This window comes from Solanum dulcamara, chromosome 6 (assembly GCF_947179165.1).
Source record: "Solanum dulcamara chromosome 6, daSolDulc1.2, whole genome shotgun sequence".
Taxonomy (NCBI): domain Eukaryota; kingdom Viridiplantae; phylum Streptophyta; class Magnoliopsida; order Solanales; family Solanaceae; genus Solanum; species Solanum dulcamara.
In genome coordinates this window covers 59,468,935-59,541,023 of record NC_077242.1, presented here as the reverse complement: position 1 = coordinate 59,541,023, position 72,089 = coordinate 59,468,935, and the positions used below count along the sequence as shown (strand labels likewise).

At 36.9% G+C, this 72,089-nt stretch overlaps 1 protein-coding gene across 4 annotated transcripts; it reads left to right on the top strand.

The window, feature by feature from the left end:
• The first annotated feature begins 31,897 nt into the window (after window positions 1–31,897).
• On the top strand, window positions 31,898–60,056 carry LOC129891204 (1-phosphatidylinositol-3-phosphate 5-kinase FAB1B). Of its 4 annotated transcripts, XM_055966485.1 has the most exons (13): window positions 31,898–32,065; window positions 32,595–32,769; window positions 32,859–33,281; window positions 42,610–43,344; window positions 43,879–44,032; window positions 46,809–47,153; window positions 47,666–48,520; window positions 48,608–48,939; window positions 55,045–55,168; window positions 55,254–55,412; window positions 56,543–58,045; window positions 58,604–58,870; window positions 59,292–60,056. In XM_055966485.1, the coding sequence occupies exons 2-13, from the start codon at window positions 32,762–32,764 to the stop codon at window positions 59,604–59,606; spliced, it is 5,220 nt and encodes a 1,739-aa protein (XP_055822460.1). In that variant the 5' UTR covers window positions 31,898–32,065; window positions 32,595–32,761; the 3' UTR covers window positions 59,607–60,056. The 4 variants fall into 4 exon arrangements, with proteins under 4 accessions (XP_055822460.1, XP_055822456.1, XP_055822459.1 ...); XM_055966481.1 differs by having other exon boundaries at window positions 32,595–33,281; XM_055966484.1 differs by having other exon boundaries at window positions 31,898–32,084; window positions 32,598–33,281.
• The last annotated feature ends 12,033 nt before the right edge of the window (window positions 60,057–72,089 follow it).

Sequence of the window (72,089 nt, the reverse complement as noted above, 5' to 3'; positions counted from 1 at the left end):
CGGATCAAGCAATGCATAAACATCAAAGTTAAAGACCCACAACATATACGTAACAACATCGGGAGTTTCATCCACATCTTGCGTAGCATGAAGAGCATATAATCAGTTATTGTTTTGACTACTTTTTGGTTGAGATTGGGCACCGTGTTCCACTTGCCCTCCAAGGTAAACTTTTCCTTGAGAACGACCTTCTCTACCTTTGTTGGAAACATTAGGCATTCGGATTGCTTGTGACCCATCTTGCCACATCCATATAAAGTACCCGTCTCCATCAAACATCTTCCTCAATGAATTTTCCCACACTTAGCACACTTAGGAAATGTAGCACTACTAGCATTCACACCTCCACCTTGAACCTTAGGGTATGATGCCCTATCCTTATCAAACTTCTTTCCCAAACCTTGGCCTTAGGATCTTTGATGTTGTTGAGAGCGTCCAATACCACCACCAGTCCTAGAATATGAGAAACCACCTTCATACCTAGACCTCTTGGATTTTTTCATCCTTATATCCTTGAGTATTTTTCCTTCAATTTGTTTGGAAAATGTCATTAGCCGAGATATGTCCATTTCCTTAATAAGCATAGCAATTCGACATTCCTTTTCAACTAAGTCGGACACCCCCGATATGAATTGGCTCATTAGGGCACGTGGTTCGGCAACTAATGAAGGAGCACACTTAGATAGCTTGGTGAACTTGAGGGAATAATACCTTATTACCATGTTACCTTGTTTGAGGTTTATGAACTCCACCACCTTCACCTCCCTTAGCTTGAGAGAAAATAAATGATTAAGAAAACAAAGCTTGAAGGCTTCCCAACCAATAAGACCTTTATCAACTCTCTTGGAATTCCATTGAGTATACCAAACTTGAGCAATACCTTTGAGTTGGTAGGCTACCAACTCCATTTTTTCTTCCGAAGTCACCCCATAATATCCACCACCTTATACACCTCAGCAATGAACTCTTGGGGATCCTTATAAACTTTCGAACCATGGAATTCGGAAGGGTTCATTCTTGCAAAATCTTGCATACTAGAATCTAGAGTGGGAATATTAAGAGGAGAAACAACTCCTTGGTTGGCCATAAATTGGGCTAGCATCATAATAGTGGTCCAACATTCCGTATTAGTCACTTCGTTGGGAAAAGGACCATTTGCTTGAGGAATCGGAGGAACTTGGTCTCCATTAGCATTGATACCTCTTTGCATAGGTATTCTTCTTGAAGGCATTTTTTGAAAACCACAAAGAATAATCGTTAGGGAGAGAAAGTCTTAAAGTACACTCTATAGCATGACATAGATCATGAAAGAGTGAAGATTTTCTAGAAATGCCTTATAGCCTCTTGTTCATAGATGTTGAACACTTCACATCCATGAATAAGACTCTACTTGATGAGGCATGTTGGACTTTTAGGACACTCTTAAATCTTGTGCTCTGAAACCAAATTTATCACGATCTGGAAGGGATCCAACCAAGCCTGTTAACGTATCTTAAGAATACATAAGGTATAATTAAAGCGAAAGCAATCATATAAATATCTCAAGAGCATGAATTATAAGAGTATATAATTCGATGACATAGACTCTACATAGTGTGTGTGTCCAACAATGCCTCTTATAGTCAATATGGGCAGGGCTAAGACATGTCCCAAGTTGACCATCAAATCAATATAACAAAAGTCTTTCAAAAAAGTAAGCTCATAAACTCGCCCTATAATTGATGAGAACTCATCGATCTTCGTAGTACAAGAACTCAACTAGCCACATGGAGAATGAATGTGATCTTCGACCCCTATATTTTGATATAATGTAGGCAATAAAGTATGTGTTAATACATTTGAATATGCTAAGTATGTGGGCTTGCTATGCAATATAAAACATGAGATGCAATGATCATTAACATACATGCTAGATGAGATGATAAGTAAATTCATGGAAAGAACATAGTTAATCAAAGCATTTGAAAGACAATTTTGAGATCATAAGGAGTACATAAAGAGAATATACATATGTGGAATATAACTATAACCGATAATAAGACCATATGAGCTATATTATGGAATCTCGATGTCTCCTCATATAATGAAAGAAAGGGAATCTACTTGCCAAGGTAGACTATACCCCACTAGGCGGGTCATGAACATATGCTATATGTGGATCCACTAGTTAGGCTATAAAGGAAAATCCTACGGTGGCACGTAGTTATGAGACTAGAGACTTTATATAAGGGCCCCGTAGGTCATCCCCACTACAGCCTCGTTCGGTGCTAAGTCAAATCCCATAGAATATATAACATAGTAATCATAGTTAACATATATTCATAAGCTTTCTCATAGGTTTCAAAACTCATAGAGTAGCTCATTGTCCTGTCATAATTGCAATGTAAGTAAAATCCTTTCAACATCATAAATTATACTTGCATGATACATAGCGTTAGATTCCTAGGTCACCAATTAAGGATCCTAAGTCACATTTTTCATAATTTGCATGAAATTCATATCTTGATCATAATTGAAATCAGTAATCATAGATTATACTTGTATTTAGGGTAGAAAGTTGAATACATAAACAATTTGCTTGGAAACTATGAAATTGGATTGAAAACATACATCATCATACTACTTATATAAACCCATACATATTCATGAAAATAATATCAATTAGATGTGTAATTTAATCAAAAATCATATAATTTATCATGAATAAGAAAATCCAATGTATACTCATTGAAATTTGAGCTTTTTGAATTGGAGATCAAATGTTTTATTTCTAAAAGAACCTTGGGACTCCATGGGTGAAAGGGCCCATGGATGATTCCTTCATCCCTTGGTGAATTTGACTATGGAATTGAAAGATTTATACTTGATCTTAAAGAAACCCTAACCAAAACCTTGATGAAGAAGAAGATCTTTTGAAGGAACCTTAAGAGAGAAGACTTGTGAGTGTTTGGGAGTTAATGAGAGAATGAAGGGTTTTAGGAGTGTTTAGGATAGTTAATAATAGGAATCCAGTCCTAAAAACATCAAATACATTAATGATGTGTAGGGAAAAGACCAAACTATCCCTTATTTAAATCTGGCCAGACAACCCTACAAATCCACCTTACAAGTCGTACAAAGTTTGATGAGTTGCAGAAATGATTCGTCCTACAAGGCATGAAAAACTTTGAGGTTATGATCCTCGAAGTTTCCCTATGATTTACCTTTATGAGTCATAAACTCTTCTATGACTTGTCCTGTTGAGTAGTAGAAAAAGTCTTGAGACTGATCATGTGCAGGAACTCATACATTGCAACGATGACTCATTTCTACAAGTCGTTATAGTTCCTATGAGTCATCATCTGACTCATTAAACCTCTTCCTACCTTATCCAAATTCCTATCTCATACACTGCCCCTATGACTCATTTCTACGAGTTATAGAAACCTCTACGAGTCGTACAACTTGAGGCAGAAAATATTTTCTTTAGATTCTTCTTTCATTTTGACTTTTCAACTTCTAGGGTCTTACACCAATTGGTTGGTTTGAAGTTGATGAACATATGTTGACAGGGCCATACTTGGTCCATCAAGATATGTAGAAGGTCAATATCATCAAGAGAGGTTGAAAACTATGGAAACTCGTCAATAGTCTTACACTGATGTTTGGAGAAGAGACTTAGAGTTTGAAGTGAATGATTGGGTACACTTAAAAAGTTTCACCCATGAAGGGAGTTATGAGATTTGGCAAGAAAGGGAAACTTAGTCCTCTTTACATTGGTCCTTACCAAATTATTAAGAGAGTGTGTAATGTGGCTTATAAATTAGAGCTACTGTCAAAGTTAGTAGCCATTCATCCAGTGTTCCACATTTCTATTCTTAAGAAGTATTTGGGAGATCCTTCACTCATTGTTCCTACAAGAAATATTGGTGTGAAAGATAGCTTATCTTATGTGGAGATTTAGGTTCAAATTCTTGATTGGCAAGTTCACAAATTGAGGACCAAAGAGGTTGCTTCGGTCAATGTTTTGTGTACAAATCAATTTGTTGAAGAGGCTATATCGGAAGTCGAAAAGGATTTTAAATTGAAATACCCGCATCTATTCGTTCCTACTAATGATAATGTTGAAGGTACTATTTCTTTCCATAGTTCAGACTTAGTTCCTTTTCATTTATATGAGTATTTCAATTCTTGCATTGCATTTGTACCTTGAGTAAATTCTTAGCTTGGTCATCATTCAGGGATGAATAATCCCAAGGGGGGATATTGTAACACCTCGAACTATTCTAACTTAGATCTATCCCTATGAGCCATGAGAAAGTGAGGAAAGTTAACTATCCAGTAGGCTACGAGTGGCACCTATGAACCTTAAAAGGATATACGAACTGTAGATGGGAATCGTAGGATCCCCCAGGACTTAGTAAAATTTTCAATTGTTGATACCCTCCCTACAAATGCATTCTATGTCCCATAGAAGTTTCTACGGACCATAGGAAGCTGAGGTCCCAATGTCCAGTCTTGAATCCATTTCGTAAGCCCTCTTCCACGACCCATCAAAGGGTCCATGATCCGTAGGAGGGACTCATAGACCCAATGTCATATTCCAATAGCTACTAGAATATGCACCAAGATTCCACGAGTCGGGTTTACAACCCAAAGAAGGTTCTATAGACCCAACCCTTGAGAACCTTCAATAATCTTCCACGAGCTAGTCCTATGACTCGTCAAAGGATCTATGACCCATAGAAAGGATCTTTAGACGCAATAAGAAGAATTCCAGTACGTATAATTTTTGGACACCAGTTTCCACGAGGGGTCATCTACAACAAACGTGTAAACGCATAAATTAGAAAGGAAGTTTTTATAGAGTTTAACTCTTTCACACGAATTCAGAATATGAAGAAGTGAAATAATTCATATTCTTCTATAGCCTCCTAATTATTAGTGCGGTGAACGACATACCCATAAGCAAGACTCTACTAGATACGGCTTCATAGACACTATAGGACTATTAAACTCCCTAATCTGATACCAAGATTTTCATGCCCCGATATAGTACCCTAGGCATTGCCGGTACTCAGAGACCATTGTTGGACCCAAGCAAACCACCTAGTTTGATCACTAATTCAATCACATCAGCAGAAGATTTAAAATACTCAAGGAGATATTCAAGTGAGCCATCAAAATAGTACTCAATGAAATAATAGTTTAAATGAGAAAATCGCACAGTCAATTAAAACTTATTAGCAGTATTTTCTCAAAAATAGACTCAAATGAGACATCCTCCAAACTATGCAATCTAATTCTATGAAGCCTCTATAATATGTGAAGAAGGTGCCGAGACAAGCCCACGACTACCTTAAAAAAAACTACTCATCAGTAATAATAGAAATAAATGCAATTCTTCTGAAAGAAAGAAGGTCTCACAATTATCAAGAAGGAAAATATCTTCAACAAAGCACTTGTTGATGATCTCGAGCACCTGTATCTTCATCATGAAATGATAAAGGCCAAATGATATCAGTACATGGAATGTACGAGTTTGTAAAATAGCTGAAGAAAACACAATTCAAAAACTCGACATCAAGTAACTCAACTTAAGGGACTCAACTCAAAGGTAACTCAAATCAACTCATAATAATATGCAAGTTTATAGAAAATAATCGTTTGAAAGCAGACTTAATGATATACAACACAACCAAATCAAATCATTCATTTTAGGAAGTTTCTGTAACCGACAAACATCACTTATGAGCTAGTGATGATACAACGCTTTGCATTGCCATTGCTGTAGCGGTCAAATAACTTGCCAAGGTAAGGGATGATAAACCTCAATGGATCCAAAATCAATCAAAGTCCATCGTTTTGGCACTTGAGAGGCATGACCTCTATCCTATGCTAGCTAAGTAGTTTATGGGGTTTGAGTTGCTATTTACTCTTACACAAATTGATGGTTAATACTACTTCCAAAAGACTCACTATGCTCATATACTTAATCAACTCATTATAATAAAATCAACTCATTTATTCTCATTGGACTCTTATCAATCTCAACTCATCTCAGTCATCAAACTCTTATGTGTAAAACATGTATTCAACTCATTCATAACTCCTCTAGACTCTATCTCAAATCAATCATGTAACTCAATGCTCAACTCATTTAGACTCAAGTCATGCTCTTTCAAACCTTAATAAAATATGCATAGACTCAGTTTAAAAGTCATAATTCATTAAATGCATGAAAATCATTCTCCTCATCTCAAAGTAAATGCATATAATGTAACAATCATCAACTTAGGTGGGGTTCATGGCAAGAAATCATGAACAATAATTAAGAACTCAAATCATAAGAATGAACATAATGTATTCATACATATATATATATATATATATATATATATATATATATATATATATATATATATATATATATATATATATATATATATATAGCTCAATAAGGAATTTCATAAATAATTCAAGAACTCAGTCAAATGGGATTAGAATTCAAACTCAATCTCAATATCAATTCTGACAAAAGAGATATTTAGGGAATGTGGACAAACTCAACCTAGCGTTGTGATTAGCCTTATATACATAGAAATTGAAGGGACAATCAAAACTCGAAGGAATGGATAAAAGACATTGAATCCTTGCTTTCTTTTTTTTCTCCAATTGCTACTCTTGAGAAAATAAAAGTGTGAATGAGAGGAAAACCCTATTGGGTAAGTTAAGGGACTAATTTTGGGTCCCTAAATGTACAGGTTTCAATTCTGAAAAGTGGGAAAAGATCGAAATGCCCTTTATTAAAGTTTGAGTCAGGTACCTTCACGTACGGCCACCATGGTCTGTGAAGCTCACCACAATCCATGATGAATGAATGTGGTCCTGGAATTGAACTCATGTTGGGGAGGTCGGCTTCACGGAGACCAACACATTCCGTGGTGGTCACTATGGACCGTAAAAGCCCTCGTGAAGTTGACCTATCTTAAGGCTTTGAGGTTTGGGCTTCACAGACCCATTCATGGTCCGTGAAGACCACTACGGTCATGAACTTCACCCGTGGTCGCCTCCACACTTAGGAGTTTTGGGGGTCAACCACACAGAAGGGACTATGGTCTGTGGTGGTCACCATGAGCTATGGTCCCCTTTGTGGACTTTCCCCCTAACTTCTGTCCCTTGTATGGGACCTCTCCATGGACTGTGAAGCGTAAAAGAGGTCATGGTTCGTCTTGTGTTCCTTGCCTGTTGAGATTTTTAGATCATTTTAGAGTTAGTTTCGACTAGGGACCTCAGGGGTATTACAATATCTCCCCCCTTGGGATCATTCATCCTCGAATGATAGTCAAGCTAGGGACTCACTCAAGGTATGAATGCAAATCAAGAAATCAGGTACTCAAACAATCAAACAATTATTACTTAGACTCAAGAATACACATCACATACTCAAACTCAAAATGAACTTCAACTCAAAGACAGGAAACAAAAACCTTACCATCAATGTCATCATTAGAAGGCACGAATAGATGAGGGTATTTAGCCTTCACATCCTCTTTGGCTTCCCATGTAGCTTCCTCAATAACTTGGTTTCACCATAGAACTTTGACTAAAGTGATCTCTTTGGTTCTCAACTTGTAAACTTGACAATCAAGAATCTGAACTGGAACCTCCTCATAAGTCAAACTCTCTTTCACCCCAATGCTATTAGTAGGCACAATGAGTGAAGGATCTCCCAAGCAATTCTTAAGCATATAGATATGGAACACTGGATGGACAACATCTAATTCTGGCGGTAGCTCCGACTCATAGGCTACATTACCCATTCTCTTCACAATCTGATAAGGACCAATGTAATGCAGACTCAACTTCTCTTGCCTACTAAACCTCATAATTCCCTTAATGGGTGAAACTTTTAAATATACCCAATTATTCACCACAAACTCCACGTCCCTTCTCCTAACATTCGTGTAAGACTTCTGTCATTTTTGAGTAGTCTTCAACCTTTGTTAAATTATCTTGACCTTCTCTATATATTGATGCACTAGGTCTAGCCCAATCAACTCGTCTTTACCCACTTCAAACCAACCGATCGGCTATCTACATCTCCTCCCATAAAGACCCTCATATGGAGCCATATAGATACTCAAATAAAAGTTGTTATTATAAGAAAAATCAATGAGAGGCAAATGGTCATTCTAACTTCCTTTAAAATCAATGACACATGCGTTCAACATATCCTTAAGGGTATGAAATGTGCGCACTGCCTGACCATCTATCTACGGATGGAAAGCGGTGATAAGATTCACCTTTGAGTCCAAACTTTTCAAGAATGAATTCTAAAACTGTACAATGAATTGGGAACCTTTATCTGAGATAATGGAAAAGGAAACTTCGTGCAATCTGACTAGATCTCAAATATACAACCTTGCATAGTCTATGTTGAGTTTGTATCTTAACGGGCAAGAAGTGGGCTAATTTGTTTATCCTATCCATAATCACCCAAATTGAATCATGCTGCCTGCAATATTGTGGTAAACGTGTGATGGAGTCCATGTTGATCATCTCCCACTTTTATTCTAGAATCTCAATGTTCTGAACCACACCACAAGGTCTTCGATGCTCAACCTTGACTTGTGGGCAATTTAGGCACTTAGACACAAACTCTGTTATCTCTCTTTCCATTCTACTCCACCAATACACTTCCCTTAAGTCATGAGACATCTTTGTAGAACCTAGATATATAGAATACCTAGAGCTATGGACCTTTGACATGATCCTCTCTCGAATACCATCAACATTGGGAACACACATTCTGTCTTAATATCTCAGCACTCCATTTCCCCCTTTGGGGAAAGCTATAAGCTTCTTCTTATGAACATAATCTTTTAATTGGAGTAGGATGGGATCTTAGTCTTGTTTTTCCTTCACCTCAGCAACAAGAGATGATTCGGCCCCATTCTGAACAATAACTCTACCCTCACTAGAGTCAATAAGCTGGACTCCCAAACATGCAAGTCTATGCACCTCTTTATACAACTCCCTTTTTTCCTTCCTCTACATGGGTTGTACTTCCCATAGATAACCTACAAAGAACATCAACAACCACATTAGCTTTACCTGGGTAGTATAAAATACTCATGTCATAATATTTGAGCAGCTCAAGCTATCTCCTCTACCTCAGGTTCAAATCTTTCTAGCTAAACACATACAAAAAGCTCTTATGATTAGTAAACACATCAACATGCATGCCATAGATATGGTGACGCCAAATCTTGAGAGAAAATACTATGGCTGCCAACTCAAAGTTGTGAGTCGGGTAGTTTCACTTAAGAATCGTAAGCTATCTAGAAGCATATACAATAACCTTACCCTTATACATCAATACATAACATAATCCAACTCTAGACACATCATAATAGATAACAAACCCATCTGTTCCTTTGAGTAGGGATAAAACTAGAGCAGTAGTCAACCTCATTTTCAACTCTTGAAAACTCTTTTCATAGGCGTCCGACCATTGGAACTTAGCCTTTTTTTGCGTCATCTTAGTTAATGGATATGATATAGATAAAAACTCCCTAACAAACTTTTGTTAGTAGCTGGCCAAACCCAAGAAACTCCTGATGTCAGTCGGAGATGTGTGCCTTGGCCAGTTCTTTGCTGCCTCAATCTTTTGCGTATCAACTCGAATACCACCTCATAAATAATATGGCCTAAGAATGCCATAGATGTAAGCTAGAACACACACTTGGAAGACTTAGCATAACTCTTTTTCCTTGAGGGTCTGAAGGACAACCCTTAGATGATTGGCATGCTCCTCCTCACTTTGGCAGTAGATCAACATGTCATCGATAAACACAATCACAAATATGTCTAAATATTATTTGAACACTTGATTCATCAAGTCCATAAATACTGCGGGAGCATAAGTCAAACTAAAGAACATAACAAGAAACTCGAAGTGACCATACCAAGTTCTGAAGGCTGTCTTCGGGATGTCACATTCTCGTACATTCAACTGAAGATAGCCTAATTTGAGGTCTATCTTGGAGAAATAAGTGGCACCCTAAAGCTGGTCATACATATCATATATCCTAGGTAGATAGTACTTATTCTTAATGGTAACTTTATTTAATTGACAAAAGTCAATACACATTCAGAGGAAACCATTTTTCTTTCACACAAATAGGACAGGAGTGCCCCAAGGAGAGACACTTGGCCTAATGAATCCCTTATCTAAGAGATCTTTCAACTTCTCTTTCAATTCTTTCAACTCAATGAGAGCCATTCTATATAGCAGAATAGAGATAGGATGCATATCAAGAAGAACATCAATCCCAAAGTCGATCTCCCTATCAAGAGGGACTCTAGGCAAATTATCAGGGAAGATCACAAGAAACTCATTAAATACAGGAACTGATTCAAGGGATGGAGCCTCTGCACTATTATCTCTAACTCGAACTATGTGGAAGATACAACCCTTGGACCTGATGAACATACACCATAAGCTTGGAAATATCTATGTTAGAAATCAATATAGAGGCCTTACACTCTTTCTTCGCATGATTGCCCAGACTAGAGACATATTTCTTTATCTTTAATCTCCTATCTAGGATCATCTCTGGAGCATATCTGGATAGCTGGAAGAATTTAATACTAAACTCCTTCATTGTCATGCCCTCTTGCTTCAGGTTCACAAAATCTTCAATGTTGGCTTCCCTTAATTCTCTTGGAAAGAAATCCCTCAAACTTGTCCCAATAAGTAGGCTTAGCATCCTCATATTACCCTTAAACTTCCTCCAACTAATTGTACCAAACATTTGCCATATCCTTGAGATGATAAGAAACTAACTCAACTCCCTTAACTTTAGTAGCATGCATCACTTTTATAATTTTCCACATCTCATCGATGAAGTTTTGGGGGTCCTCCTCAACGTTTGAACCCATAAAGAATGGTGGGTTCATCCTCAATAAATCTCAGATCCTCACACAAGCTGACGGCTCCTGGAAGCTAGAGCTGGGAGCTAGTGAACTCTAGTTACCATTCCGAGCTACTACCAACTGAGTGATCATAGTAATTGCTCCTTCGAACTCTGCCTCTAAATTAAGAATCGACTGAGTAGAAGACACTTGGGGTTCCTTCATAGAGCGTTCAGGTAGGCCCTAAGACTTAACCCCAAATGGTGGGGTCATCTCAAACTATAGAACCTCAGTGTTGACAACGTTCCTCTGATTGGTGGTACATTTAGGAGGCATTTTTTGCAAATGCGTAAATGCATGAATTAGGAAGGAATTTTTTATAAAGTTAAACTCTTTTGCATGAACTCAGAATATGAAGAAGTAAAACAATTCCTAATCTCCTATAGCCTCCTGACTATAAGTGCGGTGCACGACACATACATAATTAAGACTGTACTAGATACAGTTTTATAGACACCCTAGGATTCTTGAACTTTATGCTATGATAATAAGTTTGTATGCCCTAAAAGGGTACCCTAGGCGTGGCCAAAACTCGAAGACTATTATTGGCCCCAAGGGAGCCACCTAGTTCGAATACTCATTCAATCACACCAGTAAAAGACTTAAAATATTCAAGGAGACACTCAAGTGGGCCATTGAAACAATACTCAATGAAAGAATAGTTTAAATGAGAAAATCTCACAGTCAATTCAAACTCATAAGTAATAGTTTTCTCAAAAAACAAACTCAGATGAGACATCAAATCTAATCTATACAATCTAAGTATATGAAGCCTCTATAACCTATCAAAAAGGTGTCGAGATAAGCCCATGGCTACCGCAAAAGAAACTACTCATAAGTAATAATTGAAATAAATGTGATTCCTCTGGAAGAAAGGAGGTCTCACCATTATCAAGAAGGAAAAGATCTTCAACGAAACACCTGTTGATGATCTTGAGCACCTATATCTCTATTATGAAATGATGCAGGCCAAATAACGTCAGTACACAAAATGTACGAGTATGTAAAATAGTTAAAGGAAACATAATTCAACAACTCGACATCAAATAACCAACTCAAATGACTTAACTCAAAATAATATAGAATTTTATAGTAAACAATGCTTTGGAAGTAGACTCAATGATATGCAAGTCAACCAAATAAAACTATTCAATTTTAGAGAGTTTCTCTAACCGACAACTATTACTTCTAATGTATTGATGATACAATGCTTTGTACTGATATTGCTACACCGTCCAATACCTTGCCAGGGTAAGGGACAATCAACCTCAATTGATCCATAATCTATCAAAGTCCATTATTTTGGGACTTGAGAGGCATGACCTCTACCCTATGCTGGCTACATAGTTTATGGAGTTCGAGATGTTATTTACTCTTAACCAAATTGGTGCTCAATACTACTCTCAAAAGACTCAATATGCTTATATACTCAATTAACTCATTAAAATCAAATAAAACCATTTACTCTCATTGGACTCTTATCAATCTCAGCTCATCTCAATCATCAAACTCTTATGTATAAAACATGCATTAGACGCATTCATAACTCCTCAAGACTCTATCTCAAATCAATAATGTTACTCAAAGCTCAACTCATTTAGACTCAATGGTCATGCTTTTTCAAACCTTAATTAAATATGCATGGACTCAGTTTAAAAGCCATAATTCATTAAATATATAAAAATCATTCTCCTCATCTCAAAATAAATGCATATAATGCAACAATCATCAACTTGGGTGGGGTTCATGGAAGAAAATCATGAACAGTCAATTAAGAACTCAAGTCACAAGAATTCAATATGATGCATTCATATATATAAAGAACTTAATAAGGAATTTCATAAATAATTCAAGAACTTAATCAAACGGGATCAGAATTCAAACTCAATCTCAATTCTGACGAAAGAAATATGTAGGGCACGTGGACAAACTCAGTCCAACGTTGTGATTAGTCTTACATACCTAGAAATTAAAGGGACAATCAAAACTCAAAGGAATGACTTGAAGACCTGGAACCCTAGCTTTCTTTATTTTGTCCAATCATTCCTCTCAATAAAATACAAGTGTAAATGAGAGGAAAACCCTATTGGGTAAGTTCAGGGACTATATTTGGGTCTTTAAACATGCAGGGTTCAGTTGGGAAAAAATGAAAAAATTCCAATATGCCCTTCATTAAATTCTGACTCGGAAACCTTCATGGACTGCCACCACGGTTCGTGAAGCTCACCATGGTCCATGATGAGTGACTATGGTCTTGGAATTAAATTCATTTTGGGGGGGTCGGCTTTACAGAGACCACCATGGTCTGTAGTGGTTACTACGAGTCGTAAAAGCCCTCGTGAAGTTGACCTTTCTCAAGGCTATGAGGGTTGGGCATCACAGACCCATTCACGGTTTGTGAAGACCACTACGGGTCATGAACTTCACCCGTGGTCTCCTCCAGACTTAGGAGTTTTGGGGTTCAGCTACATAGAAGAGACTATGGTCCGGGGTGCTCACCACGATCCGTAGTCCCCATCATGGACTTTTCCCCTAACTCCCATCCCTTGCGCGAGACCTTTCCATGCACCGTGAAGTGCAAATTGGGCCATGGTTTGTCTTATGGTCCTTGCCTGGTGAGAATTTCAGATAGTTTTAGAGTTAGTTTAGGCAAGGGAGTTCAGGGATGTTACACATATGGATCCTAATTGAGTATTTATATTGCTTATTATTATGCATTATTTTGAGTTAAAGAATGATATGTTTCATTTCATAATTGAGAAATCCCACAAGTAGGGTCTGGGGAGGGTAGGATGTACGCAGACCTTACCACTACCTCATGGAGATAGATAGGCTATTTCTGAAAGACACTAGACTCAAAAGTCATAGTCCCAAGTAAAAGAGAAAAAAAATATATATATAGCATAATGGCACAATAAAATGAAAAATAATGCAAATTTTATAGGACAAGAACAATTACAAGAACAATAATAATAGCAAATAATGTGATAGAAAAGATATAGACAAGGCATGTAGTTTATTTCAATTTTCAGAGCATATGTTTTTAAATAACCTTTATCTGTTTAGAGTATTCGAGACTTATTTTGATAAGTATTAATTTATTCTTTTGCATGCCCATCTGAGTTAGATTTTGTTGTGAGTTAAGCCTTCCGCTGAGTAGTTAGCCAAGCAAAGGGTTCACTTGTGAACCAGAAATAATTTCTGAGTATCAGTCATGTTTAGAGTGTAGACTCGGGAAGTGACAGTATTGAATTACATAAGTGACATTCTATTTTGATAACCACTGGCGGAGGCAAGATTTTCATTATGAGGTGTTAAAATATAAAGTAATAAGCACATCAAAAATTAATAAAATAAATTTTACTAATGAAAGCCGAACATAATTACATTATCACAATCATACTCGACACAGTTTTTCACCTCTTGAAATATTTTTACAATAGTATTAATAGAGATATTAACAAATATACCTTTTTCTACATAAGACACCAAAAAATCGCTCAAACGTTCATCATTCATCCTATTCTGCAAGTCAATCTTAATAAATTTTATTGCTGAAAAAAATCTTTCAACAGATACAGTGGCAATCGATATAAGCAAAATAAATTTAACTAAGCGAAATATAAGAGGAAAGTTTAAGTACTACTTTGTCTCAACTAGTTTTCTTGAGAGACTACAATGTTCATTTATATTCAAGAACCTTTCATCAATATCAAAGACATTAATAATGTGAGTGGAAATTGATTCTCATGAGCATCCACGCTAAATGCATTAAATCATCAGGATATAATTTAAGCATTCTCATTATTTTTTTATGTTAAAACTAGAAGATGAGTCAATAGGATTTTAAAAAGTTAACTCCATAAAGAAAAGTAGTAGTCATCTCATTAAAACAATCATTGAGTTTTTGAAGTTGTTAATTAATAATCTTACAAAATACTTCAACACGATAATGTTATACGATCATATAATCAACATGTATACGTCATGATCTTTCAGATTTAACATATGGCATATCAAAATTAGATAGTAAAATGTTATACTTGACAAAATGTGGATACCTTATCAAAAAAATTCATTCCATCCATCACCCCTTAATAGTTGCAATCATCTTTTTGTTACTTCAACTAGTATCATAACATTTGTAATATCATATTTTTTCTTCAGTACAAATTTATTAAGCTCATTTGTGGTTTCTAAAATATCTCTCATCAAATGCAACATAAAAACAATTTTAAATATTTGACAAGTTTTGAGATATCATGTTGCCTTGTCTCGTTTGTCTATAAATGCATTAATAAGAGTGCATCAGAACATCAACAATAGAGCTAAACATAAAAATAGAATTACGTAAAAAAGTATAGTGAGATCTCCAATAAATATCATCAGTCTCACAATCTTGACCAGTTGTGAGTGACACTCACACTAAATCTACAATGGGAGAAATAGTTTCTAACCCAACCTAATCCATCAAACTATTTATAAAAGATAGTTATTATCGAAAAATACTAAAAAAACTGATAAAATATATAATGGACCAAGTTCTAATAAACTCGGTCAATTAGCAAAAACAATATGCAAAAATTAACTCTTAGAATCTGAAAGTCATAGTACCAAAACTTTAAATAGTCAAGAATAGGGATACAAACCCAAAAACTAAAAATCATAAATGAATAGTCTAAAGTGTTTGTGTTTGAAAAGATGGATAAATAAATAGAGAAAAACCCATGGTATCCCAAAAGAGTGGCTCACCCTTGGATTCGAATGGTCACACGTCTCTCAACTGAGGTCTCATATTAGCCACCTGAACAAGCTATGTACTCAAAAAGAAAATAGCAAGTGAGAAATTAGTACACAAGTACAGTGTATTGTAGGATCACACTGTCAGTTCCAAAGTATGAATGCAAACAAACAACTACAACATTGTAAACACGCCAACACATAAACCAACAACAACAATATAATACAAATTCTCAATCAAAATATCTTGAATCAACCAATGCATTAAATATCCCACATGATCACAAAATGCACATACCCGATCCTCTCATAAAACCCAAATATAAACAGTTAATATACCATTGTGGTACCTGATATAACAATTAGTGAATCATACCAGACATAGTATTCGAGCCAATCGTAAGTATCTTGTACTGGTGTGGTACCCAAAACAACCAATAATCAAAAACAACATGCACAATCACAATCACAATAAACAATAACACTTGAAACCACAAATAAAGTAAATAGTTTCATTGCATGAGATTATCAACATGATGTCATTTCATATTTATCCCTTATGTTTTCCCAACATGCATTGCATAAGTAATAATATAAAGTACTAGACATAAATACATACATAAGTTGGAAAACACACAACCATTACCTACCTCGAATCAAGCCTTAAAAATTCTAAAGAAATTGAGTTTTCCCCTTTTGAAGTGTCTTGACTTGTTGTTGGTCTAAAACAATAACAAAATACAAGAAATCAATGGCAACGGCCTAATTAAACTCGATTTATACTCAAATATTTACCACAGACCAAAATCATGATCATTATACCCAAATCAGGGCTTTTTCCACTATTAAATTAAGTCAAAATCCTCCCCCAAGAGTGATATTCTAAATTCTAATGCTTAAGAATCAATTTACAGATTAGGGAGTAATGAACTTACCTTTACCAAATAATTTGGTGGAAAAATAGAAAGGAAACTTCCCTAAAACACCCATCTCAATTCCAAAAACAAAGTAGTAGAAAATAAGATGTTTTTGGTACTTTTCTACACAAAACCCGACTTATCCCACTATAGCGATCCTACCCCACTATAGAGGTGCTACGATAGCGGTCTAACTTGCTATAGCACCTAAATACCCCCACATAGAAAATTGTCCTTCAATAGAGGATGACGTCCGCTATAGTGGCTTTCAAAGGATCAGAGACTTGTAAACCTCCCCAAACGCTCCTACTTTGCAACATGCCTTCAATACTTGATCTTCCAAACTAATCCTTTCACACCAAGTACAATTCCATGAGTTTTACTCACCCAAATTTGATTCTGGAAGGCCCTATGGACTCCTTAATGTCTTGCCTACTAGAAAATCTAATCCAAGATTAAACATTATCCCTAATTCTTTCCTGAGTTGCCCTAGACCTCTCCTTGTTCAGATTTTGTTAGAGACTGCCTAGCCTAGAATTTTAAAGTCACTATCCAAAAAGTTTTATGATCAAAATGGGTTGTTTCAATATATATACTATTTTACCCATCACTCTTCCTGAATGATCAAATAAGAATAAGTAGGCTAAGTTAGAAAGAGTGTAGTACTTGAATACTCAAACAAGTAAGGCTACTTGTTTCGCATATCCTTTTTCCAAGCAGCCTCCTCAATCAAATGGTGCTTTCACTAAAATTTTATCGATTTGATCTCTTTTGTTCTCAACTGTTAGACATTCTGATTAAGAAATGCAATTGGTTCCTCTTCGTACTGAAGATACTTATCTAATACTATTGAGTCCTACTTGATGATATAATCTCCATCCTCATAGTACTTCTTTAGCATAGACACAAGTAAAACTGGATGAACTCCAGACAAGTTATTTGGAAGTGCTAATCTATAAGCCACTGGCCCTACACTGTCAAGAATCTTAAATGGACCAATGTAACGAGGGCTAATCTTACCCATTTTACTAAATATAATGACTCCTTTCATAGGTGAAACATTTAGCAACAATTGTTCACCAACATGAAGTGTCATATCCCTTACCTTACAACCTGCATACTCTTTCTGTCTACTCTATGCTGCCAAAAACTTAGCTTGGATGTTCCTTATCTTCTCCTGAGCTTCCCTCACTAGATCGACACCCAAAGATTTCATCTCCCATTCCATAAAGGGCCTGAAATGGTATTATATCAATGCTGGAGTGGTAAATATTATTGTATGAGAACTCACATAAGGGTAAGAACTGATCCTAATGGACCCCAAAAGTTAATCACACACACTCTTATCATTTCTTTTAGTACCTAAATCGTCTTCTCTAACTGATCATCTGTTTGTGGATGATTTTTTTTTCTGAAAGTGAGTTGAGTAACCAACGTCTCACGCAACTTATCCCAAAACTTAGAAGTAAACTAAGTGCCACGGTCTAAAATTGTAGAAATGGGCACCCCATCCAGGCTTACTATCTCCTTGACATAAATCTTAGCCAATTGTTGAGAGTTATAATCCACTCCAACTGGGATGATGTGGGCTGATTTAGTCAACCTCTCTATAGTGACCCAAACTGAGTCATGCTTCCTCAAGGTCTTAGGAAGTCCCACTACAAAATTCATGACTATCATTTCCAACTTTCACTCAGGATTAGGCATTCTTTAGAGTAAAACTACAAGTCTTTGATGCTCATAGTCCACCTGCTGACAATATTGGCATTTGGATACATACTTAGTAATGTCTTTCTTCATTTTGGTCCACCAATATAGCCACTTAAAATCCCAATACATCTTGTCCACACCCGGGTTGAATCGAATACCCTAAATCAAAACTCTGTCAACACACTCTTGATCAAATCATCAATCTGAAGGACAAAAATCCTTCCTTTAAAACTGAGCCAAGAGTGGTATCTTGAGTTTCTCCATACACCACCTTATTTCTGATCTTATTCAAGTCCTTATCCTTAAACTACTTAACCTTGATTTCCTCTATAAATATGGGCTTAACTTTAATATTGGCTAATACTCCACCCCCTCTCAGAGATGCCCAATTGCATGAACTTAGATTCTACATCCTGAAACTCTCTAACTAAGGGTCGCTTGGACACCCCTAAGCAAGCCAAATTGCCCATGATCATTGTCTTCTGGCACAATATGTCGGCCATCACATTGGCCTTACCCGAGTGGTACTAAATGGTGATATTATAATTATTGAGGAACTACATCCATCTCTTTTGCCTCAAATTTAAATCTTTCTGAGTGAACACGCATTGTAGACTGTGATTATCTATGAACACCTCACACTTGACACCGTAAAGATATTGTCGCCAAATCTTAAAAGTAAATACTATCGCTGCCAACTCCAAATCATACATCAGGTAGTTTCTTTCATGAACTTTCAACTACCTTGAAGCATAGGCTACAAAATTCATGTCCCGTATCAACATAACACCCAAGCCCAAATGTGAAGTATCAAGATAAATATTAAAGTCCTTACCTTCCACCAAAAATGTCAGGATATGTGTTGTAGTCAGAGGAGTCTTGAACTTTAAAAGATCTCTTCACACTTGTCAGACCACTCAAAGGGTACCCTTTTTTAGGTTAATCTTATCTGATGCCCACCAATAGAAATAGAGTTTTCCATAAACTTGCAGTAGTAGCTAGAAGTCCCATAAAACTCCTAACCTCCATCACTGAACTAGGCCATACGCAATTCTTGACTGCCTCAATCCTTTAGAGATCTGCGATCACCCTTTCTTTCAAACCACATGCCCTAAGAAGGTAATCAAAGACAGACATAATTCACACTTGAAAAGTTTTGTGGACAACTTTTGTTTTCCCAGGATACCCAGAACAATAGGAAGGTGGTTGTATGCTCCTCCTTTCTCTTGGAATAGATCAGGCTATCATCTATAAACACAATTATGAAAGAAACTAAGAACGATTTTAACACCACATTCATCAATCTCATAAAAGTGGATAGTGCATTGGTCAACCTAAATGATATGACTAGGAATTCATAGTGTCCATATCGAGTCCTAAAGGTCATTTTAGGTATGTCTTCGGGCCTAATCTCTGCAACTAGTCAAACAGATCATCTATACGTGGTAAGGGATAATTATTTTGGATGGTGTCCATATTTAACTGCTAGTAATCTATGCACATTCTCATGCTACCTTCCTTTTTCTTTATAATTAACACTAGATCACCACAAGAAGAAAATTAGGATGAATGAATCCCTTGTCAAGAAGTTCCTGAAGCTGAGATTTGAGTTCTATCAACTTTGATGATCCATGCAATAGGGAGGAATAGAAATTGGGTGAGTGTCCAGCTCCAAATCAATACAAAAATCTATATCCCTATCCATAGGCATGCCTAGAAAACCTATAGGAAATACCTCCTAAAATTTCAAAAAACAAGAATAGACTTATTAGAAGGGGATTATGCACTAACATCCTGAAGATGAGTCAAATAGGCCAAACAACCCTGCCCCAACAAGCTTGCTAGCTCGAAGGAAGGATATGAACTTTACTGGGTTGGGTTTGTACATACTTCTCACTCTAATATTTCCATACCCGGGATCTTTAGAGTCATAGTCTTAGCATTACAATTAAGTAAAACATAATAAGGGGACACCTAAGTCATACCCAAGATCACATTAAAATTAAGCATGTAAAAAATAACCAAGTCTGGCAAACCCACAAACAAAATAGAGCAAGTACAGTATACATTGGTAACGACTACAAACTCTCCAATCGGGGTAGACACATGGATAAGAGCATCAAGAATATCACACATCATGTCAAGATTCAAAGCAAACTTAACATATATATAGGAATATGTAAAATCCAGATCAAAAAACACGGTAACTATCCAGTCACATACAAGAATAGTACATGTTATTAGTGCGTCTGATGCCTAAACCTCTAGTCTACCCAGAAAAGCATAACACTGAGCTCTATAATCAGTACGGGCAACCTCTCTACCTGGTGCTGCTCCTCTCTCTACATTACTATTTCCTCAGCCTCCACAACCTCCTTGATTACCTCCGTACCCATCTTATAGATGTGATCTTGAATTATTACCTCCGCTTGGTGAGACTACTGCTCTAGTCTGCTATTGAACCTATCCTACTATTTGTCTATGAGGGCATTCCCTCTTGAATTTCCCTTCTTACCATAATTAAAGCAACCACAGTTAAGTTGGCTGATGCATAAGAAACCCCTTGTCTATCCTAAGTTAGAGACTATTGTGGGACCCCTGAATAACAACCTGTAGAAGTAGGCATAGATATCTGAATCAGACGGGCCGAATACGCATGCTGACCAGATTTGAAGCCCACATTCTTGGGCTTCTTAGCCAAAGCCTTGGCCTGCCAACTTGTTGAACTCCCTCCACTTTCTTCACAAAGTCAGTCACTTTATTAAAGCTTTTACAATTAATGGTCATATGCATAGACAATACTTATGATTCAAACCTCAAACCTTTGACAAATAAGCGAATCCTCTCTTTCTCAGGGTTCACAAGCTTCGTAACATAACAAGGCAAGGTATGGAACATAGTCTCATAATTAGCTATAATCATGTTACCCTTCTCGAGAGCCATAAACTCATCTTTTTTTCAGTCTCTCAAAGTACGAGACACATAATTTTCCAAGAACAAAGCATCTAACTGAGTCCAAGTTAGCGAAGGCAAGATTGATGATCGACACTCCACAAAATCTCTCCATCACTGCATCGCTTCATCCTGAAGTTGGAAAGTCATGAACTCAACCCTATGTGGTTTCACAATGCCTAGCTTATGTAGCCTCTCACAATAGTCTAATATGAAATAGAAGGCATCCTCACTCTCAGAACTAGGGGAAAATGGAGTCTTCAACTTTAAGAACTTGGTCAGCATCTCATGCTCCATTCCAGTTAACATAAGGCCTAGTAGTGGATGAAAGAATGCATCATTACCCAATACTTCATCAACCTTAGGGACCATAGTAGCAACAAGACGGGTAACTGGAGCCTACGTAGACTGCATAGTGGGAGTGGCTCCAATACCTACCAACCCACTCGAAAAATCTAACACTTGCTGAACCACTCCCCCGTCTATAGAGGGAAGACCTATAACTCCAGCCTGTGTTCTCACCTCTGGTTTCACATCCTCCTTTATCTCAATCTCAACCTCTTTCTCTACATGATCCTAAGTGGGGGAGGGGTAGCTTGCCTTTGTGCATTCTCTACCTAAGCTCTACCCCTAGTGGATGTTGCTCTCCCTCTGCCCCTTCCCTACCTCTACCACATCCCCATATTGCTGACTTTGTTGCTGGATATGCCACTAGAGCTACTGTCTTAACACTATTTTTCCTATATGTGGATAGAAGAGTGAAAATGGTTAGATACCAATTGGAATCATGTTATAGCATGAAGGAAGAAAGAAGAGAGAATTTCCTAAAGTCTTGTAGCCTCTTGAAGAAAAGTACAAATGTCGCGATACCATTTTGAAAGACTCTACTAAACTCATTTTGGTACGATGATATCAATGAACCTGGGATCTAAAATAAATTTTGTCATAATCTTGACCCAACGTGAGTGACACCACACTAACCCTATGGTGGAAGAACCAATTTCTAACCCAACTTAACCTATCAAACCATTTATAAAAGATAGTTATTATAGAAAAACACTAAGAAAGCCGTTATAATAAATAATGGACTAAGTCCCCATAAACTTGATAAATTACCAAAAACAATATGCAGAAATAGAATTTGAAAGTCATATCACCAAAACCCTAAATAGTCAAGAATGGGGATGCAACCCCAAAAACTAGAAATCACACACTAATAGTCTAAAGTTTATGTGTCTAAAAGGATGAAAAAGAAAAATGGAAGAATCCATTATAGCCAGAAGAGTAGCTCACCCTTGGATTCGAATGATCACACTTCTGTCAACTAAGGTCTCGTATCAGTCACCAAAATATTTTTTATACTCAATAAGAAAAGATCCAGTGCAGAATCAGTATACAAGCACAATGTACTGATAGGATCACATGGCCAATTCTAAAATATGAATATAAACAAGCAACTACAACATAGTAACACACGACAACACATAAACCAACTACCATAATGTAATACAAATTCTCAATCATAATATCCAGAATCAGCCAGTGCATGAAACATGTCCCATATGATCACAAAATCATATACGCGGTCCTCTCATGAAACACACATATAAATTGTTAGTGTACCAGCGCGATACATGAGCCAACTATTAGTGAATCATATCAGGTGTGGTATCCAAGCCAACTATTAGTATCCTATATCAGTGTGGTACTCGAGCAGATCAACAATCACAATCACAATCACAATAAATAATAACACTTAAAACCACAAGTAAAGTAAATAGCTTTATTGCATTAGATTATCAACATGATGTCGTTCATATTTATCCCTTATGTTTTTCCAACATGTATTACACAAGTGATACTATAAATTAGTAGACATGTATACACACATAAGTTGAAAAATACACAACCATCACCTACCTCGAATCAAGCCTTGAAAACTCTAAAGAATTTGAGCTTTCCCCTTTTGAAGTGCCTTGGCTTATTATTGATCTAAAACAATAACAAAAAATGCAAGCAATCAATGACAATGGCCTAATTAAATTCGTATTATACTCAAATTTTAACCCAGGTCAATTAATGATCATCCGACCCAAACAAGATTTTTTCCACTATTAAATCAAATTAAAACTCTTCCCCAAGAGTAATATTCTAGATTCTAAGGCTTAAGAATCAATTTACAAGATTGGGGAGTAATGAACTTACCTTTACCAAATAATTTGGTGGGAAAATAGATGAAAATTTCCCTAAATCGCCTCTCTCAATTCCAATAACAAAGTTGCAAAAAATAAGATATTTTTAGGACTTTTCTACATAAAACTCGACTTAACCCCTATAGTGATCCTACCCTGCTATAGTAGCATTGCCATAGCGATCTACCCCACTCTAGAGCCTGAATACCCCACTATAGATCTTGAATACCCGCTAAACATTGTCTTGCTATAGTGTGATAACGCCCGCTATAGCGGCTTGCATGGGATCATAGACTCCTAAACCTCTTGAAGAGTCCCTATTTTGCAACATACCCTTAATCCTTGACGTTCCAAATCAACTCTTTCATGCCAAGTTTGATTTTAGGAGTTTTACTAACCCAAATTCGATTCCGGAAAGCCCTATGGTTTGCTTAATGTCTTGGCTACTAGAAAATATAGCCTAACCTCAGACATTATCCCCAATCTGTTCCTGGATTTCTCTAGACCTCACTTTACTCAGATTTCGTATAAGACTGGCCCAACCTAGAATTTTCAAGTCACTACTTAAAATATTTTCTGACCCAATGCTTTCACTATTAGTCTACCCATAACGACTGAAATGGGACATTACAATCAACTTATAAGATCAAGTTCTTGATGATTAGCCTATATCGATTGTAAGCTTATTCATATCTAATGCCTTTTTAATTTTTTTTTGAGAATCTCAAAATTCATTCTTACACTTAAAAGAAGCTCTCAACATATTCAAAACATTTGAAACCAATAATACAAGCCCCCTCCATTTAAATACAATTTTTATACATCGCAACAAGAGTTAGTTGAAGTTGATGAACAAAATAATGAATAGAGTGAGTTAAGATGCTTTCTTCAATATTTTAAGGCCATTCATATGACTTTGTATATTACTTTCCCCACCATAACATTGTCCCTGCACATAGGATAGACTCAATAAATCTTGAAAAAGTACATGACAATTATTTTCTTGAAAAGATAGATCACTAGTATCTTGAGCATGAATAATATCAATCAATTGTTCCATCACAGATTTCTTTCTATTATGATATCGCAAAACAACACACACCCTTATATGACACATCAAAAGATGCATCAATCAACAAGGCAAAGTAATCACTATTTAATTCCTTAATAATAGCTATGATGATTTTTTATCTTACATGTACTCATAATATCTTTTTGAATCATTAGATTGGTCATTATTCTAAGAAGAACATTCCAATATATAATTATAAATTTTATCTAGTATTTTAAATATGAAAGAATTGTTTTTAAAAAATTATCTTTATGAAGCGATGATTTATGTAAATTCTTGTCTCGCACTATCAATTGAAGTCAATACTCATGTTTAACTTGATTAGATTGTCTCTTAAATGTAGATATAATTAACTGTTGTGTCACGATAGATCTTCACTTTTTTTTCCTGATTATAAATGCTATTCGACCTACTAGTATGTTATTTAATTTTCTTTTTATTCTGACTCTTAAATTCTATAGTTGAAAATACTTCGCCTCCACCTTGAAGAATGTTATCACATTTAAATAAAAAAAATATTGCGTTGTTACTTATACTATACTCTAATCAATCACAACACTTCTTAAATCACTCAGAATTAAAACGATATATATATCTCCATAAAAATCCATTTGAGAAAAGATATGATTCTCAAGTTGACAAGGACCTTGTCGAATGCATGCTCTTCAAATTAAATCACGACCATTAAGAAAATAATCCAAGTTTGAATTTCTTTTCACTGAATCAAACTTTGAAGAATTTAAATTGATTTTTTATATTTTTGAGAAGAACGCAATGGTACTTTCGATTGGTTGATATTTTTTTTTGAATAAATTGATTATGAGATGTCAAATTTGATTTACTTGAAAAAAATATTTTTAAATGATTTTTGAGGCTGAATTGTAGAACAAAATATCACATAAAAAATTATACTTAATTATTCATACTCTTTCAATTTAAAAAGAAAATAAATTGCTCAACCTTAAATAACCTCATAATTGATGAAAATATACGAAAAGTTGTATAACATTAAGTAAAAATGAGGAGAAAATCTAATACAACATTGAACGAGAACTTTTTATATTCCAATTGCAAATAATTATGAATAACAACAAAAAAACTGTAGACCCCGAAAGTTGAAAAGTCCCAAATCGAGGAACAAAAGATGAAAACCTAGAAAAATACAGCTTTTGGTACCAGGTGATGACCACGAAGCCTTGAATATGGACTTTGTTATAGGTTTGCCTCGTACTCGTAGGCAACATGAATCTATTTGGGTGATTGTTGACCGAATGACTAAGTCGACTCATTTTCTTCCTGTTAAGACTTATACAACTGAGGACTATGTTAGATTGTATATTTGAGAGGTGGTTAAGCTTCATGGTGTTCCATTGTCTATCATTTCGAATCGAGGTACTCATTTTACATCTCAGTTTTGGAGATCCTTCCAAAAGGGTCTTGCTACCCAAGTGAAGCTTAGTACAAATTTTCACCCACAAACGAATGGTCAGGCCGAGCGTACCATTCAGTCATTAGAGGATATGTTGAGAGCATGCATCATTGATTTTAAAGGAAATTGGGATGATCATTTTCCATTGATAGAGTTTGCTTATAATAATAGTTATCATTCTAGCATTGAGATGGCTCTATTTGAGGCTTTGTATGGTATGCGGTGTAGATCCCTATCAGTTGGTTTGAGGTAGGTAAAGTTGCTTTGGTAGGACCCGAGTTGGTATTTGAGGCTACAGAGAAGGTTAGGCTTATTAGAAAAAGATTGAAAATGGCCCAAAACCGACAAAAGTCCTATTCGGATGTGAGAAGAAGGGAACTTGAATTTGTTGTTAATGATTGGGTTTACTTTAAAATATTAACTATGAAGGGTGTGGTGCATTTTGGTAAGAAAGGGAAGCTAAGTCCCCGCTATGTTGGCTCGTATTAAATTTTGAGGCAGATTGGTAAGGTGGCCTATGAGTTGGACTTGCCTTCTAATTTGACATTTGTGCATCCGGTGTTCCATGTGTCGTTATTGAGGAAGTTTTGTTGGTGATCCTAGATCCATTGTGCCATTGGATAACATTGAAGTTAATGGGAGTCTTTCATATGAAGAGGTTCCGATTGAGATCTTGGACCGACAAGTTAGAAAGTTGAGAAATAAGGAAATAACTTCAGTTAAAGTGTTATGGAGGAACCAAGAGGTTGAGACATGGGAAGCCGAAGCTGATATTATGTCCCGATATCCTCATTTCTTTTTTTCCGTGCCTAGTTGAGGTATTTAGTTCATTCATGATCCAATCATCCCAATCATATGTTTTAATAGTTCTCATAGTTTCATATGTATTCATGTTCATGAAATGAGTTTTAAAGTCATGTTTTGGCTTGAGATTAAAGATATCATATTTTATGCATTATTGAGATGTTTTGCATTCATATTCGGTTATTGTGTTCCTTTTCTGTTCCATTCAAGCTAGCTTGAGTTCCATTTGAGGACGAATGTTTCCAAAGAGGGGATATTGTAAGACCCCAAAAGTTGGAAAGTCCCAAAACGAGGAAAAAAAGATGAAAACCCAGAAAAATACAGCTTTCGGCACTAGGTGATGACCATAAAGTCCATCACGTTCTGTATTAGGGACCATGGCTCGTAGTGTGCCACCATGGTGGTGATTCAAAAACTAAAGATCTGCAGGGAAGGGTCCACAATAGGGACCACCGGCTGTGGTGAGCACCATAATCTGTGGCGCCCTCCATTGTGATCCCTCCCCTAAGAACCTTAGAAATTTTTCCAAGGCAGGGACCACGCTTGACCACCACGGGCCATGTTGATTTTCACAGACCGTGGTGGGCTCCATGTTGGTCACCCCTGCAAACCCTCCTGTCAGGATCCCACCACGACCCTAACCATGGGCCATGGTGACCTTCACGGGCCGTCATGGTCTCCGTGAAGGAGGTCCTGATTATTTTCCTTTTCTCTAAAGCTCAAGGAACTGACCACGGGCACCACCACGGGCCATTGTAAAGTTAACAGACTGTGGTAGTTCCTCCGTGTAGTCCCAATTGTCAGCTTTAATGAGGGTTATTTTAGTCTTTTCCCTATACCTCATTAATGAATGTGGACGATTTTAGGGACTAAGTTTCTAACATTAACTACCCTAAAGTATTCTAACCCTTATATTCTCTCCATAATCCCTAAATCACAAAACCTTCTCTCCTAAGTTTTCTATCAAGGTCCCCTTCTCTCTCAAGCAGATTTAAAAGGTTTCTTCACGGAGAAGGCTCAATTCTTTTCAATTTAGGACTCATCAAGATCAAGGTATGTGAGACTTCATCCATGGGTACCTTTCATCCATGGAATCCCAAAGATTTCTTCTCAAATTCCTCTTATGATTTTTTCAATTAAAAGCCCTAATTGCATGATTTTTATTGGATCTTCTTAATTATGATATTCTTCAATGTTATTAGCCTAATTATGCATAATTCAAATCATATTGCATGACTTCAAGTTGAATTTCAATGACCTATGATATATGCTAGTTTCAAGTATGATTTTGAGATATGATCATGATTTTCAAGTTATATTCTATGGAAGCTTTATACTATGAATTAAAGATGCTTTATGCAAAGAAATTTATGAATGATGATTCTATGATGTTTCAAGAAAAGCTAAATATAGAGCAAGTTAAGTCCCTAAAGATGCTTATGATCAAAGATATGTAATGATGGAAGACCTACACCCACAATGGATGAAGTTATATGATAGATGAGTTAATCCTATGATTTTACTATGATGATACTTGATGAGCTATTCTTATGATGTTTTATAAAGATGGATTGATATTAGTTATTAACTTTCCCTATGATGTTTATGATCATGTTTTACGAGTTTCGTTGGAATATTAACTAAGCACCAAGAGGACTTTTATGTGGGGTTTGGTCCGGTAACACAGTTAGTTACCCAAGAAAATCCTAGTAACAATCTTTAGTCCCAAACTATGTTGCCAACGTAGGTATATATTTGCCAACATGGTGAAGCTAGTGGATCCACATAGCCCAGTTAAAGAGTTACTTATGGAGTATGCCCTAGCAAGGTAGCCTTCCCTGTTTCGATGCAGGAGTTATCAGATTCCATGTATTAGCTCGCACGGTCATATATGTCGGTTAAAGGTCATATCTCACACAGTTTCAGTTGAGTTATGAGTTCTTATGATGATTAAGAGATTATTTGATGCATTGACCATTGAGATAAATGACTTTAATATTTTCATGTTACTCATATTTTAATGATATTGGTCTTGCATCCATGATACATATTGATTATGTCCGACGTTTATTGTTCATGCATATTCTCACTACTTATTGCATTCCATGTACTAACACATACTTTTTTCCTACATTGTAGGTAGGAGCCGACGATCACGTTCATCCTCCTCCCCCTCGTGGCTAGAGTTAGTACTTCCATACTGTTGGTGAGTTCTCACATTCCAAGGACAAGACATTTTATTCTTACAAGTTTTGTAAATTCTTTATCTTTTATATTGGGTGAGGTAGGAGATTGTCTTATGCACCCATCTAGACTAGTAAAGGCATGTTAGATGTTCATTGGAGTCTATGTTGTCTCTTTTTCCGCACATTCTTGAGACTTATGATCTATTGAGACTATGCTTCCATATCGTTGATTCTTGTTTATTTATTTCATGTACCTTATGTATGCTCATGTATGTTATGCTAAGATTCTTGGTTGGAGTCCTCAGGAATTCTAATCACCATATTACGACTAGGCCCTAGTTTGGATCGTCACAAAAATAAATAGGACAACTCATGCCTCATGACATTGATAGACCGACGGTTGATGCATGAACATTTTTCTTTAAGAAAAAAAGCATTAAAAAGTAGCGATAGTCTGGAAAAAAAAATATAAATACAAAATGAAAGACTCAGAATCATAGTCGTGACTGGCGACGACGAATGGTGATGAACAAGGATCAACGATTTTTTGGACTCCTCGTCCTTCAAATTTCAAGGCTCGTCTTTCAATCTTTTAATTTTAGAATTGGAGATTTGTTTAATTCCTTGATCCTAAATTTCTAGTGATGCCTATTACATTTTTTTTAAAAAAAAATAAATATTAAAGTCAACTTATTTTAAGATTTTTTGTTGTCTAAAATTGTAAAAAAAAAATATGTTGAACTTGTCTAATTTGTTGTTTAAAAATGGCAAATTTAAAAGTTTGAGCCGGGATCGAAAATTCGATCATAGAGAATTTTTGCAACTCCACAATTATTGTGCTAACTCTTCATCTTGTGCGTAAAAGTGTCAACATTTACATATAGATATAAAATTAAAATTTGATTTATCTATACAACATAATTTTTTGACGAAGGGGTGTCACTTGACACCACTCAGGAAAGGGTAGATCTGCGCCTATTGATAGCGTCCTTCCCATTCCAAAACACCTCATTTTCACTCCATCGCCACCACCCAACACCCCTTATCTTACACCTTTACTTTTCATATTATTTGTTTAGATTATGCAGACAATGACCTAAAATGCCTTTGAACTATGAGATTTGCTATAATTATTGTCCTTCATCTATTTTTTGGATCAAAAATATCCTTGAAGTTAATTTTTTGAATAAAAATATCCTTATTTTTGAGGGGCCGCACTCATAAAATGGATGAATGATAATATTGTACCAAATCTCATATATAGTTCAGGGGCATTTTAGATTCTTTTTCGTTAAAATAATTCAAAATCACTTAATATATTGCCTCATACGATTAACCTAATTTTGAGTTTCATATCAAATTAAAAAAATAGTCCTCTTTCTACACTCACATACGCCTCTGCCTCCCCCCTCTCCCCTCCCCACTTATTTTCTCTCTTTTATTTTTCTTCTTTTTGAATCCTGTCCACCATCTAATTCTTTTTTTTGCAATTTATAATAAAATATTAAAAAAAAAAAGAAAAACAACAAAAATTTAGATAAAACTAATTAGTTCAACAAAAGATGATTTGATTAAGCAACTATGTATGTATTGCTTTTGTGTTACACCCAAAATTCAAATTAAAAATAATATTTATTCTCATATACCTTTTCCCCCTCATGATAATATATAATCAAAAGAATTTGAACATATAAATTCATTTCTAATTTAAGTCCCTAATATCCTAATTAAATAGAGATTAAAGAAAAAAGAACAAAAAAATGATCAAGACAATTGGGTAATTGGTAACAAATTTTACATCAATAATTTTTTTTATTTAAATAGGGCAATAGATGGGACATATATGAATTTTAGTTGGATTTCAGATTTTGAGTGAGTTCTAATAAATTATGGATTGATTTAAAATAGGTCAATATGAAGATGTCATGCAATTAATAATGTCTATCAAAGGTTCGAGAATTTCTGAAAGCGGGGACAACAATTTTTTGAAGATTATTTATAGATGGGTCGGATCAAAATATGGGTCATGAGTATTTTTTATTTATTTATTTTGGAAGAATCTAAATTTGGACCAATCAGATAAGGTCACGTAATAAATAAATATATAATTATTTGGCTTTAATGAGATCATTAAAAATAGGACATATTTGAGCCAAAACAATTAATAACAAGGGCATTGTTTAGATCAAAATATTGATATCGAGAATATTTTTAACCTGAAAGATAAACAAATAATATATCAAATCTCATAATTTAGAGGTATTTTACATCCTTCATTATAATATTCTTTACTTGCTCATCGGATACATAATTTTAGAAAATATTTTCATCATACCAAACACATCTAATGTGTCAAACTTGTATACAAATTTATAATAATATATAAAAGCATTCATATACAAATATGAGCAAAACAAGGTATAATATTATTCCCCCTATCTCAATTTATGTGATACTTTTCATTTTTCGAGAGTCAAACAATTTAAGTTTGATAAAAAATTTGCCCATAAAATCTTTATTTCTTTTGAAATGAAATTTATATATTTTTAAACTACGTAAAACTATAAGACACAACAATTGACCATTCAAAATATTTAAAAGATATATAAAAAATTTATGATAAAAAATAGACTTATTTGAATTTTGAAATTCGAAACGTGCCACATAAATTGGGAATATAGTACTAATATTTTCTTTTAATAATAATTTAATAAATAAAGAGGGTAAACTTTTCCTTTTTTTAATAATTTAAGTAAACACGTGGCAAGATGAGAGTTGAAAGAAAGGCATGCAGACCCCCAAATCATCACAACCTTTCTGTGTCTTAACTGTTTGTCGTATCCTTGTGCATTATTTCCGTGACTCTCTCTCTTTTTCCCTCAATTATTTATTGCAAAAATCAAAATGATTTATATAACATTTAAATCATTCTCTTTCATATTCTCAGCCACAATCACATATTCTCCCATTTTGTACTGTAGTTTTTTTCTCTCTCTGTAACAGAAAAAAAAATCTAAGGAAAAAGAAGGCTGTGGCGCGCCGGAGAAAGCGGCGGCCAGTGGTGGGTTCCGAGCAAGTTTCACTTGTTTGATTCTACAACTAATGTACTCTTCCAACTTTGTAGTAAGTTTATATATAATGTTAATATGGAAGCAGTGAAATTTGTTATTTGTTTTGTTTGATTGCATTTGCAGTGGGAATGATTAGTTCGCTAAATCTTGAAAAGGGTTTGAATTAAAATCACTTCTTTTAACTCATACAGTGAGATTGGGATGGAGAAAATAGAATTTGGTATTAGTTTTCTTTTGTGATTTTGCCTTGTAAAGAAAATTTGTTTGTATTGGAATGAAATAGGCACAAATAGAGTGGAACTGGTGTAGAATTCATATAGCCAAACACAATAAGTTTGGGATTGAGGCATAGCTTATTCATTGATATTCTTTTGTTTCATATTAACAGTCTTCACTAATAGTCTTAAGCTAACAAAACACTACCAGTTCTTTACTTTTTGGAGAATACATGAATTGGCAGTTGTAGAATCTGTAGAAGATGATTAGTAGGTAGTGATGAGTTTGATAATCTGAATGTGCTGAAATATTGAGACGAAAGCTGAGTTCCCTTTTCTCTATGCAGTAGAGATTGGAGACACATATATATTGGTAGTAGCACGAGCTGTGGCAGATGATTATTAGGTAATGATGAGCATGATAGTCTTGAAGTTGCGTTAATGGACCCGCCTGAAAATAAGAAGCTCTCTGAGATAGTTGACATAGTAAAATCATGGATGCCAAGAAGGACAGATGCGCAGGTGAGTGTGTCCAGAGATTTCTGGATGCCCGACCAGAGCTGTAGGGTATGCTATGAGTGTGACTCTCAGTTTACTGTATTTAACCGCAGACATCATTGCCGTCTCTGTGGCCGAGTTTTCTGTGCCAAATGTGCATCAAACTCTGTTCCTGTCCCAAATGAGGAGCCCAAGGCTGGTCATGAAGATGGAGACAGGATTAGAGTATGCAACTTCTGTTTTAAGAAATGGCAGCAGGGGTTAGCTACAGTTGATAGTAGGATGAACCTTACTAGTCCAGACCTCAGTCCATCTCCTTCAACCACAAGTTTGGCTAGCAACCAGTCTGGCTGTACTTGTAACAGTGGTAGCAGCAGTAGTTCAACTGTTTATCCCACAGGACCATATCAATATGTACCATGCAGCTCATGTCAAAGTGCTTCTCAATCAGCTCAGATGGGTCCTGCAGCTCTCCAGCAAGATCAAGCAACATCTTCGGGAAATCCAGATTTTGGTCATTTTGTCTCTTGCTACAGGTATGTACAAATGAATAGAATGCATAAACAAGATTTCATTTCCTTTATGCCCGTCTTGCTGGTATGCTTACACATTTAAATTGCATTTTCGCTGCAATCTTATTTAATATATGGTCAAAGCCTAATTTGCATGTTGCTAGATCCACATATGGAACACCAGACACTATATTTTAGCTGATCTTTTGATGTGATTGTTAGAATTAGAATAGGAATAGGAATAGTATATAGAATCCTACTTGGATAAGGATTGTAATGTAGTGTCTACAAATAGGGCTCAGTGTAATAATATAGATATACAATTCAGTAATAATTTTCTCTTATATTTCTCACATGGTATCAGAGCATTGTTAAAAACATTAGGTGAAAGAAAATTAGGTCAAAACAACCGCCGTGTGTCAAGTTCTGGCGACTTTGTAGGGCTGTTTTGTGTCAATCCCGTATCCGTTAGTGTTGTGCGAAAACCACAACCACCACGGACTATAACCCACAAAATTTCACTGACAGAATACTTTTCACGTTCTCCCTGTGCCGTTGAAGCAACATTTTCCGGCAAAATCCACACCATGCGTCGGGTGCGTGAGCCTCTTTCCAGCCACTTTCTCGAAAAGTATCGCTATGCATCATTCTAGTGAAATCAACCGTCGCTGTGCAAATTCCAGTGACTACTCACAGCTCTCTCTGTTTTCATTGGTGTTGTGCAAAATTCAACACCATCACAAGGTCCAGCAACATTCGGTGACCAAAGCCCAACCAGCGTGCCAGTCGCAGATCCCTCACACGCAACTAGATCTAAGGTTCCACTGACCGTATAAGTAACACATGCCGATGAGTAATCCTATTTTGGCCAGTTTTTAGGGGACTTTGTTGTTCAATATTGACTCGTCTCTTGATTCCGATATGATCCATATATTTTATACCAGATTTTGAGCACTTTCCAGCAATCGCTGGACTATTTTCGACAGATCTGAGTTTTTTAGCAGTGTCTTCTTTATGTTTTAGATTCACTTTCCCAAAGGGTAAACTCAGATATTTGGCGGGATTATAATGATGCTTTATCTCTAGTAGCTAAAATAACATCTATTTGCCTTTTTCTATGTATGACTTTTGTTTGCCATTGGCCTCTTCATTAGTTGGACATTAAAAATGCTTTTCTCCACGATGATTTTGTTAAAATAGTCTATATGGAGCAACCACCTAGTTTGTTGCTTAGGGGAGTCTAGTAGCCTTGTATGTCGATAACATAGGTCACTCTATGGGATGAAATAGTCTTCTTGAGCTTGGTTTGGAAAGTTCACCATAGTAATTCAGGGTTTTAGCATGACTCGTATTGGAGTTAATTGCTCTGTGCTTTATTGACATTTTGCACCAAATTTGTGTATATATTTGGTGGTTTATGTTGACGATATCATTATCATCGACAATGACTAGGATGGTATCACTAATTTGAAACATCTCTTTTAGCATTTCCTAACTAAGGACCTCGGCTAAATGAAGTATTTTCTAGGTATTGAGGTTGCTCGGTCCAGATGAGGTATTGTTATTTCGCAACGCAAGTATTCCTTAAACATTCCTGAAAAGTCAGGAATGATGGATTGTAGATCAATTGACACTCTTATGGAACCGAATGCTAAACTCTTGCCAGGATAGCAGGAGCCATTAAGCTATCCCGGACGGTATAGACTACTAGTTGGAAAGTTGAATTAGCATATAGTGACTAGACTTGACTCTTTTTCTTGCGAGTGTTGTACGTCAGTTTATGACTTCCCCCTGTGATAGTCATTGGTATCCAATTGTTTGTATTCTGCGATATATAAAGTCAACTCTAGGTAAGGGATTACTATTTGAGGATCGAGGGCATGAGCATATCATTGGATATATCGATGTTGATTGGGACACCCTTTTATAGACGTTCTACATTCGGATATTGGGTTTTAGTAGGAGGTAATTTGGTGTCCTGAAAGAGTAAGAAATGAAGTGTAGTTGCTCGATCTAGTGTAGAAGCAAACTATCGAGCAATGACTGTAGCAACTTGTGAGCTACTTTGGATTAATCGTTTGTTGAGAGAACTAAAATTTGGAAAAATTAATCGGATGGAACTTGTGTGTGAAAACCAAGCGGCCTTTATTATCACATCAAATTTGGTATTTCATGAGAGGACTAAGCACATTGCGATTGATTGTCCTTTTAGAGAAAAAGATATCCTCGGAAGATATTGTTACAAAATTTGTGAAGTCGAGTGATCAACCTGCAGATATCTTCACCAAGTCTCTTACTAGTCCTTGCATTAGTTACATCTGTAATAAGCTTGGTTGAATATGAATAATATATGAAATTCTACTTGGATAAGGATTGTAATGTAGTGTCTATAAATATGGCTCATTATAATAATAGATGTACAATTCAATAATGATTTTTTCTTATATTTCTCATAGTGGTCATGGTTAAGAAACCAACTTTATTGCGGTACGGCAGTGAAGAAACTTGTTGATTACACCAAAAGAAAATAAGGGAAATAGACTATTCCTCAACGGAGTGAAACTCGACTCTAGGTCTTCAAAATCTCTCTTGTTTTTCTCTCTCCAAACTATCCACATTAACTTAAGTGGAACCACGCTCCAAGCTCGTCTTCTCTTCCTTCTCCCGCTCTTCCAACTGAGCGTCAACTTGTTCACAGTTTTAGGCAACCTATCCTGCCGTAGCCTCATGGTTAGCCCGCAGTGATGAAGAAGATGATCCACGTCTTCACCCTTCTTCTTACACATATAGCACCAACTGACGTAGACAACCCTCTGCTTTCTAAGATTTTTTGTAGTTAAGTTCGCCCCTCTAGTAGCAAACCAAGTGAAAAAACACACCTTCCTTGATACACTTGGAATCCATATTGTATTGCACGGAAATACAAGCTCCTCCCTAACTAAAAGTTTCTCATAAAAAGACTTTACGGAGAACTCTCCATTATTTCCAATGGCCCACCACCAAACATCAAGATTATCGGCAGGATTCAATTTCCTAATCTTGAAATCCCTTTCTAAATCTCAAATCCCAAAAATTTTCTCCACCTTGTGTCCCCTTAGTTTACTGAATTGTGAAGTCTCTTTGACAAGATATTCTGTACAAACTTTGCAATTCATCTTTCAATGGTATGTCCCCATACCAGCTGTCCCCAAAAAAGTACTCCTCCCGTCTCCGATCTTTAATGTGATATTTTCCGAGAAATGATCCCATTCTTTCGTGATATTCCTCCACAAACCACACCCAAATGACAAATTGATATCTCTAGTTCTTCACCCCTTTCCCACTCCCATATTTATCAATTATCACCCACCACGAAGCTTGTACCTCCACCCCAAACCTCTACACCATTTTCCCAATGATGTTTATTAAAAACCTTTACATCTTTAATTCCCAACTTCCTATCTCTTTGGAGATGTGACAGTCTCCCACCGCACCAAGTAATTTTTTTGCCCATCTGCCGCATCCCACCGGAAATTTCTTTGCATCTTTTCCAACTATTCAGTAATCGAAGTTGGCTCCATAAACAAGGACATGTAGTAAGTGGGCATGCTCGATAATGTGCTCTTGATAAACATTTCCTTTCCTCTCTTGGCCAAATATCTTTTCAAAGCCTTTTCTCAACCCTATGAACAATCAGATTCCATACCATATGATCCTTGTTCGAAGCACCTCACGGTACTCCAAGATAAGTGGTTGGAAGAGGCCCAACCCTACAATTCAAAACTTGAGCAACAACAACATACTTAGTGAAATCCCACTAAATGGGGTCTGGGGAGGTAGAATTACACAGACCTTTTCACTACCTCATGGAGGTAGAGAGATTATTTCTGAAAGACTCTCGGCTCATGTGCATCGAACTGAAGTTAAAGAAGGCGGCATGAAGGAAGTATAATAGTTTATACTAAAAGCAGTGTAGAGCCTACAAGTCAGAAACAATAAAAAAAGGGCAGCCCGGTGCACTAAAGCTCCCGCTATGCGCGGGGTTCGAGGAAGGGCCTGACCACAAAGATCTATTGTATGCAGCCTTACCTTGCATTTCTGCCAGAAGCTGTTTCCAAGGCAAGTCAGAAACAATACCGGCCGTGAAATACACAAAAGACGGAAACAATAGCGTAATAATCAAAATACAATACACAACATATGCAGTTAGATAACAAGCAAACCAAGACAACACTCTATCCCTACTAACCTTTTATCCTAATAAGCGACTTCCACTCTTTCCTATCTAAGGTCATGTTCTTGGTAATATGAAGCTGCGCCATGTCCTATAATCACCTCACCCTAATACTTTTTTGGCCTACTTCCACACCTTCACGTACTCCATACAACTAACCTCTTACACCTCCCCACTGGGGAGTCTGTGCACCTCTTCTTCACATGTCCAAATCATTTCAGTCTCATTTTCCTCTTCTTGTCCGTCAGAGAGGCCACTCCCACCTCCTCCCGAATAACCTCATTTCTAATTTTGTCGCTCCTAGTGTGCCCACACATCCATCTCAACATCCTCATCTCCGAAACATGCATCTTCTAAACGTGCGAGTGCTTGACAGGATAGCTGAAATCGAGTTACTTGAATAAACAAGAAACTAATGCGGAAGCAAAAATAAATAGTTTAAAGACAAGAATTGAAAGATAAGAGAAATTGGAGAAGAAAATCCCCAAATTCAAAAAGATGTGCTAAGAACCCTAATTGATATTAGTATTCAAAAATTAGCGGATTAAAGCTAATTTATGATACTAATAGAGCCAATTCAAGAACTTAGATCAAAAAAACTGATCTAGACCCCTATTTCGAAGAAACTAGAGACAACAATTAGTATGAGACTAATTACTTTCTTTAATTTACGAATAAGAACTAAAGATATCAAATTAAAGAATTAATCTTACCTCCTATGAATCGTTCTTATAAGGTTGTAATAAATTCCAAGTAGCCACACACAAAGGTATAAAGAAGAGAAACTCTCAATTAATAATAATGTTGTCTGATCAAATAATCAAACCTACCCCTATATATAAGGGAAAACCTATCCCAAATAAAATGAAATTTGAATCTACTTTTATGAAAATAATAAATAAAACCTAACTAGAAAACTTTAAACTAGAAAAATATATAAAAATAATATAAAAAATTCTTCCCTAAGGAATAAGGAAAAGTTTCCAATAGGGAAAGGTTTCCAACTTTGACCAAAATATGTGGGCCCTTCTCGAGTCACTTGCACGTGACTTTTCCTCCTTTTTGGGTGAGGATTTTAAACTCCTTTTTTGGGCAAAAATTAAGCCCCATGTGGGCCCCAATCTTCTAACATTTGGACTTGGACCTGGACCATAAAATATGTATAGCACTTAGTTCATTCTTCACCACAATTCTTGGATTCGTTCTTGGGCTTTTCTTCCATGATAAGCATCTTCTTGAGTTTCCATTGCAGGCCAACAATCTTGGCCTGCAACTTTTTATTTTGAGACCTTGATGATTATCTTCTTAGGGCTTCTATAGCATCATTCTTGTTCATGGAGCTATCACCAGTACTCCACCCCATACAACAGGGACGGACTAACCACCACTGTGTAGAACTTACCTTTTAAGTTTAGGAGGTACCTTGTTATCACATAAGACTCTAGAGGCAAGCTTCCATTTCATCCCATCGACCTCGATACGATGTGCGACATCATCGTCGATGTCCCCACTTCCTGGAGTATGTACCCAAGATACTTAAAACTCTCTCTTGGGAATAGTCTGTGTGGTAAGCCTTACTTCCATAGCTGCTTCATCCAATGCAACACTGAATTTGCACTCCAAATATTACGTTTTGGTCCTGCTCAGCCTAAACTCTTTGGACTCCAGAGTTTATCTCCAAACCTCTAATCTAGCATTAACTCTGTCTCGCGTCTCATTGATCAGTACTATATCGTTCACAAATAACATACACCATGGAATCTCTTCCGGAATAGACTGCGTCAACTCGTCCATCACCAAGACAAATACAAAAGGGCTAAGAACATTACCCTGGGGCAGCCCCATCTCAACTGGGAAGTGCTTCGAATCTCCTTCCACTGTTCTAATTTGAGTCTTCCCTCCATCATACATGTCCTTTATCGCCTTAATATAAGCCATCGGGACACCTTTATCCTCCAACCACCTCCAGAGGACATCCCTCAGACCTTGTCACAAGCCTTTGAACACCATATGTTGGCCCTCTTCCTTTCCTTATATTTCTCCACCAGTCTCCGCACCAAATGAATGACTTCAGTACTCGATCGTCCTAGCAGGAATCCAAATTGATTCTCGAAAATGAACACCCCTCTCCTCACCCTCAATCTCGAACAGTCTCTCCCAGAACTTCATAGTTTGTCTTAGCAATTTGGTACCTCTGTAGTTGTTACAGTTTTGAATATCACCTTTGTTTTTGTACAATGAAACCATTGTACTCCACCTCCATTCGTCGGGCATCTTTGCCGTTTTAAAATAACATTAAACAACCCAGATAATCACTCCATACCTGCCTTGTCTATGCTCTTCAAAACTTGAGCAAGCAATCAAATGTCATTCACCTCTCCAACAAGAATAATCGCTACTTCTGACTGCCAAAGATATGTTTCCAACATAACTTTGGTGCTTTATTTAAGTTTTGGATCAAGAAAACATAAAATCTCCATTCTGCCCAGGTCTAACCCCCGTGGTTTACAATTTTGAACAAAAGCTCGCAATTGCGAACTTTGACTTTTATGGTTGACCATCGCGATTGTGAGCTGTATGTTCACATTTGCGACATTAGCTATTTCTGCTGTAGATTGCTAATCTGGTTTGAAATTACAAACATTGACCTGGCTGGTTGACTTTGCATTTGCGGATTGTTGTTCGCATTTCAAAACATATATACACAACTTGCATGAAGATAGGGAAAATACACACTTGCCGTTACAAACATGTATTCACATTCTACATAACATTTCATGATCAATTGAACACACATTTGAGGAGCACGCCTCAAGGAAGGTAGATCCTTTAGCCTCAACAATCCAAACAATGTTCCAACACGTTCAATGAAATCTAATCAACATCAACTTAACCAGTTTTTATGTTCATGTGCATTCAAACTCAACAATACTCATTTAGGCTCGAACATTGACTTCAAGGCACCCAAATATCTATCCCCTCATAAAAAGGGGCAGCCCGGTCAGTGTTATCAAAGGTGCTCTTAAAGTGCTTAGGCCCTAAAGTGAGGCTCAAAATTCGTTGAGTGCTTCGCCTCGCTTAATGTGCACTTCAATGTCGTCATCAAGGCTCTAAAACATACTTTTCCTTGTGAATGAGCATTTCCCGAAGAGGCAACGCTAAACCATTGATATTTTACTTTATCGTAAAAATAATCAATTTCTTTATCCATATATTTGTTATTCATGCTCATAATTATTAGTCTTGGACTAAACATATTGGTATGTTTTCTCCATTTGCGTCTTTTCTCAATAAAGCCCACACTTTATTTGCACGTAAAGCCCCAATGAACCTTATAGCTTTTTTACGCTTTTCGCTTTTGATAACACTGAGTCCGGTGCACTAAGCTTCTGTTATGCGCAAGGTTCGAGAAAGGGCCGGACCACAAGGGTCTTTTGTATGCAACCTTATCCTGTTTTTTTACACGAGGGTGTTTCCACAACTCGAATCAGTGACCTCTTGGTCACATGACAACCACTTTACTAATTATGCCAAACTTTCACCCCCTCATCAAATCGTAATCCAACTCCATGAGTTCCATCCTTAGGATTAAATGGGTTATTAATGTCACTCAAGTTACTAAAATATTCATTTAATAACCCCCAAATGTTCATCAACTTCCCAACTACTCAACCATGTTCAGCAATATCCACTTTAAGGGTTCAACTAATACTCCTTTCCAACTATGATTTCTACTCACAATTATCTTCAACATTCTCATTTATATACAAGTGAAGATTGGGTGGTGGAAGTACCTATTGAAGACAGATCTTGAAAATCTCTACTTTGAAGAATTCTTGGGGAGATTGAGATTTCTTGACAAATCAAATGTTTGTAGATGTTAGGTTAGCATTAATCGAGTATAATTGACTCAAAACTTCCTAAATTCTTACCTTAGAATGTGGAATATGCCCTTTGGCGAGAAATCACCCAAAGACCCCCATCCCCAACTCTTTTTCCTCTTCTTCTACTCTTACCACGACTGGTCTATTTAAAACCAGGGATGACTCACGACGTGAGATCATCATGCGCTCCCCTAGCTTTACTCGCTTGCCGGAACCTTAGCTTTTGGCGGTGTGTGCAGGGTTGGCTCAACTGTTGGAAAATCTATTTGGGTATGGCCGCCGGCCGATGACGGATCGTGTGGTGTTGTTAGTTTTTGCACAACTGAAGGGAAAGCAGATGACGCACACAACTGGCAAAGTTTTCGAAAATTGACGCACGGTGACGGTATTCTCTTATCCCGGATGTTTCTCACCAATGCTCTGATACTTTGTGAGAAATGAAGGAGAAAACTATTATTGAATTGTGTTATTTGACATTATTAAATTGAGCCCTATTTATAGACACTACATTACAATCCTTTTCCACCTAGGATACTATATACAAATCCTATTCATATTCCTGTTCTAACAATAATTTAGCTAAGAAATCTGTAGAATCAATCAACAGTAATGTACCCCAGGCCATGTACAATAGCTTGTCCGTTCTGTTTGTTTATTAATGAACAGCCCAAGTTTGAGCTCATATGAGCTGAGCTAGCTTTACTTGTACATATGCCAGTTCATTTACCGTGTATTGTAGTCTGTGTAAAATCTTTCTGGAAAAAGAAAAAGGTGATTTATTTGTTATCTCTAGGTCAAGAGTATTCTTGCTAAAAATACTTATTCGGCTATTCCCGATTTGAATTTTGTCGTCAAGGGGTTATAAAAACTCAAGGCTACACTTAGCTCCAATACGATAATACAAAGGTATAACAACCCCGCCTTATCCTATCCAAGTACAAAGGACTCATAACTAACGGCATATTTGGATCCTGACCAAGGTTTTTGTTGTTCATTTAACTCTGTGCCTATACCTACTAGGAAGTTTAAAGATTTCCAGGAAAGGAGAGCTCGAGAGCTCTACTTTTTGTGGTGCACATTTTGATTTGTAGGTTGGATTGTTTGCATGGGCCAAGCATGTATAGTATTGTCATGAAAGACAGATGAGACACTTGAATCAAACCTTTACTTTACTTGCTTTCATGTATTATTATTAGGCTAATATCTTCTATTCCAGTGTATGTTTCAATTAGCTATCTTAGCATTGGTTTGGCAGGAGTGATGACGAGGATGATGATTATGGTGTTTGTGGATCACATTCTGAGCCAAGACACTCTACTCCAATAGATGTCTATTATGGTGCTTTCAACTACAAGGAGATGAATAATATTTGTGGACCAAACAATGATCAACCTGCTGACATTGAATCAAGTAGTGCAAATTCCTCATCATTGACAGAGAACTGTGAATGGAAGAACTCAGAAGGGATGAAAGAACTTGCAAAAGAAACAGACACTTGTATCAATGCTGTCGAGCATGAAGGGCCTCCTCCTCATGATGTGAGTGACACAGATAATGCACCAGTTGATTTTGAGAATAGTTATTTACTCTGGTTGCCCCCAGAGCCAGAAACAGAAGAGGATGATAGAGAATCTCTTTCATTTGACGAGGATGATGATGGTAGTGAAGAACCACCAGGGGAATGGGGTTACATGGATTCATCATGCAGCTTAGCTCGAGGAGAGTACCATAATAGTTCAACCGCGGAGCATAGAAAGGCCATGAAAAATGTAGTTGATGGACATTTTAAATCTTTGATTCTGCAGCTTTTGCAAGTTGAACATATTCCTCCAGCTGAGGAGGATAATAAAGAGAGTTGGTCGGAGATAGTCACATCTTTATCCTGGGAAGCTGCTACACTCCTAAAGCCTGACATGAGTCAGAATGGAGGAATGGATCCTTGTGAATATGTGAAGATTAAATGCATTGCCAGTGGACATCGTAGAGAAAGGTTTTCTACATCCGACTATATGGCTTTCTATTGTGACCTAACCCAAACTCTCACATACCTTCTTTTCATCTTCTCTATAAAAGAATTACAAAGAAAAACTAATTTCAACAGCTCATATGTAAACAAATTTTTCTTGTTGTGCAACACTGCAGCTTAATTTATTGTTTTCCCTACATTCTAACTTGATGCTTATTTATTTTAGTTATGGACTTCCTATTTGTCTTTGATTAGACTCCTATTCTGTGTTGCAATTGATTTTCATTATCTACCAAATAATTGCAGGCTTTGTGATGCAGGAATCAAATTTTCAAGTTGCTTATTTTTATGCTTACATAGATTCTAAGTGAGGTGTTTGAATTGGTGCCATATGTTAATTTTTCCATCAGGATTTAGCAGTCCTATTGAATGATTCTTTCACTTGGTTTCTGCCATCGTTGTGCTTCATTTTCCCTTTAAATTATTGGCCATACTATGAAAGTTTTGGTAGTTTATTTTCCTTCTGCTGATATAGTTCTCCTTTATGCTATTTACTAGTACGGTGGTTAAAGGCGTTGTTTGTAAGAAAAATGTGGCGCACCGGCGAATGACCTCAAAATTTGAAAAGCCTAGATTCCTAATCCTTGGAGGAGCATTGGAATATCAAAGGGTGGCTAATCACTTGTCAAGTTTTGACACTTTATTGCAGCAGGTTTTCACTCAATCCAATTCTTTGTTGATATTTTTAGTTACTTGATAGGATGAGGAAATGCAATTCTGGCCCCCAGACTGCAGGATCTTTGGGACTTTGAACACGTGGTTGTTTCTTCCCTGTTGCTGGGGGGAGGTGAGAGGTATCCCGTGGAATTAGTTGAGGTGCGTGTAAGCTGGCCCGGACACCACGGCTATTTTAAAAAAAGAAGATCTCCGTATCACTTTGTCCTTCACTAGACATTTTTCAAGTTCGTGTAGAGATGAAGCATTTGTGCTAAATACACCATCTTTTTTGTTCTTTTTCTATGTACATCACATCACACCATATCTACTTAATAAAATTGTAGAAGCCTTTTCCTCATAGAAAAGCCTTAAAATTGGCTTTAGATCATATACATACCATGATAACTAAATTACAAAATTAGTGATTGAAATACATGGATAAGATAATGGCTGAATGTACCTGTGGAAAAAGATAGTTGAATAATTTCATTCATATCTTTCTATGTCATATACATGGCTTTATATACATATGAGATTGTAGAATAGAATCACCTAAATCGCATGAAATCTGGAATCATATATTCTACATAAGGAGAAAGAATCGTAGATATGATATTATAGATTACAACAATTATTCTAAGATTTTAGAGAATCAGATTTTGATATGAAGAATATCTTCTTGGAAATCCTCTATCGGCCAACACTCCCCCTCAGCGGGTGAATGGATATCTTCCATTCCTAGCTTGCTTATTAGATCTTGAAACACATTGTTTGTCAGTCCTTTTGTTAAAACATCAGCCACTTGATCTTTTGTGGATACAAATGGCGTACAAATGAGTCCACTATCTCAGTTTTCCTTAATGAAATGTCTATCTACCTCAATATGCTTAGTGTGATCATGATGTACAGGATTATGAGCTATACTTATTGGTGATTTATTGTCACAATATAGTCTCATAGGGTCCTTCCCATCTTATCTTCAAATCATCAAGGATTATCTTTAACCATAACAACTCACAAACTCCCATAGCCATTAATCTAAATTCGGATTCTGCACTTGATCTGGCTACTACATTTTGTTTTTTACTCCTCCAAGTCACCAGATTTCCTCCAAAGAAAGTGCAATATCCAGAACTTGACCTTCGATCCACTAATGAACCAGCATAGTCCGCATCAGTAGAAGCCTCTAAAACCATGTCTCCTCCTCTTTTGAATAGTATTCCTTTACGGACTAACTTTAAGATATTGTAGAATCCTGTTGACAGCTTGAAGATGCATTTCTCTAGGATCATGCATAAATTGGCTAACAATACTTACAACAAAGGGAATGTCTGGCTTTGTATGGGATAAGTAAATCAATTTCCCTACAAGCCTTTGATACAAGCCTTTATCTACCACAAAATCTTCCAGAGCATTGCACAATCTATAATTATATTCAATTGGTGTAGCCACTGGTTTACACCCTAGTTTTCCTGTTTCTTTCAGCAAATCATGCACATATTTTTGTTGGGAAATAAAGATTTCTTGTTTTGAGTGTGCCACTTTGATTCCCAAAAAATACTTTAATTTCCCAAGCTCTTTGATGCCAAATTCCTCGAGTAAATACTTCTTCAAATTTTGTATCTCCTCTGAATCATCACCTGTTACTATGATGTCATCCACATAAACCAATAATGTTCTCACCTTTCCTGTTTTTGAGTGTCGCATGAACAAGATGTGGTCTCCTTGACTTTGTCGATACCCTAGCGTGATCATAACCTTTGTAATTCTTCCAAACCATTCACGAGGTGATTGTTTTAATCCATAGAGTGGCTTCTTCAGTCTGCACACCATTCCCTTCTTACGTTCAAAACCAGGTGGCACCTCCATATAGATCTCCTCATCTAAGTCTCCATGTAAAAAAGCCTTTTTTACATCATATTGTTGTAGGTTCCAATTAAAAACCGCAGCCAATGATAATAAGATTCTCACTGTATTCATTTTTGCCACTGGGGCAAAAGTCTCCAAATAATCAATTCCATAGGTCAGTGTATATCCATTTTCTACCAAACGAGCTTTAAATCTTTCTATGGACCCATTTGACTTATATTTCACAGTAAACACCCGTCCAACTTCTTCCCTTTTGGTAATTCCACAATTTCCCAAGTTTTGTTTCTCTCCGACCTGTGAAAATTTGTGGGGCATTCAAAGAGAGATTGCAGCTTGCCATGTTTGAAAAATAGGTTGAAAATTAGTCTTGGTTAAAAATGGATTGAAAATGGTTCTTTTGATGAACTCACAGATCCCGTAAGACTAATGAAACTCTGATACCACTGTTGGTTTTCAAAAGATGGTGCTAAAAAAGATCGGAAGAATAATTAAAAATGTTTCTCAATAATTTTATTAAGCATATAGGGCTTTGAATAGCCAACTTGATGACATAATCTGCAGAAAATCTGTGTAACAAAAATTTTAAAAAACTAAAATATCTCAACTAAAAATAATCTAATAGAAATTAAAAATTCAAAAGAAGTAGATTCATCCTAAAACTAAACAACTTATTATGCTAAAAGACGCTGCAGTAACTTTAGCAAATTTCAACAGTATGTCATTGGTTTCTCGTTCTCGAACCATTCAGATTAGCTAGAATGCTCTAGTTTCTTGTTATCTTGGTGTTGACCATGGAGAGAAGGCTTTTTAAAGAGTCCACATTGCATTATTTGGTTCATCACTTTTATTTGGATTAACTTTGTTTGGTTCATCACTTTTACTTGGATCATTCTTTCTTCTAGGAAATGGATCATCTGAAGATGGCTGTTGCAAAGATTGATGCTCATCATCCAAACATTTTGTTAGTAGAGAAATCAGTATCTCGATTTGCACAGGAATACCTGCTTGCAAAAGACATATCTCTGGTTCTCAATGTGAAGCGGCCGCTTTTAGAGCGTATTGCCCGTTGTACAGGTGCACAAGTAGTCCCTTCAATCGATAATCTTACAACGCCAAAGTTAGGGTACTGTGATTCATTCCATGTTGATAAGTTTGTGGAAGAGCATGGTAGTGCTGGGCAAGCTGGAAAGAAAATGACAAAGACCTTGATGTTTTTCGAAGGATGCCCGAAGCCATTTGGCTGTACAGTAAGTTGCATGTTTACTGGCTTGTATGTTAGCTGTGGCATGAAATAAATCTGAATTGGAAAACTACGTTCTATTGGTTTTGGTTGTACACTCAATTTCTTTATGGTGGACATGGTTATATTTCTATTTTTGTTGCTTTAACAAGGAGTAACAAAACTGTTAGTTGAAAAATTTAAGAAAAAAAGAAAGACTAATCCTTTGGAAGAACATACTCATTGGTAAAATATGGTATTACAGTTGACCTTTTGTCTCAATATTTAGAAAAACTTGCTATGGATATGATTTTTACTTCTTAATAATCAAGTAGTATTAGTATGTAAAATATTTGAGTCAGAATTATTCGACTTAGGCGTTACACATGTCCTCTATTGCTTATAGGTAATGTTTATGCTTATGATGCTAGAAAATGTGAAACAAGAATGGTGCACCTATTGTTCTGTTCTTGATCAGTCTCCTGGTGCAAATGTCAAAAGCGTGGAGGTTGACCTCTTTTTGTTTGTGTGGGTTCTCAGATTTTGCTCAAAGGTGCCAACGGGGACGATTTGAAGAAAATAAAACGTGTTATCCAATATGGAGTTTTTGCTGCTTATCACCTGGCTCTGGAGACATCTTTTCTCGCAGATGAAGGTGCTTCCTTGCCAGATCTCCCTTTGAAGTCCCCAATTAAAGTTGCATTGCCTGATAAACCATCAACTATTCAAAGATCCATTTCTATGATTCCTGGTTTCTCCCTACCAGTAACCCAGAGACCGCTCGATCAGCATTGCCCTGGCACACCATCTCATTCCTCAACCAAACTGCTGTATGGTATTACATCACCATCCAACAGTGCTCCAATGCTTGTCGAACAGTCAAGTTTTCCCGAGTGTGATAACTCATTAGCTAGTGCTACAACTGCCTCAAATAATGTCGACTTTTCTGATTGTCCTAATTCCTCGCATCAGTCAAGGCTTCAGTTCTCAGATCAAGCTTATGGGAGGAATGAAATGGCTCCAAATGATCCTCATGAAGCATCTCCACTAGACAGAGGTGAAGATGCAGGAAATGATTATATACTTGATTTTCCTAGCAATGCTTTGAGGGATGCTGGTAGCTTTTCTAATGTTGTGGGAAGTTTTCGCATGGCACACTTATCGTCAGAATTGGTGCTACCAGCATTTGATAATAATTACTTCGAGGAGTTAGGGTCACTGAAGCAAGATTATCCTTCCTCACCTTCCGACCAGCTGATTATTGTAGTGTGCCTTTCAACACGCTGTGTTTGGAAAGGAACTGTTTGTGAGCCCCCTCATATTTCTCGAATAAAATACTATGGGATCACTGATATGCCTTTGGGGCGGTTTTTACGGGACCGGCTGTTTGATGAGGTTATGTCTCTCTTCCTCTTTTAAAGTTGCACTGGATACATTCTATGCATGCATGGTTTATTCTGATATATGTAATATATTTACCAGAATTTTAGGTGTCCCTCATGTGAAATGCCACCAGAAGCACATGTTCGTTGCTATACTCATCGGCAAGGCAGCCTCACAATATCTGTAAAGAAGCTACCTGAACGTATCTTGCCAGGAGAACGGGAAGGAAAGATATGGATGTGGCACAGATGTCTGCGATGTCCTCGGATCAGTGGTTTCCCTCCTCCAACCAAGAGGGTAGTGATGTCTAATGCTGCTTGGGGATTGTCATTTGGGAAATTTTTGGAACTCAGTTTTTCGAATCATGCAGCAGCGAGCAGGGTTGCAAGTTGTGGTCATCTTCTTCACCGAGACTGTCTCCGGTTCTATGGGTATGCTGTTTCCAGTAAGGCACTTTTACGCATTAGCTTTCTACACTGGGATTGTAATGCTTTCACCTATTTGGATAAGTGTTTGTTTTTCTTTAATCAACTACCTAATATCATGTAAAGTATGTAGAGAGAAGGAAACCCGATGCATCGGTAAAATTATCATAAAAGCCTTGGACTCATTTCTTGTATAATGGTTAAAGTTGGTATCTGAAAGCAAGTACGTTATTCAAATAGACAGTTTCACATAAAGTAGTGGAAGCATTACCTCCTCTGTTGTTAAAGCTGGCACCTAACCCCACTTCATGTGAAAATTTTCTAACTTGAATTGACTACTATAGACTTACTGCAACAGCTACTGATGACAAACTCCCTTTTGCCGTTAGGTCATAGGTGTGATCATTTTGCTTACCACTTTTTGGTCTGGTTGAGGTTCTTAATATTGCATGGTCCTTAGCTTTTTGTTGTTTGCATGAATACTCTGATGATTTAGCTCATCAGCATGCATCAACTATCTTGACTGTTTTATATTAGGATTTACTGAATGCTCCCAGGCACATCTCCCAAGAACTCTCTCTCCTACTTCTTAGGAGTGTAGAACACCTTTTCCGGTGGTTTTCAGTTGGGAAAACTTTCTTTGTCTTCTAAACGAAGTCATCACCTTCTGTGATATCTGTCAGCCTTTTCTTTCTTCATTATCTGTTAAGATAGTGTTTTTATTTTCAGAGATGGGGGATAATAGTATTTACTTGAATGCTGGTTTTGAATCTTCCGACATTACTAGATGGACTGCTGACAACACCATTTGGTATGAATGGGTGAAGAGAAGCCGTAATATAAGGAGAAGATCATCCATTAGCAGTAAGATCATGGAATGGATATGCTTTGTCCTTAAAGAGGCCACGACAGATCAGAAGAGTGTGGTAAGAAGATGGAAAACCACAGACCAGGGTTCAGAACATTTTTCCACCAGAAAATGTAATGAACAAGGGAGATTTATGAATATCTTATCCTTAAATGGTGGTGGGAGATCTGTCATTATTATCCCGAAACAGCTTATAATGCTGGTTGGTGCGACATTGCATTTAAGGTAGAAAGTTTTATTAAATGATCTCCAAAGCAGGATATGATAATTCCTTCAAGGCGTTTTGAAACCAACTATCCATTTGCTGAGGTAGGACAAGAAAGCAAATGGCAGTCCAAGAACCTCAGGATGCAGAAGTGAGAACGAAGGAGGGGAACACTAATCTCAGTGATTCTAGTGAGCCAAGGATGATGGGTTGCTAAAAAGATGCTTAGTCAGGTGTTGTGGGAAAGAAGCAGAAGAGAAACCTACACTAGCTGAAGTGAGGAGGTGGACATCAGTCAACTGGAAATCGGCATTTGTGGTAAATATTTATGAGATGAATGATGACCTATATATCTATTTGAGTTCCCGAATAGGTTCATGGCCTAGAAGATTGTCCAAGGTCATTGGTACTGAATTTTTCTAAAGAGGATCTTGGGCCTGATTTAGCTGGGCAATTTATTTTTAGTGGTCTTCAACACAACCAAGGGGTAGATAACACAGACGACAGAAGTATCGAAGTTCTCGACCTCTCTCTTCTCGAACAGTCTTCACTGCATTCAAACACAGTTCCATCGAGACACAAATTCTATTTCGGAGGTGGTGATGGCCACAAAGGTAATGTAAATTGGGGGTCTTATACAAAAAGAAGGTGGAGGAGAGTCAACAGTCCAGAATAAGGTAGATGAAGGAAGAATTTGGGTAGAAAGTGAGAAAGTTCAGGCAGGGAAAAACTCAGTGACTTTGATAGATAACTGGGTAATAAAAGAGGCTAAGCTTCTACTCATTCAACAACAACAATCAGTTCTAAACAAAGAAATGGATGCAACAGGATGGGTACATCAAAAATATGATCAAGATAAGCAAATTACTCGGGCAGATTTCCTGGGGCATGAAGAGGAGGCACTGGAACTTTTAATGCATACTGATAGTAGCTGGCAAGCTAGAAGGATGGTGGCAGATTTTGAATGCAAGAAGACAAGATTCAAAGGTTCCCAGGAATTGAAAGGCCTAGTCCCTTCTGATGTCAAATTCAAAAGCAATGGAAAGAGAAGGGGAGAAGTTTGATTAATGTTGATCCACGAATTGCAAATGGTATCATGGAATGTCAGGGGATTGAATATTAGGGATGAAAGAACAATCGTGAAAAGTTTAGTATTAAACTGGAAGGAAGATATCATTTGTTTCCCGGAAACTAAACTAGAGGGGGACATCATAGAGGTGGCAGATATGGGGTGGTAGATGGGTGAGATTTGCTTGTCCAGAAGCTAGTGGCACAAGAGGGGTATTATGGTAATGTGGAACAGTAGGGTTTTGGAAGGGGGGAAATACTTGAAATTGGTGCTTATACTTTGACTTGCAAATTTGAGGCACAATTGCAGAACTTCTCTTGTCATATTACTGGGGTATATGCACCTACCTCCTACAAAGAAAGGAGGATAGTGTGGGATGAGATTGGGTCTGTAAGGGGTCTAATGGACGGGCCATGGGTTGTTTGTGGTGACTTTAATCTCTTGTTTTAGCTTGTTACTACCTTTTTGGAAGTCTCCAGCATACCTTAATGCTGAGGAATACAACATTACCAGTTTCAAAAAAAATTGTAATAGAAGAACAAGGGGTTTGGATGAATTTTCTGATTTCATAGAAGATATGAGCCTAATTGACATCCAGCTTGAAGGTGGAAACTTCACTTGGTTCAAAGAATATTATGAGACAGCTTCAAGAATTGACAGGTTCTTATTTCTGAAGAATGGGATGACAGTTTCAACAATATTAAGCAATCCCTTTTCCATAGATAAATATGTGATCACTTTCTAGTAGCCTTACAATGTGGTTCTTGGGCCCAGTACAAAAATTATTTCAAGTTTGAAAACTGGTGGCTAGGATCTGAAGGATTTAGTGATAGAGTTAGTTGCTGGTTGAACTCTTTCAATTTTATTGGCAGACCAAACTACATTCTTGCCTGCAAACTGAAAGCTCTTAAAACAAATCTGGAGGAATGGAGGAAGAGTGAGTAAGGAAACTTGAGTTTACAAAGGAAAAAGATGCTTGGTCAGATAGCAGAGCTGGATTCGGTACTTGGTGACAGAGCTTTAACTGAGGAGGATATAATTAAAAGGGCTGCAATTTATATGGAGTATGAGGAACTTGTCAAAAATGAAGAAATTTCATGGAGACAGATGGAAAGCCCTATGGAGGTCTGTGAATCAGGAAAGGGTTTCATTTAGTCAAATGGAAAGCCCTTACTTTTGGTAGGAAATATGGAGGTCTGTGAATCAGGAACTTGAAGATACACTACAAAGCACTGAAGATGAAATGGTTGTGGAGACTAACCAATGAGAGTCAGACTCTGTAAGGTAAAGTTATAATTGCAAAATATGAGGTGGAAACAAATGGATGACCAAGGTGGTTGCTAAACCATATAAGGTTAGTTTATAGAGGTCCATCAGGGTCTTTTGAAATGATTTAAAGATCAATACGAAGATCAAAGTTTGATGGTAATAAAATTAGCTTCTGGGAGGATAACTGACATGAAACAGGGATTCTGAAAACACAATTTCCGGACATATTCAATCTTGTACTTCACCCACAGAAGACTGTAGCACAAATGTGGACACCTCAAGGTTGGAATCTTATAGTCAGAAGATTTCTTAATGACTGGGAATTGACAGGGTAACTGAATTTACAGCATCCTTGAACAATTCAGTGGTTACAGGCAGGGGAAGATGTATTAAGGTGGCAAGGTAATAGTGATGGTGATTTCAAGGTGAATGCAGCATATAGGTTGATGAACCAGTCTAAACAGCAAATTGATAAGTGGCCTTAGAAGCATATCTGGAGAACTAATAATCCACACAAAGTAGCTTGTTTTGTGTGGCTTTTGGCAAAGGAAGCTGTCCTCACTCGAGACAATTTAATGAGAAGAAAAAACACAATGTGTTCCAGATGCTTTTTCATGTTGTTAAAGTAGAGATAGTCATCTATTTCTACATTGCAAAGTTACAGAACATCCATGTAGAATTTTCTTTAACCTTAAAAGGCATATCATGGATCATGCCCGGAAAGATTACAGAAGCTTTAAAGAGTTGGGAGGAATCAGAATCTATGGCAAAGAATAGAAGTAGATGGAGAATTATTCCTGCTTGCATCCCAACAATCGGGAAGGGTTTTGGGGGGGGGGGAACTCAAGTTGTTTTTAAAATATAGAGAATTGTATGCAAAAAAATATTGAATTGAATTGTCTTTTGCTCTTATGATTTTGGTGTTAGCAGATATACTCAAATGCTAGTGACTCTATTATAGATGATACCGACTCTATTATTGATGTTTTAGATTTTACATAAATATTGGAGGTGTGGAGACAAAACACTGGAGTGTAAAGGGTTTAGTTTGAGCAGGACCAAAACGGAATATTTGGAGTGTAAATTCAGCGATATAGTGCATGAGGCTTGTGTGGAAGTTAGGCTTGACACTCTGACTATCCCTAAGAGAGAGAGTTTCAAGTATCTTGGATTGCTAATCCAGTGAAGTGGGGACATCGACGATGATGTACTCTTCGTATTGGTGCGGCATGGATGAAGTGGAGGCTTGCTTCTAGAGTCTTGTGTGATAAGAAGGTACCACCTAAACCTAAGGTAAGTTCTACAAAATAGTGGTTAGACCGACATTGTTGTATGAGGAAGAGTGTTGGCCACTCAAGAATTACCATGTTCAGAAGATGCAAGTCACAGAAATGAGGATGTTCAGATGGATATGTGGACACACTAGGAGATATAAGATCAGAAATGAGGATATCCAGGACAAGGTGGGATTGACGTCTATGGTGGACAAGATGAGGGAAGCAATACTAAGATGATTTGGACATGTGAAGAGAAGATACACAGATGCCCCAGTGAGGAGGTGCGAGAGGTTGGTTATAGCAGGTACAAGGAGAGGTAGAGGTAGGCCGAAAAAGTATTGGGGAGAAGTGATTCGACATGACATGGCGCAACTCCAGATTATCGAGGAAATGACCTTAGATAGGAGGGTGTGGAAGTCACATATTAGGGTAGAAGATTAGTAGGTATGGAGTGTTGTCTTGTTTTTCGAGGGGCTTAGCCATTTTCTTATAGCGTCTTTCTTTTGATTTCCCCATCACGTGTTGTTGATTGTGTTTATGTTATCACATTATTTTGTGGTTTTTACTGTTTCCCTATTAGTTGCTTTGTTTCTTCATTGTTGTTTTTCCTTTTTTTATTATTCGAATATGTTATACTCGAGCCGAGGGTCCTCCGAAAACAGTCTCCTTACCTCCATGAGGTAGGAGCATGGTCTGCGTACACTCTACCTCCCCAGATCCCACTTGTGGGATTTCACCGGATATGTTGTTGTTGTTTGGTTCTACATATAGGTAGATCAGTTTTGTTTCTTGAGTACACTTGGAAAATGTTGTTTTACTTCCACCCATGTACTGTTTTTCCCTCTTTTATATATATATATATATAGTTACCAGTTTTAAAAAAAAATATTTGGGTTTACTGAATTAATTTTGATCGTTTCCTAATGTTTCTGTGACCTAGAATTTACAATGTGGACTTCTTGTATTGCTCTATGATAGAGCATGTGATGCTGCTGCTTCTTTCCCTCTGTTGAATAAATCATTATAGATCTGGAGTCCCTGATAAAAGAAGGGAACTCCTGTTAATAAGAGAGAACAGTACAACAAGAGAATGCTTCCAGAAAACTTGACAAATGGATAAGTTGCATCACATCGTGGAAAAGGCTTATATCAGGAAAATCTTACAGGTGTATGGTTTTCTTGTCAGTTTTGTTCCATTTGTAGTTTTTCAATGGTGACTTTCCATATACTGGGTTAGTATTCTCAGTCGATGTTGTGTTATCTTGTGCTCCCTTCTGGTCGTGGTGTATGTATAATTAACCGGTGTTACCGGTCCAATCTTTCTTAGATTTATTCGTGTGATGACACCACAAAGTATATATTATCCCTTTCTTGTTGCTCAAACAATGCTAGCTCTGCACCTCATCTTTGGTTGTTGCCGCAGGTTTGGGAAAATGGTAGCTTGTTTTCGATATGCTCCTGTTCATGTTTATTCTGTCTTTCTCCCACCTCCAAACCTTGAATTTAGCTATGATAATCAGGAATGGATTCAGAAAGAAAGTGAAGAGGTACAGTTGGATTGAATTCTTGCCTTAGTTTTGGTACTTCTATGTTTTGGTTTTTTCCTGAAGTGCTTGTCTTCTGCAAGAGAAGGTGCGCAGCAGGGCTAATGCATTGTTTTCTGAGGTGTCCAAAGTTCTTCATGTAAAGTTGGAAAAATTCTCTGTTGATATCAGCTTGAAAGCACCCAAGATAAGTGAGCAAATTGCAGAGATGGAAGAAATATTAGAGAAGGAGGAAACTGAGTTTGAGGTGATTCCTTGCTTGTTTTTTCTCTCTTGTTGTTGAGATACTAAGTTATATCATCTGCATTGGCGGTGATGTATGAACAAATTTGTCAATCTGGCCTATTGAAAAGGTTGTTATTGGTGACTGTTTGAAGTTCAACTGTTTTGAAAGACAATTACCAAACTAATATCTCTGTGTTTGGTGTGGATAACATGTTCCAAACCTTTCAACTTTTTTAAAAAACTTGAGAGTTTCAGTATAGTATGTGAGAAAATTCAGAGGCGCATTCCGTCACTCTAAGATATGTGAAAAGTAATGTAGAAACAAGTTGGAGAAGAAAGACATGATCAGGGTTCTCTATAAGAAATAGTAGTAGAAAAAGAATATGAGAGGAGTCGAGAGGGAAACAAGGTATACTGATTGAAGAGAGACAACAGTCCCAAAATGAACATATGTCCTAGGTTCGTTTGGTTCTAACTGAGAAATGGTCTTTGGTTTCACTAGGCAGTCAACCCAGAAGTTGGGAGAAAACCATCCAATATAAATGTGTAATATAGAACCCTTCCTTTTGGTGGGTTTCCTCAGGACGAATGCCTCTTAGTCTTGAGTAACTTGGACCATACCCCATACAACTGTTAGGTCTAGGTCCTCGACCTTACCACCTTCTCTGGGGCAATTAAGAACTCCTCCACTGGAGGACTGTTCCTCAGGGCTGCGCTATAATCGCTGCTGTTGATTCCCTCAGTAGATTTACAGCTGTTGGGAACTTTAGTGTAAAGGGCACCATAACTTGAAATAGAACTCTTTCGTCTAATTAAAAGTCTGCCTGGGGGTATCATTCAAGACATCAGACCTCAAGTTTCCTTCCCTTCTGAATAACAACCGCACCCCTGGGGGTGGGAGGTTGCTTGAGTCCATCCCCTCTCTAGTCACAGCGGAAGATAATCAGATGCTTACAAGCCCTCCTAATATGGAAGAAGTTCAAAAGTTAATTTTTAGCATGTCGGCGTGCAGTAACCCCCAAAAAGGTCTCCCATATCCTTTAAAGCCTTATTTAGGGGAGGTTCTTTTATTTTTTCTGTTTGCCCTTTTTATTTTCTTTTGGGTAAGACAGCCAAATGACTTATTTCTTACTGGTCTCCCCATTGTTCTAGGAATTGTTACGCAAGGCACTTAGCAGGGAGGTCAAAGTTGGTCAGCCTGCAGTTGACATCCTTGAGATAAATCGACTGAGGCGGCAGTTGGTTTTTCATGCTTATCTATGGGATAGACGGTTGATACATCTTTCCAGTTCTCATGGTAAAAATTCCCAAACTCAGGGCAGTTTGACACAACTGAAGGAGAAACCCCTCAGCTCTAGTGAGGAACTTACTGAAAGGACTGCAATTTCGAGACCTGGAAAAAGCTTGGGGAGCTATGATTCAGTTCTTCAGAATGTAAAGTCTGAAATAACATCTAATGAAGGAAGACAGAGTCAGATTCCTGATGAGGTTCACGAAAAATTGACTACTGATGAGAACCTAACTCACGGGAAAGGCGGTGAGGTTTTTTGTTCTATAAGAAGTACAGGAGACAGAAATGTAGTGGAACCTGGAAAAAATGTCAGACGCGTTCTTTCAGATGCAAAGTTCCCTTCTGTGGAAAGTTTATCTGACACTCTTGATGCTGCATGGACTGGTGAAAATCACCTGGCTATTAAGGAGCATAGCAGTGCATTTCCAGGTTCGTTCATTGTAGATTCTGCTGCTTTGTCTGGAGTTGCTGCAAATTCAGATGTCGAAATGTCTACGTGTGACAAAAATGGGGCTGAAACACCTCATTTATCTGCGAAGTCTGACCACACAGATTACCTGACCTGGGCAACAGCACATTTCTCAAATTTCTATCGTTCCTTCAACAAGAATATCACAGCAAATCCACAATATGTTGGTAAATTGAATGAGCATAATCCTGTTTATATCTTGTCGTTTAACGAATTGCAACATCAAGATGGTGCCAGGCTTCTGATGGCTGTTGGTGTAAATGACATTGTTATTCCAGTTTATGATGATGAGCCGACAAGTATTATTTCATATGCACTTGTCTCACCAGATTACCACAATCAAATGTCGGATGAATCTCAAAACCTGAAAGAAAATCACAAATCTTCAGCTTCTTTGTCGTTTCTGGATTCATTAAATCTACTTTCGCTCCACTCTGTGGATGAAATAGTTTCGGAATCTCCAAGAAGTTTTGGATCTACCAATGAAAGCATTTCATCGGGTTTTAGTTCTCGCAACTCAAATATGGATCCACCTACATATATTAATGCTTTGCATGCCCGAATATCTTTCTCAGATGATGGCCCTCTGGGAAAGGTCAAGTACACAGTCACCTGCTATTATGCGAAGCAATTTGAGACCTTAAGAAAGTCTTGTTGCCCCCATGAATCAGACTTCATACGTTCCCTTAGCCGATGCAAAAAATGGGGTGCTCAGGGTGGGAAGAGCAATGTTTTCTTTGCCAAAACCTTGGACGACCGATTTATCATCAAGCAGGTAACAAAGACAGAGTTGGAGTCGTTTATCAAGTTTGCACCAGCTTACTTCAAGTATATATCTGACTCAATAGCTAGTGGGAGCCCAACTTGCTTGGCAAAGATTCTGGGGATCTACCAGGTATCATTTGCTGTATTTCATTTCTATTTAACCAAAGTCACTGTTATAATTAGTATTTTCAGCTTTCTGATAGCTGTGTGCAGTGGAGCACTTTTATTCTGTTGAGGTAGTCTGGGTTTGTAACTAAGTTATATCCGTGGGTTATTATCTCCATCTGACCTCCTGACTCAACTTCTTATTGTCAAAATATATGAAGAATGTGTAAGATCATTGTTAAGCCTCCCATTTAAAAGTTACCTATTTTTCTTGATAGAGCTAATTTTCCAACATAGTCAGTCCTGTGCTTTAGAGGTGCTCCTCGCTGTACCCTAAAAGAAACTAGGTCACCCAAAAAAGTCGTATAAATTGGTTCATAAGACAGATCTAGCTTCTGCACTTTGGTCTGCCCTTAAAAGATTTCCTTACAAAAAATAAAGCAAAATCCGATTCCCTGAAATTTATTTGCTCCCCAATCTTTAACAGCATTCTGGTAGTTATACGTGTTCTTCTCCCTCCCCCGCCCCACCCTAATACTTCTTCCTGGGATCCTCACGTCATTGTCCTTTGGATATTTGTTAGGTTACATCAAAGCATCTCAAAGGTGGGAAAGAATCAAGAATGGATGTGCTTGTTATGGAAAATCTTCTTTTTAAGCGCAACATCACTAGACTGTATGACCTTAAAGGGTCGTCTCGATCACGCTATAATCCAGATTCAAGTGGAAGTAACAAAGTTTTACTTGATCAGAACTTGATTGAAGCAATGCCAACTTCTCCGATTTTTGTGGGAACGAAGGCTAAGCGGCTGCTGCAGAGAGCTGTGTGGAATGATACTTCATTTCTAGCGGTAAGCTTTGAAACAGTATCCAATATGACTAGTAACTTTGTTAAATTGTGTTCTATAAAGAGTTCTGTATTTTTTAATTCTAGCTGGGGTTACTAGTTTATCATTTCCTCTCTTCAATAAAGATTAAAATAGATGATTGCCGGGACCCCTCCCCCTTTTCTTCCTTTGCCATACCCCACATCTTTTCTTTGTTTTCTAATTGTTTATCCTTTCTTTTGCAAGATGTACTTGACCTTGTCACTGCACTAGTTCTCTCATTTGTTAGTAGGTTCTCCAGACTTTTTTTGTTAGTCGATGTTAACCAGCAAGTATATGTTGAAGTGTCACAAAGTGTGGCTTCATGCTCTTTAAACACGCGTTAAAGGCAACGTATGTTTCGTTCCCTGGTCTGATATATTAATAGAGATTTATGGTTTTGCAGTCAATAGATGTGATGGATTACTCATTACTAGTTGGGGTGGATGAGGAGAAGCATGAACTGGTGCTTGGTATTATTGATTTCATGAGACAATATACGTGGGACAAGCATCTTGAGACTTGGGTAAAGGCTTCAGGCATTCTAGGTGGGCCGAAGAATGCACCCCCAACAGTGATTTCTCCAAAGCAATACAAAACAAGATTCAGGAAAGCAATGTCTACATACTTTCTGATGGTGCCAGATGAGTGGCCATCGTCAACAGACATTTCTTGTGGATCCCAATCCAATCTATGTGAAGTCTCAAGTGGGCCTACATGAAGCGATACCTAAAATATTGGTGCAGAAAATTTGCAGGGTATATCCCCCGACTGGTGGTATAATTCTATCCAACCTTTCTTATGCCTTCAAGTTTTGTATATTTTGTGCAGGAATGTTGGGTAGTTGCTTTATTATTAGGATTATTTTTGCTTATTCAAAGCAGTACTACAGGGAGTTATTTCCATACAAAGAATTTGCTATTTTTTGGGCATTCCCGCTGTTGTATTCTAAGCTCTTGTACAATAGTCAGTCTTCATTTCTTTTCATATATGGTTTGATATGACCAGACCTCACTTGTGGACTTCACTGGATATGTTGTCGTATTATTTGATATGAAGAAAGGGTCCCCAGTGGAATGTCCGAGAGGTTGGTTTTCTTGTTTTCAGTTCTGATGCTCAATGGAAGCTCTTGGTATATTTATGTGTTTCTATGAGAATTGTGACAGTTTTGACAACGGCTGTCGTGGTAGCAGTAAGAAGGAATATAATTTGATCTAGTAAACGAGTCCTACAATCAGATTATATTCGAATTTACTGCACACACGACATTTTGATTTATGAAGTACCTATGCAATGAGTAGTATTTGATGCGATTATTTGCCCCTTCCTATATTTCACAGTTTATTTGGATCAGTTATGTGCTTTCTACTTGCAGAATATTCATCACAGAAATTTGTGTAGTTTAAAAGTCTCAATATTTCCTGGCAACTAGAGAGAGTAAAAGAGCTCGTATCCAACAGTTTTCTCCTTTTAATGATAGTGGGGTAAAAAATAATAATTAGATATTGCGCTAACCGCGTTTGGAAAAATTGAGGGTGGGATTTTGCAGAACTGAAGTTACCAAGTGTTATGTACTAGAAAATGAAAGGAATAAGGTTGTAACTGGTAAAAATTAATTCACTTTAATTTTGACTGTTATAATTTAAATTATGATTTCGAAGATTTTCATCTAGAGGCTTGGCCATTCTTTGGTGCTTTGTAAGCTTCTTTAGACTTTTATTTTAAAATATATCTTTTCAATAGAACTCTAATACAAATAAATCTCAGTATAAAAGCCATGTTTGTTTGAAAGTTTCATGGTTGCTATAGTGATGTGTTGTTATATATGTATATTGATTGTAGACGATAAAATTCGCGTCGATAAAATAGTAATCAAGAACGAAAAATATCGCAACAATCGTAATATTTGATTTTTGAATATGAGTGTTACAATCTTTATGAATTCTCTGATTCGTCTTTTCAAATATAAATCCAAAGGCTTTATAAGCTTGATCTTGAATTTTGAACTTGATCTTAACTTATACTTGAATTCAAGGGCGTCTAAGCTTGTTCTTGAATTTAGTGGTCTTGATCTTGATCTGTTCTTGAACTTTAATGTTTGTGTGCTTGAATTTTAGAATTGTAGCTTATAGAGAAATATGTGGCGTTTGATCCATGAGCTCTCTTTGGCTTTTTTGTTAGAATTCTCGTCTCTTTTCTGAATTATGAGGACCCCTATTTATATTTGTGGAATAGAGGAGTTGTGATAAGAACATGCTTTCATTCAGCCAATCAAATTTGAGTGACATTGCGGAGTAGCAGGCTTTCTTAGGCCCATTATGGCGGTATTTGATTGGTCGGAATACATCACTTGTACATGTGGCACATTTTTATTGGCCTTTGTCTTGACTAGGCATGCCATGCCATTTTGACAAATGGCATAATCCTATTGGATTCTTCGTTTGATTTGGCATGCCACATCATTTGACACATGACATAAAAAATGGGCATCTAGGATGAGATGATATTGACCTTAATAAAGTGGCCTTATCATCTGTAGCCTGAATCAATGGACTTTGGACTTTAATTAAAGGAAAAACTAAGTTCATGCCTCATAAAAGCAAAATAATTACAAACAAATATCCCTTTACAATTCATATCCCCAAGGCATGAGATTCACGAGAAAGATACCGTCACAGTATCAATATACTGACATGGTTGAGGCTGCTTCAGTCCTTAATGATACCACCACAATATATCTATATATTGTCATAATATCATTGATGTCTACTTCAATCCTTCAGCTACATCTCCATGAAAATCATCATACACTGGCATGGTATCATTAAGGATCATTTCATACAAATGTTGAATGATACCATCACAGTATATATACTATGATGGTGTCATAAATATTTTCCTAAGTCATTCAATATTGCATGAATGATACTACCACAATATATTCGTATATTATAATGATATTGAAAATTCTTAATGAGACACTTTTAAAATCCTCAATGATATCATAACAATATATTGATACCTTATTGTTATCATATAAGATTGAACTTTTTTTTAAGAAATAAAAATAAAATAATTAAGAGAAAATTATTAAAATCATAATCTTATTTATTAAACTAATTAGTAAATATATTTTTTGTGATACTTCGTTGGTATGTTGATACCATATCGGTATCATATGGAATTGAGCTTAATCCTCTGTGATATTTCATCGCTATATGATACACTATCTTTATCATGTAGGGTGGATGCTGACATCAGCATGACGTCAGTGCGCAAATTTAAAAATAATTAAAGGGGGTACAAGGGTAATTAGTTTGGCCGAAGGGGTATACAACAACAACAACAACAACAACAACCCAGTGAAATCCCACAACGTGGGGTCTGGGGAGGGTAGAGTGTACGCAGACCTTACTCCTACCAAGGTAGGACGGCTGTTTCCGAGAGACCCTCGGCTCAAAAAAGGCATAAAAGGGGGTCAGATAAGGTTAAGAAATTCAAAGAGCTATAGGAAAATAAATAACGAAGGCATCACAGATAAAATAGAGTAATCAAAAGTACTGAAAACAATAAATAGTAATAGAACTAACAGAAATGAGAGTACAAAGAATTGTAATGTGCTAGTGCGCCTATGAATAGGGAAGAATAACGAGACTATGTACTAGCCTTCTACCCTAAATAGTTTGTTTAAAGAGTCCATTTTGTGTAGTTGTTTATCAATTAAATCTGTATTTATTGGATTTAAATAATTAATCCAATTATATTAATTTATAATATTTATTTGGACTAATATATCTTGAATTTCAATCATTTTATAAATTTATATTTAATAAATGTTAAATGATTACAAATGTCCCCTGCTTCAAGTCTTGTCGAAGTATTTAATCTTTTGAAGACTAGGCTTGAAGTATTAACTACACGGTAATTATATGTCATGTATTTTAAAGTGCACCATAAATATATTAATTAATGCACTACTCCAAAATAATTGGAGCAATCATAATTGAAGCAGATAATTAGTATAATTGGAGGCAACCGTAACTTACTCCTTGAGTCATATCACGTGGCCTACTCCCACTTTCCATTGGTGTGGACCAACTGGAATAGGGAAAATAAAATATGTGTTTGTTTTCAAGTAAAACACAGAAAGGGTGGTTTCTATTCAATTTTAATTCCTGCCGACTTCGTATTAGTTGAAAAATAATTACAGTTATTCTTGGACAAGGATTTCTTCATGTTATTTAGCATCTATAAATATATGCTCCTTTTTTTTCATTATCAATACCAGTTGTTTGAAGTATTCTCTCCTTTTTCCACAGACCCCTTGGAGAGCAAGCACTTAAGGTACGTGGTTATATATATTTGTTTTGTTCTTTTTTTTTCCTATTCTATTGTTCATACACCAATGAAAGCAACATTTGTGTTTTGTGAGGCTACACAATGAAGAGTTTTATCATAACACAAGAATTTGGTCTTGAGGTGTGAAGGGATGTGTTTAACGTTCCTGCCTTGGGATCACAAATTTGAGGCTTTATGAGATCTCGAGTACTTGATCATAAGTTGTGAAGGGATGTGTTTAATATCCCCGCCTTTATATCACAAATTTGAGGCTTTATGAGATCCCGAATACTTGACCATAAGGTGTGAAGGGATGTGTTTAACGTCCCGCCTTGAGGTCACAAATTTGAAGCTTTATGAGATTCTGAATTCTTGGTTGTAAGGTGTGAAGGGATGTGTTTAACGTCCCTGCCTTGAGGTCACAAATTTGAGTCTTTATGAGATCCCGAATACTTGGTTGTAAGGTGTGAAGGGATGTGTTTAACGTTCCAGCCTTGAGGTCACAAATTTGAGGCTTTATGAGATCCCGAATACTTGGTCATAAGGAAATTTAGAGATCCTTTTAAGGATAAATCCGTGAAAAGGCCAACTTAAGGTACAAAGGGACAATTTTTGTCCACCTTAAGGCATGGAAATTTAGAGATTCCTTTAAGGATAAACCCGTAAAAAGCTAGCTTAAGGTGCAAAGGGACAATTTTTGTCCACCTTAAGGCCTGAAATTTAGAGATCCCTTTAAGGATAAACTCGTGAAAGGCCAGCTTAAGGTGCAAAGGGACATATTTTGTCCACCTTAGGGCGTGGAAATCTAGAGATTCTTTTAAGAATAAACCCATGCAAAGCCCAACTTAAGGTGCAAAGGGATAAATTTTGTCCACCTTAAGACATGGAAATTTAGAGATATTTTTAAGGATAAATCCGTGAAAAGTCCAGCTTAAGGTGCAAAGAGACAAATTTTGTCCACCTTAAGGCATGGAAATTTAAAGGTATTCTTATGGTGCAAAGAGAAGGATACTTATTCCCGCCTTGAGAAGGTAAATCTAAAAGGTCAGACTTCAACATTCACACTCAATCACTTTAAGTGTTTGGCTTGCAAACATGGTGGATCCGAAATTTCAACTTTAAGACTGGGAGAATTTGAAGATTTCAACTCACATTTTGGAGGATTTAAAGACTTCAATTTGCATACTTGGTTGATTTGAAACCCCAACATACACACTTAAAGAATTTGAATACTTCAACTAATTGCATATTTGGAAGATTTGAACACTTCAACTTGCAATCTTGGAGAATTGAAGACTTCAACTTGCATATTTGAAGAATTTGAAGACTTCAACTTACATACTTGAAGGATTTGAAGACTTTGACTTAAACACTTGATGAATTTGAAGACTTCAACTTGCATATTTAGAGGATTTAGAGACTTCAACTTGCATATTTGGATGATTGAAAACTTTAACTTGCATATTTAGAGGATTTAAAGACTTCAATTTGCATACTTTTTCATTTGAACCCCAACTTGCACACTTAAAGAATTTGAAGACTTCAACTTGCATATTTAGAGGATTTGAACATTCAACTCGCACACTTGAAGAATTTGAAGACTTCAACTCGCATAATTAAAGGTCTGAAGAATCCGACTTGCATACTTGGATGATTTAAACACTTCAACTGGCAAACTTGAAGAATTTGAAGACTTCAACTTACATAATTGAAGTTCTAAAGACTTCAACTTGCATACTTGGAGGATTTAAAGACTTCAACTTGCATACTTGGTATGATTTGAAGACTTCAAGCATACTGTTGAAGAAGCTCATATTTTATAAGGGTTGCCCCCATTAAGTCACCATCATTTGGTGCAAGTCTGAAGTTTGATGAAAGGGTATTCATAAAATTGACTTCCATGTGACAAATCAAGTGGGAACATGTGGTTTTTGACACTCATGCAACTGAACTCAGAATATAATTCTAAGCTCCTACGTACCTTAGTGAAGAGGATCAAGTCACAACATAGTTCTAGGGGAGTGATTTTTTTTGTCCTAACTTTTGCCTAGGCCGTCTCTTTCAAGATTTTCAACTTAGTGGACTTTTTTTTAATTTAATTTTTTTGGGGGTGCCATACACAGTTTATACTCTTGCGGTCCAGAAGTGACATGTAGTTTATACTCGTAACTTAAGGAGTGGCATCTCGCTTCAAGGGTAGTACCTTTTCAGAAATTTTGCATTAATAGGACTGATCCTTAGGCCATCAACATCGACAAGTTTGTAAGCGCCATTTGAATCTGCTTCTTATACGACATATGGTCCATCCCACTTCTAGGTAAATTTTCCTCCAGACTTATGTGAAGTGATAATATCCCTCCTTACTACGAGGACTTGGTCTACTACTTGGAAGAACCTTAAACTAACCTTCTTATTGAAAGCATGAGACAGACGGGCTTGATAACATTCAAGATTTTGTTGAGCTTCCAACTTATTTTCATAAAGTGCTTCTAACTCGGCAAGATGGAGTTGATCATTTTCTTCTTCAGTGAGCCCTTCTTAGATAGCAAGTCTTAAGGAAGGTATTTGACGCTCAAGTGGTAGAACTGCTTCAACTCCAAAAGCAAGTGAATATGGGGTTGCTTGAGTCGGTGTGCAATACGTCGTCCTATATGCCCACAAAACTTCTTCCATTCTTTCATGCCAGTCTCGTTTGGACTTGGAGACAATTTTCTTCAGCAGATTGCATGGAGTTTTAGTGAATGCTTTAGCTAGACCATTGGCAGCAACATGATACATAGAAGATTTGCACTGTTTAAAATCGAAGAGATCACATATTTTATTCATCAACTTGTTATCAAATGACTTGCCATTGTCTGTTATTATATAGCGAGAAATGCCAAATCGGTAGATGATATTCACCCGAATGAAGTTTGAAACATTTTCCTTCTTCACTTCTTTAAGAGAGACAACTTCGGTCCATTTTGACAAGTAGTCTGTTGTAGACAAGATATACAAGTATCCACCAGAGGACTTTGGCAGTGGCCCAACAACGTCCAATCCTCAAGCATCGAATGACCAAGATATGATAGTTGGATGTAATACTTCGAGCGGCTGATGTACGGAATTTGCATGAAATTGGCAAGCTTTGCACCTTCGAGCATAGTCTAAGCAATCTTTCACCATGGTCGGCCAATAATACCCCATTCTTTTTATGTGAAAGTGGAGCTTTGATCTAGATTGATATGATCCACATACTCCTGAATGTGCTTCTTGTAGAGCTTGGACTACTTCTTCCTCTCCCAAACATCACAAGAGTACTCCCTTAATTGATCTTTTATATAATGTGTCCTTGTAGTAGAGGAAGAGAGGTGCACGACGACAAATGTCAAACCTTCTTTTTGGATTTTATGGAAGTATCCCATAACACAAATAGTCGATAATAGGTTGTCGCCAATCTTCCTTTGCAGCTTCAGAAACAGCAATAAGATGCTCAATCTCATTTTCTGTATATTCATCCCCGTTTGGAGGTGGTACTACCCATTTTTGATAGATAGTAATTTGCGTTTGATATGGAAAAGTTAGAGTCGAAGCTAGAGCAGCAAGGGAATTAACTCACTTATTTTCTTTCCTTAGTATGTGTTGGAGGGTTAAATCTCCAAGTCATCTTATCAACCTTTGAGCATAGCCATGATAAGGGTGTAGTTTAGGTTTATTGGCCTCATAACTTCCAAAGAGCTGATTGATTACCAACTGATAGTCACCAAAGAGTTGTAATTGTAATTGCTTCATGTCGACAGCCATTTCGAGTCCAAGTATTAGTGCTTGGTATTTAGTGACATTATTGGAGCAATGTTGTTTCAAAGTAAAGGAGAATGGCAGAATCTCTCCTTGTGAAGTGACAAACACTAAGCCATCACCAGCTCCGCCACAATGTGCAGCCCTATCAAAGTACATCTTCCAAGGAGGTAGAATTTCAATGACCATTGCATCTTTATCAGGAAGCTCATCAGTTAACTACCAACTATCTTGTATTGGCTGGTCTGCCAAAAAGTCTGCTAATACCTGCTCTTTCACATCTTTTTGAGGGATAAACAAAATCTCAAACTGTTGGAAATGGAGGTACCATCTTTCTAGCTGGTCACTAAGGACTGGCTTCGACATAAAAAACTTGAGGGGATTTTCTTTAGACACAAGAAGAAAAATGTGAGCTTGAAAATAATGTTTAATCTTTTGGATTGAGAAGACTAGTGCTAAGCACAACTTTTTGATTGACGAATAATTCAGCTCATTTGATATCATCATTCTGCTCAAGTAGTAAAGAGAGTTTTCCTTGTCTGCATTATTTTCTTGAGCTAATAGGGCTCCTACAGACCTTTCTTGTGCCGCAATGTAGAGTATCAATGGATTTATAGGTATAAGGGATGCTAAAACTGGAGGCTTCACCAGATATGCTTTGATACTTTCAAAGGAATTGCTACATGTTTGGTCCCACTTAAAAGGAGCACCCTTCTTCATGAGATAGCTAACTGGTTGGCATCTTCCATCTAGATTCAAGATGAACCTCCTCAACAAGGCTAACTTTCCTTGAAGACTTTTTAGCTCATGAATGTTTCTAGGCTCGATCATTTTCAAGATAACATCAATTTTAGCTTGATCAATCTCAATCCCTTGATGTCGCATGATAATGACAAGAAACTTGCCAGAAGCAACTCCAAAGGCACATTTCAACGGATTCATCCTCAATTGGTATCTTTGAAGCAATTCAAACACCTTTCTTAAGTCTTCCAAATGATCACTCGTCTTTCTTGACTTCACCACCAAATCATCAACATAACATTCGATATTTTTGTGGAGAAAGTCATCAAATATATTTTGCATAGCCCTTTGATATATGGTGCCATCATTCTTTAAACCAAATGGCATTATCTTGTAGCAATAAATACCTTTAGACGTGTGAAATGCGGTGATTTATTCATCTTTTGGTGCCATATGAATATGGTTGTATCCGGATGAACCATCATGAAAGACATCGCCTCATAGCCAATTGTAGAATCAATCATAATCTCTCGAATGGGAAGCGGAAACTTATCCTTAGGGCATGCATTATTAAGGTCTCTAAAGTCAACACAAACTCAAATTTGACCATTCTTCTTCCTCACTAGAATAATACTTTAGATCCATGTAGGGTATTTGACTTCACGAATAAATCCTTCTTTGATGAGTTTTCTAACTTCATTCTCTATCAATGGAGCTAAGCTAGGCCTAAAATGTTTGTGAGCTTGCTTAACCAGACGAGCACCATTCTTGACTGCCAATTGATGGACTGCTACTTTAGAATTAAATCCAGGCATTTCTTTATAACTCCAAGCGAAGAAATTCTTATATTCTCTGAGTATATCCATATAAGTAATTTCTTCATCAGCTTCTAGAAAATCACTTAGGTAAGTTGGCCTTAGGTCTTCATTAGTGCCAAGGTTAACTTACTTTAAGGGATATATCGTGGATTTTACTCCTTATTCAAGTTCTGGCAGAGCATCTCCAGCATCTTCCTCTTCTTGAGGATCATTTTCATTGATAAATATGTGATAGCACTAGGCAGTATCTCCCAACTCTCCACTAATCTTCATTTGAGGTGAGGTATCGTGCTCACTCTAGATTATGACATGACATAAGGAGCCCACACTTTCTTCATCTTCCTCGTGATCCTTGGTGTAAACCACATTATGAGTCTTTGCCTTCAACACCTCATCATATGAAACCATAAGTTCCACTTATCGCCTCATTCTACAAGGAATCAAACTTTTGAAATCCCTTTAGATCATAGGTGAGGCAAGCATTCTCACTCTTAGGTAACTTCTCCAATGCTTGTTATCCTTCTTCTTCAATGGACCTAACCTCTCAAACATAGAAGTTCTTATGGTCGCTCTTCCAAGTTGATCGAAAATGGAACGCCTTTTATTGGAATCAACAAACTCATCTTCCATAGTGATGTAGTTATTGCTTGCCCTTCTTATAGAGTTGCAAGCTGGTGGCGGTTGGCTATAGCCTAAGCCTTTGCATGGTTGCCTGGTTGTATCTTCCAATAGAAGTTTCCCTAACCTTAATGGTTCATTAGGTTCGTATCCAGCCTTCATAAATACCTTGTAAGAATTTGGATCAAAACCTTCTTTTGTGCATCTTGTAGGGAGAGTCATATCTCATGATGGATTTGGAGCGATTGACTTTCCCAGTAGATTAGAAGACGAGTTTATTGCTTCAATCCATTTGATAGGAAGAGTCAGGCCTCTTAGCACATTTTCTTGGGTGTCAGATGATTTCCTTTCCTCCTTCTTTTCCTTTGGAACGTAGAAGAGTATAGAAGTCAACTTCTTTTTCAAGGACATGATCTTCATTTAGAACGGAAAAAGGTTTCTTAATATCATCTTTGACTTTTTCGACAGCCACATCAGCTCTTTTATTTGCAAGCATATTGGACTTGGTTGATTTGACATCATCAAGTTTTGCCTCCTTCACAATGTAACTCTCCATATAGAATTTTGCATCAGCAAAGTGTGACTTAACTTTAGTAAAAGGATTATCATCAGCAACTATTTTCCTTTCAATTTTGTCTTCAAGATACTTCAAAATTGATAGTAAGAAGATGAGACAATTTTGTTCTCATGTACCCAAGGTCTGCCAAGCAATATATTATATAAAATTTTTGCATCAATCATATGCATACATGCACTTGATCGCAAATCTTTCAAGTTGATTTCTAATTTGATAGAGCCTATGGACCTCTGACCCCCTTGATTGAATCCTTGTATCAACAAACGACTTTCACTAAGTTCTTCAGATTTGATACCAAGTTCCTTCAAAGTGTGAATGGGTAGAATGTTAACTCCAGATCCTTTATCTATCAGGATTTTGTATATCTTCTTCTCTAGTACATGACCCATCATATACAAAGAACGGTTGTGTAATGTTTCACCAAATAGAAGACATCCTCAAGGGGGTTCAACATGCTTTTTAGAAGGTTACCGAGACACCATTGATGAGATTTCTCTCATTGTTTTTTCTTTGTTAGCAAAAAATGATCTTGGGTGAATTTATGCATCCAATAGCCAAAATAACCCATGTTCATAGTAGAGTTTGAGAGAAAATTATTATAGTTTAATTTATTTTTAGAATACTTGTGTATGAATATAGCTAACCAACATAATTAGACACTTTCAGGGCTAAATGTGGAAGAATGGACATTCAAAAGATTATTGGATTAAAAATGGAGCTTAAATGAGAAGTTGAGAATAAATATGAAGAAAATGCACCACATTGGAGTGTGTCCGCATTGCGCATTAAGCTTCAGCAATTTAATTCCAACACTTGGAATTTATTGGACATAACAGTGTAGTCTGCGCCAGGTCCGCGACGCGGACCTGGTTCTAGATAGAAAAAATTCTACCAAATAAAAAAATAAAAAATTGCAATATGGAGAAACACCTCCGCGTTGCGAACTTCGCTACTGGGATTGCAACTTTTGATTTTCGAGGCTATAAATAGTCCACTTGTATTTTATTTTAAAATATTCTATTTTTAATTAAGGTTTTGATGAAGGAAGACGAAAGGAGAACTCTCCTAGGGTTTTATTACTTCTTCTCTTTCATTTGTAATTTAATTCTTTGTGATATTAATTGTGTTTTGGATTCTTTCAAACATTATAAATGGCTAGAATCCCTTGTTCTAGGGTTGTAGCCATAAGATGAAAGTTTTAATATAGTTTGTTTTGGTTGAAAATAGTGTCTTTCATACAATTGCACTTATACTTTCATTTATACTATTTTAATGCTTGATCACCATTAAAATACATTAGTTGTATACTCGAAACTCGACGGAAAGGAGATAGAACACTAGAATATATAGTGTGTGTTTGTTCTAGAATTGCCTAGGATAATTCGTGTATAGGATGCTTATGACACATACCTATACACCATACTTGATTAAAAAATAGGATGATAGGATTAAAGCATCTATGTTAGTTCATGCCTATCCCCGCTCAATGATGTAATTAGGCCGTCAATAGAGGTAGGCAATTAGAGGTCGGGAGACCATGATTGTAAAATCAATCCTGTAAATTAGTAATTGAATGGCCCATTAAATGCAAGAGTGAAGTCTGTTAGACCTGAAATATGCAAATGTTGCAAACCTGGACTTACTTACACATTTGATCACAACTTACTGAATTTCTGACTTGTTTCTTAATAGTAGTTTTTATAACTTAATCGACAATATAATTGAAATCAATATTTTTTGCAACACACGATTCAGTTAATTGAAAATATTATTCAAGCCTAATTAAATTTCTTTGGGTTCGACAATTTGGTTCTTAAAGAAGCCACTTTATTAGTTGTAAGACCACGTACACTTGTATGTGCTTTGGTGGGAACAAATTTTTGGTGCTGTTGCCGGGGACTTTAAATTTGGTAATTGCTTATTTTTAAAGTTTCTTAGTTGTTTGTGTTAGTGTTAACAACTTGATCTTAGCTGTGATTTCTTATAGGGGAATTCGTAAAGGCCCACTAGACAAAAGTGGAAATATTGTAGAACCACTATTTGAGCCTGAGAGATTTCTACATCAGCAAAGAAGGAGAGCAGTTTCTTTATACCTAATACCATAGGTAAATCTGGGTGATACTAACAAAGTGCCTATAGAGGTCCCTATGGAAATGGAAGCTAGGACAATACGTGATGTGGCTGTCCCACTCACAGCGAATGTCACCTCCAGCATTCAAAAACTGTTAGCTAGAGGAAGATTTGAATTGAAATAGAACATAGTGCAGCTGTTGCACACTAATGGGAAGTTCATGGGGTTGCTTGATGAATATCCCTAAGTCCACATTCAGAAATT

Coding starts and splice junctions, on each gene's coding strand:
- LOC129891204 (XM_055966481.1), top strand. CDS start 32,689: ATGGACCCGCCTGAAAATAAGAAGCTCTCTGAGATAGTTGACATAGTA. Junction 55,169..55,253: donor TTCAGAAAGAAAGTGAAGAG/GTACAGTTGGAT, acceptor CTGCAAGAGAAG/GTGCGCAGCAGGGCTAATGC. Junction 58,046..58,603: donor AGATTCTGGGGATCTACCAG/GTATCATTTGCT, acceptor GATATTTGTTAG/GTTACATCAAAGCATCTCAA.